The sequence below is a fragment of the Salvia hispanica genome, chromosome 4, assembly GCF_029641045.1.
Source record: "Salvia hispanica isolate PSC_SH4W2 chromosome 4, Shi_PSC_v1, whole genome shotgun sequence".
Classification (NCBI taxonomy): Eukaryota; Viridiplantae; Streptophyta; class Magnoliopsida; order Lamiales; family Lamiaceae; genus Salvia; species Salvia hispanica.
In genome coordinates this window covers 23,588,618-23,660,706 of record NC_142695.1, presented here as the reverse complement: position 1 = coordinate 23,660,706, position 72,089 = coordinate 23,588,618, and the positions used below count along the sequence as shown (strand labels likewise).

Genomic DNA, 72,089 nt, shown 5'->3' with positions numbered 1-72,089 from the left:
TTGGCAGCGTAGCTCGATATATGAAGGACGTTTACGTGAATTCGGTAAACAAGCCTTTACATAAAGTTTATAGTAATATCCTTTCATTCATGAACCACCCGATTGAGCCTAAGATTTGCTATGTGTCATCCAAATAGCTCAATCACTTTATCTCATCTTTATTAAATGACCCATTCGATCATATTCAATTACTTTAATCGAATATATCTTTGCATTGGTCAATGACTTAATGGTCAAGTAATATAGAGAATTTGAGTGTTCTCTCGAAATTCTAATCGAGGAATGAATGTCATTCTTGGCTCAACTACCATTTTCATTTATCTTATGATATACCCAACACAGGTCCGTGTCTCAATCCTCCTTTGGGTGGCAAAGCGTTGAACAAGATCAAAGCACACCACTCAACAAACAAAATGTGTAATGACCTCAGATCCAAGGACTATTACATACTTCATGCACTAATAAACTGTAGACACTTAACAAAACAGTTTAATAGTAGGGTATACCAATACTCTCCAAAGTATACCATGTGTCCATCACGAGTATCTGATATCTCATAGTTGTGAGAACAACTACATTCTCGAAGAATGTGATGCAAACCCCATGCTAACCTGTAACATATCATCAATATCCCATTCTTGATGATCATTGATTAGGGATATTTGAGAATTATACTACATCATTAATGTCTCACTCCATTAACGACAGTCATAATTCAAGGGAACAAATATTTAGAATAAAGACAAACATTTAAAACAATTATTCCAATAAGTGCACAAAACCCATAGAAAATTAAATTTTCATAGAATGTGATCAAGTAATATTGTCTCAACACAAAATGTTTCTAAGACATATAAAACTTTAACTCCCACTTATTCAAAGCCATCTACCAACATGCTTAACGCCTAAGCTCTCAAAGTGCTTGTTGTGTTTTGCTATACATAACGGTTTAGTGAAAGGATCAGCTAAATTATCATCAGTGGGTACTCTTTCTAATTTTATGTCGCCTCTTACAATTATTTTTCTGATCAGATGATATCTTCTAGGAACATGCTTGTTCCTGTTCGTAGCTCTGGGTTCTTTTGCTTGCGCAACAGCACCAGTGTTGTCACAGTACAAAAGTATTGCACTACTGGCACTCGGAACGACACCCAGTTCCTTAACGAACTCTAACAAAGCAACAACTTCTTTGGCAGCTTCAGATGCAACAATATACTCGGCTTCGGTGGTGGAATCGGCAGTTGTACCTTGTTTGGAACTATTCCAACTCACTGCTCCACCATTGAGGATAAAAACATATCCAGACTGAGACTTATAGTCGTCATGGTCTGTTTGGAAACTAGCATCAGTATACCCAGTAACTGATAACTCTGGTTGTCCACCATAGACTAAGAAATATTTTTTAGTCCTTCTAAGGTACTTAAGAATAGTCTTCACAATTTTCCAATGTTCCTCACTTGGATTTTGCTGAAATCTGCCTGTCATGCTAAGCGCACAGGCCACATCTGGCCTAGTAGATATCATGGCATACATAATAGATCCTATAGCCGAAGCATATGGGATCCTCTTCATGTTGTCTCTTTCTTTGTCATTAGAAGGACAATCCTTCTTTGACAATACAATGCCATGTCTCATAGGAAGAAAACCTTTCTTAGAATTCTCCATTGAGAAGCGCCTTAACAACTTGTCTATGTAAGTGGATTGTGACAATCCTAACATCCTATTTGGTCTATCTCGATAGATCTTAATTCCAAGGATATAGGAAGCATCACCCAGATCCTTCATCATAAAGGATCTAGACAACCACTCTTCCACGGATTGCATCATGGAACGATCGCTTGCCATAATCAAGATGTCATCAACATATATAATAAGGTATACGGCGTTTCCATTTTCGCGTTTACTATACACACATGGATCCTCTGTGCTTCTGACAAAACCAAACGATTTGATTGTTCTGTCAAAACAAATATTCCAACTCCTAGAAGCTTGCTTAAGTCCATAAATGGACTTCTTTAGCTTGCACACTGCATTCGGCCTTTCTTTCGATACAAAACCTTCAGGCTGTGTGAAGATGCTCTTTTTTTTTGTTTAGACTGTGTGCACAGAAAAGAATAACAAGTTTCCTAGGTCCAGCAAATCCACTAGATCACAGGGTCTAGGAACTCACTGGTCGTTGGAAAATCTCGGTCGTCGGACACACATAATACTTCTTCAAAAACCCTCAACCACTTATACTAAAACTTAGCACAGGGAAGTAGGGATCGATACCACAGAGATGGATGCGTAATGAACATACTCAAGGATTTGGAAATTGTTTTTGGGTTGGCTGTTGCCACGCATTCTTTGGGTTGAGGAAATTAGACTAAACTTGGAATTGAAATCTGCTACGCTAACAGCTATTTCTAGGCAAAACAGAAATCATGCATGTAAATTGAAATCGAGACAATCACTAGATCTAAGAAACTATTCTAAATTACCTAGACCTGGGAAATCAACTGACGGTGGGGACCATGGCTGAAAAAGCAGAGTACGGACGAAAAGATGGAAAAACAACTAACTAAAGTACTAACTAACAGCGACATCATCTTCTCCAATTCAATTTGCACAAAAACTCAGATGAAACAGGTACAAAGCGTAATCGGAAAACAGAGCAGACTGGATTTTAGCAATTTAACGAAGAATAATTAGGAACTAAACAGATCTACGGCTACTAGACGAAGTAAAACAAAAAGGAAGTAGAAAACTCAAAATTCCATGCACAACTTGAATCCCCTGTTCAGATCCAACCTCGAATGCTAAATCCACTCCGGATCTAAGCATCCGACACAAACTCCGGCCAAAAACATTCCATAACTACAAAATCACCAAACAACCTCCGATCAACAACAACACCACAGATCTACAGCCAAATTCCTCAGATCAAGCACCAAAGTGACAAAAACAGAGATTAACATGCAACTTGCTGAAATAAAACTTCAAACAAACAGGATCAACGTAGATCAACACGAGATAACACCAATATAACAGAAACTAAAGAAATGTAGAGATAATCAGTAACAACAACAACCAAATCGACTTCCAAAAGTAAAGTTCGAACGAAATAAAGTGCAAAAGAACCGAAAGTAAATAGATTGTATATTCGTCCTTCATGCGGACGGTGTTACGACGGACTTTCTCTGAAGATGAGACCCTTAAAACCCTAAACTACCCCAGAACTCCCATTTCCCAAGTGTGTGCGTTGTGTGTGAGCTAAGAGCGAAATTGTATCTTTTTTTTTTTGCGTGTGCTGCATGCTCCGTATTTATAGGCGTTGAAGTGGGGCCTAGCGAGGTATAGATAGTCTTTGTTGCCCTCAGCTATTGACTCCCTTCTTCTAGCCTCCTTTTCCTTCAAATCTGCTCACTTTTCCTTCATTCCTTCGCTAGTCCGTTTCCTCCAGCTTCTCATGGATCTAGCGATTCTGTCACACACCCGGCTTAAAAACTGTGTTAGACCCAGTATAATATAGTGTTTTTCACCACTTAACCGATGCATGAAATTAGCCATTAAGAAAATGGTTTACTAGCTATGGTAAATTTCGTCGTTGAAGTGTTACACTGTTTAGATCTCTGTTTTCATCATGCATGTTTTCATCATGTTCTTCTTTTCCTAGGTCTAGCTATTAGAATAGATCATTTGCATTTCTCCAGTCTAGTAGTAAAGTTATCAACCCAAGTTTGCATGGCAACAGCCAAACCGTTCCAAGTCCTCTTAACTATTAATCACGCCGTATTCCTCTCTGTGGGTTCGACCCTTGCTTCTCTATGCTAATTACAGTGTAGTGGGTTGAGGTATTATTTTCTTTGACAGCAGGCTGAAGGTGAGTCCGACGACCGTAATAATCTTGGTTATTGAGTTCCTAGACCTTGTAATCTAGTGAATTCCCTTGACCTGGGGATTATGAATTAACTGATATGTACTGTGCCCTCAGCTTGACCATCAACCACCACCAGGGAATCGTCGTGGTCGTGGTCGTGGTCGAGGACACCCTCCTCAACCTCCTAAACCAACTGAAAGGTCTTTAACTTCAGACATCATGGTGAAACATTTCAAGAAGGTATGAGATAGTACCGAACTAGACAGTTTTAATGTGTATTGCAACTATTGCAAAAACGTATACTTGTTATGAAAGGGTGGAGGATATGGTACATTTACCTGTCACATGGAGAAAGCACATCCGGTCGAGTTTGGTACCGCTCCAACCCAAACTCAACTCAACTTTCAACATAGAGTCGGGACCGGGAGTGGGACGGGTCCATCCAAACATCAGGTATGTGTAGCAATACTCTTTTAAAATATGATCACAAAAATGCTCTTAATGTGATGTCTAGATTTGCTGTGATGAAACATTTTCCGTTCAATGCTTTTGATAACAATGCTTTTGAGTCAAGTATGCGACAAGTTTCTAATGTTGTTGCAAGATAATTGAGTCGAACTTCTATGACTCGAGCTGTTGTTAGACAATGCATGGAAAAGAAGGTGCAATTAGGTACGTTTATTGTTAACTTGGGTCATAAAGTTTTGATTTGCTCTGATGTATGGACTGATTGTTTTTGCAAAATTTCATATATGGGCATCACTGTGCATTCCGTTGATCACAGTTGGACTTTAAACAAACGTTTGATTGCATTTCGGGAATTTCCCGCACCACACACTGCACAGGCAATTGCTCAATTGACCATTCAAGTTTTGAATGAATTTCAATTGATCAATAAAATTTTTTCTGTTGGTTTTGATAATGCAAACGCTAACACTGCTAGTATAGATGAACTCATCAGTGCATGTTCTTCTGTTATTGATGGAAAATATTTTCATGTATGTATTTCTCATATTTTGAAATTGTGTGTTCAAGATGCGATCGATTTGTGGCAAAAGTATGTTGATCCTATTAGAACTGTTGTTAAGTTGATTCATGACAAAGCTCCTACTGGTAGAGCTTGGAAGAAATATTGCCATAGCAAGCAGTGCAGGTACACCAATTTTCGTTTAGATGTTTCAACTCGTTGGAACTCGACGTACGATATGTTGGAGTCGCGACCTTGAACCACATTGAATATTTATGTGATTTTTTTAGAACTTGCCCACATGTTCCTTCTGATTTGCTTTTGATACCTCTTGTTGGGACTACAGCATGGATTTGTTTCGATTATTCCAAGCTTTCAAAAATGCCACTGTTGAGTTATCCGGTGTTTATTATCCTACTTCTGTGCTCGTTTTGGAGCATTGCATGTGTGTGGCAATTGGTTTTAAGACATGTGTGAAAAATACTCAATTCATAGAGTTGAAGGCTATTTTGTTTTATATGGTTGAAATATTTTGCGCGTATTCCAAATGTGTTTTTGATAGCAAAATGCTTAGATCCAAAGTGGAAGTTGCATGGCGTGCATAAAATTTTAGACGTGTACTATTGTTGTTTGCACGATTCGGATTTTTCTCAACTTCGCGAAATGGGCTTGACAAGAGGAGGAGGCTTCAAACTAAATCTTCTGAATGTTAAAGAAATCAAACTAAGGTTAGATAGTGCACTTCGTGCTCTGTATGCGGAATATGAAATGCGGTATACCACCACTCACTAGGTACGTGCTCCTCCTAGTCCTTCTATATTTGATTTTGGTGGCGGGAACTATAACAATGTCATGATTGATCCCAACGTAGTATCACAATTGCAAGATATATACGGTGCTACAACCAATAGGACTAGAGCTACTAGTGAGTTAGATATATATTTGGAATCGCGCTCTTATTTTTAAGATGCAGGTCCTCCTACTCAACAAATGACGTCCTTGATTGGTGGGGAACACATGACAAAGAGTTTCTGATACTCTCGATAATGACTAAGAGATTTTGGCCGTTCCCGCTTCCACCGTCGTCGTGGAACAAGCTTTTAGTGTCGGCGGTTGTGTCCTACACGACAAAAGGAGCAATCTCTCCGCCAAAAACATGGAAGTCACTATGTTACTTGATGATTGGGAAAAGGCAGACATGAGAAGGTCGGAAGCGAGGGCGCTCAACAATATCAATGACGGGGGACGGTGAACGGCGAGCACGGCCGGCCAAATAGGTAAGCAAGGTAAGAGAACTACGTGGACTTTGATTCCTCATTAAAATTGTGGGTACGTAGGCAACTCAACTTAAATTTGAAAAGTTTAACTTTGAAAGTTTAAGTTGAGCTCAAGCCCTTTTCAATTTTTTCCCTTTTCCCCCCATTTCATAATTTTTTTTTATTTATGTTCCGACGACACTAGTAAATTATATCACATTGTTATATATGTACTCAAATTCAATAAAATTGATATGATTTTCACCTAATTCGTCTTATTTCAATTTAAATTATCCATTGTCTTGTTCCAATTTATTGTATAAGTCCAAAATTCCAAATTACATAGCAAAAAAAAAGTGAAAACCGCCAGATCCGCCAAACCGAACCGTAAGCGCGAGGAATCGTACGAAAACCGGCGATTGGGAACCGGAACCGCCGGTTTTCGAACCAAAACCGGAACCGTCAAATAGCCTCACCGGTTTTGGGAAATGTGGAACCGGAACCAGCGATTCCGAACCGGAATCGCCGGTTTACGAACCGTGGGCATGTCTAATATTAATTCGACACCCTTTTTTCATTTTGATCCCATAAAAATAATTAATTTTTATTTTTTCTCTAAAATGAGTTGGACCCTTGTCACAACCGCATTTTGTTAAGGATAACTATTTCGAAAACCATGACTAATGGTGGAGAATAAGAAGAAGGGAATAGAAAGAGAAACCAAATCATTAACCAACCATCTATTTTATTACGAAAGATAATAGAATTCACAAAGATTCAATCGGTCGTATAGACCTCAATACGAGTTTTCAACAATAAGTTTACAACAAGACACTATAATAATGCATATTGGAAGAAGGTTCGAACACGACAATATTATGGAGACAAATGCCTTCGAGGGTCCAACAAGGATACGGTAATCACCAGTCCTACTAACCACTATTTCATCCACGACCCAACCTGCATATTTAGATACACATGCACGATTGATTATAAAAGTACTCGATGAACACATTACCAAATGATACACATATATTTAGGGTTCTTTTGGTATGTACTTAGGATTATTTAAATAGATAAAAATCATATTAAATTATTTAGTTTTAGATGGTCAAATTATCATTATTCATTATTTGGTATATTGGATCAATTATGTAAATAATTTAATTTCTTGTTTTGTATATAGATTTTCATTTATGTATAAATTGTGAACTAACAATATTATTCCAATAAAAATCTTTGAATTATCAATGTATAAAAAAGAAAACTTTGCACATAGATACAAAGTCGCCGCAACTTGGCATTCATGGAGGCCACCATCTACGTGCAGTGGACCGTGTGGTGGCTCAGAGACTCCGACTAGAATACAGGGTGGCGCTACATGAGGAGCCAGTGTGGTTGGGATCAGGGCAGAGACAATGAGGAACTAGTTCAAGATTGAGAGGTTCTGGATAGGTTTTATTCAATCAACCAAACAGTTTATCAAATTAACAAATTTTTCGATAATTATATTCACAAATAAAATGTCCAATAATCATAATTGTTATTCAAATTAAAATTGTAGCAATAACAATATTGCCTAAAAATATCCAATAGAGGAAACAAAAGGTTCAGTCGACCAACCAATTGCTCCAGATTTTGCTGAGAGAAGTTTCATAGGGTAAAAACGCAATGTAATTTGGTAATAATCAATTAATTAATGATAATTAGGGAATTAAAATAAATTATATTCCTTTGTTTTTTTTAATTTTAAATAAATAAACTAACCGTTTTGATAGGGGTGCTTAAACGGTTCTCCGGTTCTCGGTTAACCAGAACCGGCCGATTAATTGATGAACCGGGAACTGGAAAACTGATTCCAACTTTTTAAATAAAACTGGTTCCGGTTCTGACCGGAAAGGACCGGTTCTGACCGGAAATGACCGGTTCTTAACCGGGAACCGATTTATAATTCAATTTTATTTTTTTTATAATTTAATATTCTAATAATTCTAACTTAATTGTATTAATATTGAAATTGAAATAAAACAATTTGAAATATTGAGTATATTTTAGATTTAAATAGTGTAAATTTGCAAGCTCTGTTTTCTGAAGTATTCAAAATGTTTAAACCGTGATACTTTAATTTTCAATTATTTCCCAATCCTTTTTTTAACTAACTACTATGGGTAGGACATAATAAGTTTATTTTAATGTCCAAAAGAACTTATACAAATACAATATCATTTCATATGATAGAAATTTAACTTTATAATAAATTTATATAACAATTCATTTAACATATGATTTTAACATGTTTGTGAATAATTTATTAACTATTTCGTTATAAACCAAAAAGTCACAAGAAGATCATTTAGTAAGGAAATTCCACTGTATATTTGTTATTTGTTTAGCCAAAAAAAAAGGGGAAATGGAATTCAATTTTAAAACTCATTTTTTTTTAAAAAAAATATTAAATTTTAGTATTCTTTTTTTTATATAAAAAAAATTGACAACATAAACTAGTCCGACCTACTACCTTTGGCATCACTCTTACCCATACATGTATATTATTATATTGTTTGTTTGTATTTTTTGTGTATTTATTTTAATTTTTAGGTATTATTTGTTATATATCTAGATGTTGGATTATTATTTTTTTCGTATTGAACTATTTAAAATTATTAATAATCGGATTAAAATTACACATCGGTTCTGTTCCGAACCGGATCGATCGGTTCTGATCCGAAACCGACCATTCCGATTCCGGTTCTAGGATTTATGAAAAAATTAAAAACCGATTAACCAATCAACCGGTCCAATTAAAACTGAAACCGGCCGAAAGAGCAGGCCTACTTTTTGGTTGGTTCAATTAAGTAATTAATACATGGTGAAGAGTGGGCCTCTTCATAAAAACTAATTGGCCCAACCCAATTAAAAGAAGTGGAGCCCTAACCCATAACTAACAAAAAGAAAACAACACCAGATTTGGAAGTGTAGACCTAACCCATAACCAACAACAAAAATGCAAATAATATTTTTTAATATTCCATCCGTCCACAAAAATATACGAGTAAGTAAAATATGAGATAAAATTTTTATTTTTGAAATGAAATTAATTTTTATAAACATTTTTAATTGACAAAATGAGACTAATTTTCATAGAAGGAGAGAGTAATTTAAAATTAAACAAAATATAAAAAACAAAATCATTAGCCCTAAATGTTCGTTAAACGGGTAGGATGCTCATGTAAACACCATTCTCTCCTACACTGTCGTTCCCTCTCGATCCCAATCTCTCTCTGCCGCCTATCTCTCTCAGTTGCTCTCCGGACCACCGTCGTGATACAGGACTAACTGTTAGCCCTTGCTGGCTCCTCCTTCCTCCACTCCCGGCCACTCTCTTTCTTGTTTTTCCAATAGCTCTTTTTTTGTTTTACCCCGTTTTAATTAATTTCAATTGGGCTTAGGTCACTTTTACATAGCTATATAACACACTCAAACACGGAGTATGAATATATAATCTCTCTGTCTCATAATAGATGTTACATTTTTCTTTTTAGTTTGTCCTATAAAAGGTGACACATTTCCTTTTTTAGAAAAAGTTCTCTCACATTATATATAAATATATTATTTCCTCTCTCCACCTAACACACAAAACAACATCTCCTAAAATCTCGTGTCATTTCTCAAGTATGCCATTTATTATGAGACGGATGAAGTAACTAGTATCACACTGATACATGACACATTGTTCTCTCTATGTCCCTTACTAAGTGATTTGTATTTTTTTTTTCCGTCCTAAGATAAGTGAGTTATTGCATTTTTTGGCATTATCTCTTTAATTTTTTCTCTCTACTTTATTCCATTTCTTAATTTATTCACTCTTGGCTTTACTAACAAAACCTCATTTTCTTAAATCTCGTGCCAAAAAGAAATATTTCTCTTAGCAAGGGAGGGAGAAAGTATTGTCCTTTGGCACAAAACAGAAAGTAAAAAATCATTCATTAAAATTGGCACATAAATATTTATTAAAATAGTTTGAATATTTACAAAATCTACAAATGCGTGTATAAAAAAGTCATCCCGAAGGAGAAAAATGTCTATACTTTGGAGTGCACATTTAAAAAAAAAATGTTTGAATCACAACACGAGAATATAGTTTTGAACATTATAATTAAATTTAAATAGAGTGGCTAAAAAAAACCAATTTTTAATTTGAATTGCCCTATAAACTAACCATAATGCCAAACCATCAGCATCTTAATTCAGAAACTAAGAGCAAAACAATAGAAAAATTTAACATTTTTTTTGTAATACTATAAGGGGGTGTTCAGTTGGCAAGACTAAATCTCATGATTAAATATGATTAAATATGTATCATGTTTGGTTCATAAGATTGATCCCCTCAACTTAATCTTAGATGGATAGTCTCATGATAATTAGTCATAGCCTCCCTCTTCCAACTAAAATAATCCTACAACTTAATCCTAGATGGATAGTTTCATGATAATTAGTCATGGCAACCAAACGCCACCTAAGAGTAGCTATTTTAATATAGCTCTTACAATATTCTCCAAAAAAAACAATATGTTGGTGAAATTATAAAATATTTCCGTCCCATATTTCTCCATCCCACAGCTCTTGTGTAGTTTTGTGGAATTATAAAATATTCTCCAAAAATACATTCCCATATTAATATCTCATGCACGAAAGTATTACCAGAGAGAATTTGACCAGCAAAAGAAATATACTCGCATGAAAAATTATTGAAACAATCACAAGAGATAGAATAATGTCTTACTGGAAAATCAAATGAAGAATGAATAAACAAATAATATAGTGAGTGAGTGGATTCACAGCTAGCACAGGTCATATATTTATAGTCTGAATACAAATTTAAAATTGTATACATATTACATATATTTCATAACACCTCTGCAATATAAGTACTTCATTAAACCACAACTGATTGCAAATTCGAAAACACACATAGACATTATATTTTTGTTAGAAGTAAAGAGCAAAATTAGTCCTGAACATATGATTATTTTATGTTTTTGGTCATAAATATTATTTTTTAGATTTTTTAGTCCAATACATATGGAAATTTGATCATTTTGGTCCTGCACATTTCAAATCGGATCACAACTGCTTGCAAATTCGAAAACGCACATAGACATTATATTTTTTGTTGGAAGTAAAGGCCAAAATTAGTCCTGAACATATGATTATTTTACGTTTTTTGGTCATAAATATTATCTTTTAGATTATTTTACATATGGAAATTTGATCATTTTGGTCCTGCACATTTCAAATCGGATCACAATTGGTCTTCCCGTCAATATTTCCATTAAAAAACTAACGGTCAACGGGTTTAATCCTAATTTTGACAAAATTAAACTTTTAATTCTTATTTTTTACTCCCTAATTAATTTTATAAATATTCTTTTAAAATTAGAATTAAATAATACTCTCTTCGTTTCACTATAGTTGAGTCATTTTTCCATTTCGGGAATTTTTTTCATAGTTGACTCATTTCTATATATGATAAATTTTTTCTCTTTTTCTTCTTACTTTATTCTCTCTATTTTATTCACTTTATACTTTATTCTCTTTACCTTTTCATCTCTCTTATTTTTTTATCTATTTATTTAACAAACCCAACATCCTTTTCTTAGACTCCGTGCCCAAAAGTTCCGCCATCACTCTTCCCCCTCCCGACAACCCTTTGGTAAAACCATAATTGCCTTCACTCTCTCCAATAATAATATTTCTCCACAATCAACTCATCCGCCAAACCATCCTTCTCCGTCGCCGTCTCCTCCGCCGCCGCAGCAGATTCCTGCTCGTCGTCAGTCTCCGTCTTCGTTGGGGAATTCCAGCCACCGCCGCCCGAGCACTATTCTGCCGATTCTATGCATCTCTTTGATCGCCTTGTACTGCTGGAGCTCAATCTCTCAAGAGGAGGTCTTCCGATTGCGCGATGATTTTGATGAGGGGAAACTAGCGGCGGCGGAGAGTTGTATTCGGCGCCGTCGGTGGGTTCGATTTTGTCCGATTTTGTTGGGTACTTGATTTTGTTTGTTTTGCAGATTTGAGGTTCTCCCATTTTTGTTGGGTTTTTCAATTTTGGGATTCTTCGATTTTATTGGATTCTTGATTATGTTAGGTATTTTGAAGATGAATTTCGATTTTAGAATTTTTGAATGAATGGGGAATTTGAAGTTCCATAGATTAAAATTTTGAGATGAATGAAAATGGAGGAAAAAGATGAAAGATGAGAGGAAAGGAAGAAGATAGAAATTGAAGTGAAACCCTCCAACATATTATACCCTAAATACCCTAAACATATTATTTAATTGAAGTGGAACACTCCCTAAACATATTATTTAATTCTAATTTTAAAAGAGTATTTATAAAAATAATTAGGGAATTAATTAGAGAGTAAAAAAATTAAAATTAAAAGTTTAATTTGGTCAAAATCAGGATTAAATCCGTTGACCGTTAGTTTTTAACGGAAATGTTGACGGAGGACCAAAATGATCAAACTTTCATATGTTCAGGATCAAAAAATTCAAAAGATAATGTTTATTACCAAAAACGTAAAATGGTCATATGTTCAGGACCAATTTTGGTTTTTACTCTTTTGTTGGCATTATATACATTGCCCTTAGATGTACATTGACTTAGAGCATCATAGAAATACAATGAACAATATTATACTGTAGGTCGTTATTAATATATATGCCCTCCGTCCCAATAAATATGCAATATTTGATTTTTGGCACGGGATTTTATGCAGTGTTGTTTTGTGAGTTAATGAAGAGAGAGTAAAGTAAGAGAGAAGAAAAGTAGAGATAGTGTTGTTTTCATTTTAGAAAACGTTTCATTTTTATTAGGACAACTCAAAAAGAAAAACGTTTCATTTCTAATGGGACAGAGGAAGTACAAATTACATTTTTCGTGCAATTTTCTTGCATGAATATATGCAATTGAAATTTTGTTATAAATCCTTGTAAAATTACCTTTAGTTTAATAAAAATAACAACATATTGATTATCTACTCTACATTATACCATTATTTAAATGAATGTACAAAATTATCGATAACTCGATACTCTACATAACAATTGATTCTCTAATTACCTTTACAACATAAAATAAATCGTAGAATTTGTCAAATGACTAATCAAGGCGGTTGATCACTCTGTATAATGACTTAGTTTGACCTAAGTTTTGATATAAGAATGAGTTTAGTGAAATATGGGGCGTACTTCCTAAAAGAGAAAGATTTTATTTTTATCGAAGTAAAATATAAATAATTTTTATTAATAAGAGATGAAGGAAGCAATATATGTTATGTTCGAGTCCAAATAACATGCAAATTTGTCCTGCTAATGATTTCACATCTCCCTTCGTCTGCACTGCTGCTTCACTCATGGATTGTTGTGAAGTCATTAGAATGGTAAATTTCTAAAAACAGGAGCATGCACATTTATATTTTAAGTTTGATGATGATGTTGTTGTTGAAAAGTAAAATGCGGAAAATAAAAGATTCTAAAATCTTTATCGACTACATTGTATTAGGCTTGATTTGTTGTTGATACATAGAGTACATAGATATTTATAGGACTATAGATATAAATATACCTAGGAACTATACTTATTGGAACTCTACATTATAAATGTTATTGTCTTTCCAACAAGTTGGGACACCATATTTCCTCTTCTCCACATACTTGGGACACCTCAATTCATCTTTCCAACACTCCCCCTCAAGTTAAGTATCGAGTTTTTTCGACACTTAACTTGCATGATCTTCACTTTGACAAATAGTTTATACTCGTATTTAGGAATTCTTCACTTTTCATTGACAGTTTATGCTCGTATCTGACTCGATTTATTTTAACACGAGAAATACCCGCAAGTGTACGGGGCTAGTGTAGTATAAAACAAGTAAGATTATCGTATTCTACAGAGACAAGATTGTATCAACTCAAGTATCACGAACAAATTTCGACTACTATCTACACAATCCAAAGAGAAATGGTTTTGTTCTAACACTACTTTAAGCATATAACAATGAAAAAGGAATTAAAAGTAACAAGAGGAAATGAACATAAGTGAAAAGATACCACAAAGAGGAGAGTAGAGTTTTGGATCCAACTACAATGGAATTGTCGTGCAATTGATTCAACAATTTCGATTACCCATTTTATGTCTCTAGGGTTACAGGAAAGTCGCTAGTCTAGGTTGAGCCCTCTCACGAGTGTACTCACCCCGTTGATTAACCCTTAATATTGAAGTCTCTTTCTAATATGTTTAGATTAACTCCATGGAACAAAAGACCCAAGCCCTCACTAAGGTTCTCCTCTCTCGAGTGTAGATTATCAAAGTGATGTTCACTCTTTTATCAAACCTAGATAGGTATCCCTAGATTACAATTATAAAGGTGAGCAAACTCAATTGGTAGCTAAGCAATTGAATTGAAAAAGAACAAGAATGAACAAAGAAACCACAAGAGCTAAGCAATCAAAAGAAGTTTTTAAATTAATTACAAACATTCATTGTAGTCTTCACCAAAATAACACAATAAATTTAGATACTCATGTTCTTCATGAAAACCAAAACAAAAGATTCAATCAAATACATAATAAAGCAAATAGATACTCCTGTGGAACGATTCTATGGATTGGAAACTTCAATCTCTCGATTTATAGTCTTTAATCTTCAAATCTCTCTTCAAAGTGTTCTTGGGGAAGTGTAGAGTGTGTGGTAGGCGGTAGAGTGTAGAATCTTGTGAACCCCATCAAAAATCGCATTTTTGACAAAAAGAATACGTCAAAATAGCGTACCCAGATTGGTGGAATTATAAAGAGTAAAATTCACCCGGCCGGGTGGTCATTTTCGACCACTTTCTCCCTCTTTTCGCGCAGAATCGTTGTACCTGGCCGGGTGAATTTACAGGGTAATAATTCACCCGGCCACGTGGAAGTTTCTAGACTGCGCAGTATTCTTATAACGGCCATAACTTCTTCTACCGAACTTCGATTGAGGCGTGCGAGACACCCACGCGAAGCTCTTTCAAAGACGAAGAGATTGGACTTCAAAATCTCCAGTAATAATTGTCTCAAACTAAGGCTGCTGCACATCACATATTTTGTACATTTTTCTACACATTCTCAACAAAATGGTCAACATACCAACATAATAGAGAAGTAGATATAAATACGTCCAATAATAGACGAAATATGAACAAATTCATACAAAACCACCCTCTAAAACCATGTATAATCCAAGTATGTCAGTATCATAGAGCTTCTTCAATTCATCATTAATAGTTTATACTCGTATCAAGAAGCTCTTCAATTTTTTGTTGACAGATTTAACTCTTGTCAAGGAGCCTTCTTAGACAATTTTTTGCTCGTATCCAGGAGTCATCTTAGACAGTTTTAGCTCGTATCTAGGAGCCACTTTTTTTTTTCAACTAACAGTTTTTACTCGTGTCGAGGAGCTCAATCAGACATTTAAGACTCATGTCGAGGAGTCCATACAATTTGATTTTTTTTCATATTTCGCAAAAGGCTCACATTCTTTTGCAATTTCTTTTTGAAACTGGGGAGCAATTTGCAAAAGTTAAATGTGGAAGGATCAAACTGTGGTTTATCAATACTATGAGGGCTTCACTGATTTACCTCAAACCCTGGGTTTGAATTCAGAACCGCCACCTTTTCTTTCTCTCCTCCCTTCTTCTTTTATATCATTTCCAACTCCTGTCATCTACTTCTTCATCGGTCGTCGCTTCTCCGGCTATTGTGCGCCCCCTGCCTCTGGAATTCTCACTATTCCGAGCAGTCTCTTCTTCACGAATTGCGTCACCACTCTTTCTCTTCGGTTTCTCCTCTTGCCACCATCATGGCAGTTTTTTTTTATATATTATAATTGATTTGAATTGTTTTGGATATACATTGTACATCTCTATTTATAGGACTAGAGAAGTAAATGTGCCTAGGGACTATACTTATTGGAACTCTACATTATAAATGACATTGTCTTTCCAACAAGTTGAATAAGTTGGGACTCCATATTTCCTCTTCCCCACATGCTTGGGACACCTCAATTCATCTTTCCAACAGTTATATCTTTGAAAGTGTCCGACAAAATTAATTTATTTTTTATTTTTAAAAATATTTTATCACCCATTATATTATTAATGATGTGGGTTATGTCCTCTACTAACACTACTTTATTACTTTTCTCTTTCCCTCAAATATTCTACTACTAATTTCGCATTAAAATCAAAATTTTCCCCAAATTTCTATTTTTAGGTAATATAAAGAGCAGTGATAAATCCATCTTAAGCCAAGCAGCTGCTCCAGCGGGGGCTTGGCATGCGCCCTACCCTCATCACTGTCACCCTCCAACTTTTAGTGGGAGATTGCTTATAAGATGGAAATCTAAAGACGAGGAAGAAGATGAAGGGTAAGAGATTTTGGGAAAATGGGACAAAAGTTATAATACTATATATTCGTCCCACTGAAAAAGATATACTACGTCCGTCTCACTGAAGATGATTCACTTTCCTTTTTAGTTTGTTCTAACTAAAATGACATATTTCTAATAGAATTGAAACATCTTTATTTCTACTGTATTCGCTCTCTCTTACATTAGTCTCTTCACTTAACAAACAAAATAAAGCTACATAAAATCTTGTACCGCGTAAGAAAAGAGTCATTTTCCTTGGAACGGAGTGAGTCCTTTTTTTTACTTTATTACTACAACAAAGATGACCCCTTGTCTATTTTAGAAATAATTAAAATATTCAAGTACATTTTCTCCAATTTATTTATTCATCTTTCCTATTTTATATTTTCATCTAATCTTTACCTTTTCGAACTCTATTGATGTAACATCCCGGAATTTAGAACCATAATCTTTGAGCCCTAGAATTAATTGTTGATGACGTGGAATCAAGAATGCATTTATTTCATGAGATGTTATGGTCGATTTGAGTTTAGGGTTTGTGCTGAAAGTTTGAAAAGTCAAACTTTTTTATTTAAATGATGTGGCATGTGATATATTAAGTTATGAGATTATGTGGCAATTAATTGTTTAAGGGTGAGTGAGAATATTAGAGAAATTTCCATAAATACTTGTCACCCTAATTCTTGTAATTTTCGAATCCTAGACCCCTTTGAAGAGAAATTCTATTTCTTCCGGAATTTATTTAATCCTTGGGATATTTATCCAAATTAAATTCCAAGAGCCAATTGTTTCCTTGTTTAAAGATGGAAAAATCGAGCCCCCTTATTTTTCTAGTGATTTTCGAAAATCACCATATTTGGGAAGGAAGGAATTATTTTATTTTATCTGACTCCTTACTTGATTTCCTTCGATACCTACAATTTAATTATTCTACCAAATCTTTCCATACCTCAAGAGATCTTGCCTTACCTTATTCTAGGCAATATTTAAAAATCCATGCCTTATGTAAAAGGCATAGAGGCGCCATTTTTGACTCCAAGAATAGGAGAATTCTTATTTTATTTTGCTCCATAATATTTTATTCTATATGGAAAAATACCAAAATAAAATCTTGGCTATTTAGAAGCCATAATTTTCGAAACCTATGGGATTTGCCCTAGGATCTATTTTTGTTAATTCTTCTTCCCTACTTCACAATATTATTTTATTTTATTTAATTTGTGGAGAATGAGATCTTACCAAATATTCTATTCTAATTACCTAAAGATCTTGTTGAACTCTATAAATAAGAACCAAAACCCCAACCCTAGCCCCCATATTTTCGGCCCCCACCTCCCATACACTCTCTCAAATTTTCTTCTTCTACTCTCCAATATTTTGCTATATTTTGGAGAAAAGTTGGAGTTTAATCCAAGAACTTTGAAGAATCAAGGCTAATACTTGTTTTCTACCGATCGTTTTTCTCGAAAAGGTATTTTTGTTTAAGAGTTATGCTTGTTCTTCTTCTACTTCTTCTTTTTCTTCTTCTAACCGATTAGTCGGTCTTCTTGAACCCCCATGCATCTTATTTGAGTGAAATTGGGATAAAAGGGATGTGGGAAACATGTGTATGTGTGTGTGTGCCGTGTGTGTGTGTGCCGTGAGTGTGTGTGTGTGTTGTTGTGTTGTGTAGTGTGTGTTTGATGGTTAAATAATCTTGTGTGATAAACATGGTCTTGATTAATTGGTAATGATAAGATAAATCGTTGGGAAGAGGGAAAAGTAATGAGACATGCATGAGTAAGATTAGTATTGAACCTAATTTGTGATATGTGCCTATGTGATTAAAAGGTGAAACTTTGGTTGCGAAGCCGGATAACGGAAAAGCGAAACTACTTGAAAACTAAGCAATCGAGGTGGGCTTTACTCTTAAAACTCTCTTTTATTTTTGTCAAAAATACTGATTGGTGTTATAAGGGTGGTTTAACTGTTATGTCATGCCTATGTCTGTTTTATTGTGATATTGTGTGCCTGATGCCTAGTTTGTGAGTTCGCTCCATTGGGCTATATGGCTATGGATATGTTTATACGAATTCGGGTCTGAGTATGGGCCGCAAGCCCTACCAGGCTGTGTACACGAGGGGATCAGGAGCCGTCCTTGCTAGTCGGCCTGTCTCGTGGGCGAAAAGTGTGGCCACACTTTCGTCGCACCATGGAATGATTGTGATTGTGGTTTATGTTGAGGAAAATGGGGAGTTATTTTGACTGGCCAGTCTATGGAAAAAATATTTTGTGATACTCGTGATATTTCTCTTATAACTGTTTAAAACTCTAGTTCACTTGGTAAGGGTGGCATAACTTATAAAATGTTTTGGCAATGAGCTCACTGAGTATTTCAAAATACTCAGCCCTGCATGTGTTTTCCTTATGTGCAGGTTGAATGATGACGAGTGGTGGCGGGTGTTGAGCAGCTTAATTAATTAATATGGATATGTTGAACTCTAAGTGTAGTTGTGTCTTCATACACAGCTATGCTTTTCCCTTGGTCGTTTTCCGCTGAATTTTTGATACACTTTAGAATTTCTTTTGGAATATTTGCATCTTGCCTTCGGTTTGAGGCCTTAGTCTTTTCTTGTGACTTGTCTTGAATACTATGTCGTACTCTTAAGGTTTTGATCATCATTTATGATATCTATCTTCCTTTGAACTTCTAGGTTAAGTTGTTGCATTAAATACTCTGATATTCCTTCCAATTCTTTTGGGTTAGTACTCTTTAAATGAAACCCTAGTCTAGGTTTACTTCTTGGGAGTCGGTTTTGGGTAGCAGCCGCCGCATTTATTGTACCCTAGGAGGGCGGGCTGTTACAGTTGGTATCAGAGTCTCAGTTCTTTCCGCTCTGGACCCAAGAGTCTTTTCGAACTTTAGGTTGTCCTTATAATCTTTTTGTAAATAAACTAAATGCGAAGGGCTCAACACCGCAACTCGTCTCGTTCAACCGCAAAGAAAGAGGTACTAGATATTTTGTGCCTTGTGCTTGAAACTTGATGTTTTTGGAAATATTGTGAATGAGAAGTGACGCTTTCTGAATGATGATTTGTTGAATATGAGAATTTGTGAAAAGCATGCTTTATGTGATAGAAAAATTATGAACGCGAAGCGATGCTTCTTGAATGGTTTATTGAATGTTGCATGAGAACTTGTGAAAATTTGTGAAATGTGAATGTGCTCACGTGAGACTATGTTGAAATGTCGCTATGCCTAGATTTGGACTTTTGAACCTAGCATGCCTTAGCTATACTATCACAACGCTTGTACCAACACTAGAAACGTGGAAGAACTAGTATAAGGCCGTTAGTGTATGTGGAGCTTCGACGAAACGCGAACAGAAAAACGCACGAATAGTTGTCTTAAGAACGAGAACCTTGGATGCGACAATACCTTTGAACCACCATCTTTTGACTTTTATACACTTTCGCAGCACCATTTGAGATCACGCACTATCTATTCTTTCCCACCTTTGTGATGGTGCTAACTTGTCCCTTTTTCCCCTTTTGTAGATGGTCCAACCCTATCACGCCCATATGCGTCACCGTTACGCCAAGAATAGGAACTTCCCGGTGGAGCGCTATAGAGAGCTGGAATGGGACGGAGAGCAGTTCCTTCTGAACTTCGTTACCGACTTCTATGGTCATTGGCTGGACGCCTACGCGTACGGGACTACCCATCATGAGGGAATCATGCGACTTATCCATATACTGCTTTCCCCTTGGAGCGAGTGGACCGCTCAAGCCTCAGTATCCTACACTTGGTTTAGCCCTCCCAAATACACGCCTCGAGGAGACTTCGTTGGCCTAATGGGAGTCTTACTTCCGGCCATGTCTACCGCCGTTGATGGACCTCCACTTCATCCGCCAATGCAAAGGTACTCGCCAGGAGCAGCACGTCGAATGAAGTATCGCGATGACGAGGAACCGCACGTTGCTCGCGTTCCCCGTAAAAGGACCCTTAGGATGTGCGTTTCGGCCCCTCGAAGGATCATAAGAGAGGTCGAAGAGATGCTCACTTCGATTCCATCGCCCCTAAGCAACGAGAAGAAGGACGAGGAGTTAGGATCATTCGAGAGAGAAGAGAGTTCGAACGCGCAGAGTGTCGGAGAGCGGGAGAACCCGAAGAGGACGAGGGCGGAGATGTCTAGTGCCCGAATAGAAATTTTGTTTTCCCTTTCCCCATGTTTTGAATTCTAGAACTTCTTTTTATGTTGTTACTTTCTTCCGCGATTGAATCGCTCTTTTCCATTCATTGTACCAAGACCTTTTGGGATCACTTTTTGAGATTTAATGGGGAATTCGTACCTTTCATTCTATTATATGGCTATGAAGCCGTCTTCACTCTTTTTTGTCCTTATTGCGTGAATATACTTACTCGTTCTATTATTCTCCAAGTGTTTTCCACCTTATGGTGCAATCTTATTATGTTCTCTATTTTCCTAACAACTGTTTTGTGTGGTCTTTCTTTAGACCATACTTGCGAATGAAATAAAAAAAAAAAAAAAAAAAAAATCTTTTCTTCCTTTCAAAGTGCCCTATCACCATCTTGAGATTTTAAATTAAGTACGCTAACAATTCGAGTGTGATAAATCAGAATGCCGCCTAGACGCAACGTGAGGAACGAGGAACCTACCTCCCAGGCTTCGGTAGAAGAAAGTGTGACGCAACCTAGGCCGCCGACACCACCACCACCTCCACGAGTAGATAGGGAAGTCGTGAAACTTTTCCTTGACCAAAAACCTCCTACTTTCGACGGAATGGGTGAACCTGCGAAAGCCGAAACTTGGATACGTGCCTTAGAGCGCATCTTCCGAACCTTAGTGTGCAACGATGCGGAGAAGATGATCTGCGTGACGCATCAGCTGACCGGATCCGCCGACTTTTGGTGGGATACCAAGCTAAAGACCATGCCCCAGGATCGCATAGACAAGATGACTTGGGAAGAATTCAAGACTGAGGTTTACGACAAGTACGTACCCAAGAGCTACCGCAAGGCAAAAGCCGCCGAGTTTCACAACCTCACCCAAGGACGTTTGTCCGTAACCGAGTATGACCGTGCACTTTGTGACATGACCCGCTACGTGCCGGAACAGACCGACACTGATGAGAAGCTGGCTGATAAGTTTCTTGAGGGCCTTAGGCACGAGATTAGGATGGCGTTGGCAGTTCGCGGAACCCTTACGTACACCGAGGCGCTAGCCCTCGCACTAGATGTAGAGGCAGTGATGCCGAAAGAGAGGAGCGCGGGGAACACCGCAATGACATTACCCCCGCCACGTCCTAACCATGATAAGAGGAGATGGGAGGAGAGTAGGATTCCCTATGACAACAAGCGATACCGCCCCACTCAGAACAGGCCGCCATACGGAGGAGGAAAGACTTCGCACAATCCAAGGAACGACCCCCGTGCCAGACCGCCTCAGTGTAACGTTTGCGCCAGGTACCATTTCGGGGAGTGTAGAGGACCGAACCCGACTAAATGCTTCAACTGCGGAGGGAACGGTCATTTCTCTAGGGAGTATCCGAGTAGGAACGTAGGAACCGGGTCGAGGCAGAACCAACAGAGTTTCCGTCAGCAGCCGAGGGCGCCACCTGCGGGCTCGGGAGCAAACCAGAACCAGCCACTACGGCTACAACAGCCTGTCCGCCCAAGACTTCCCGCCCCGGATAGAGCGTACGCCATAGAACAGAAGCAGCCCAAGGTCGAGCAAGGAAAGCCCGAGAGTGGAAATCTAGCAGGTATAGGCGAAATCCTTGATACCCCTATCGTTGTTTTGTTTGATACGGGCGCATCCCATTCTTTTATCTCTGAGTTGTGTGTGCATACCCTAAGTCTGCCTACTAGGAAGTCCGAACATAGGATGATGGTGTCCTCACCAGTAGGAGGAATGATAGAGATCTCTCGTTTTTGCTTGAACGTAGAAATCGTACTAGGAGAACTTAAGTTAGTTGCTCACGACCTACAAGTTATGGCGATGAGAGACGTTGACGTAATCTTAGGAATGGATTGGTTAACCGCGAACTTTGTGACGATTCGCTGTAAGGAGAGGCTAATCACCCTACAAGCCCCGGGTATGGAACCCGCCGTGTACCACGGAATCTCGATGAACCGACGAATCGTTGTAGTCTCTGTGTTACAAGCCACCGCCATGTTGAGGAAAGGACGTCCGGCCTACCTTGTCTATCTCCACGGAGAAGAGAAGGAGGAAGTGAGGCTTGAAGACGTTGCTGTCGTACGAGATTTTCCCGATGTCTTTCCCAAGGAGTTACCTGGACCGCCGCCCGATAGGGCAGTTAGAATTTACGATCGATCTTGAACCTGGAGCCGCCCCCATATCAAAGGCGCCGTACCGCATGGCACCTAAGGAGTTAGAGGAGTTAAAGATTCAGCTGCAAGAGCTCATGGACTTAGGATTCGTTAGGCCCAGTGTTTCGCCATGGGGCGCACCGGTGCTCTTCGTTAAGAAGAAAGACGGGTCAATGAGAATGTGTATCGACTATAGAGAGTTGAACAAATTGACCCTCAAGAACAAGTACCCTTTGCCGAGGATAGATGACCTGTTCGATCAACTCCGAGGAGCTGGAGTGTTCTCTAAGATGGATTTGAAGTCCGGATACCACCAGCTGAAAGTGCGAAAGGAGGATATCCCAAAAACCGCATTCCGTACTAGATATGGTCACTATGAGTTCGTCGTGATGCCGTTCGGTCTGACGAACGCCCCAGCCGTGTTTATGGACTTGATGAACCGCGTTTTCCACCCGTACCTAGATACATTCGTCTTAGTATTTATAGATGATATCTTAGTCTACTCGAAAGACGAGAAGGAGCACGCGGAACACCTACGGATCGCGCTGGAGACGTTGAGGAAGGAGAAGTTGTACGCCAAATTCAGCAAGTGTGAATTCTGGCTGAAGGAAGTCAACTTTTTAGGACACATCGTGTCAGCAGAAGGAATTCGAGTGGATCCCGCCAAGGTTGAGGCGGTACAACAATGGAAGTCGCCATAGACGCCGAACGAGATTCGGAGTTTCCTGGGTTTGGCAGGATACTACCGAAGGTTCATAGAAGGATTCTCCAAGATAACGAGACCAATGACCCAACAGCTCAAGAAAGGAATCAAGGTGAACTGGACGCCGGAGTGTGAAGCGAGCTTTCAACTCTTGAAGGAGAAATTGACCACCGCACCAGTGTTAGCTGTGCCAGAGCTTGGAGTCGACTACGTAGTCTACACCGACGCTTCGAAAGTCGGATTAGGATGTGTGTTGATGCAGAACAACAAGGTGATCGCTTACGCGTCGCGACAGTTGAAACCGCACGAGCTGAACTACCCTACCCACGACTTAGAGTTAGCCGCTGTAGTGCATGCCCTAAAGATTTGGAGGCACCATCTCTACGGAGTTAGGTGTGAAATCTTTACGGACCATAAGAGTTTGAAGTAGTTCTTCGAGCAGAAGGACCTGAACATGCGACAATGGAGATGGCTCGAGCTAGTGAAGGACTACGATTGTGGTATCAACTACCACAACGGCAAGGCAAACGTAGTAGCAGACGCTTTAAGCCGTAGAGACCATTCGCAACTCGTTGTTTTTCTAACAGAAGAGGAAAGTTTAGTGCGAGAGTTGAGTAAGTTGCAGATAGAAGTAGTTAGGACACCCGATACCGTGAAAGGTCGAATCGCCGCGTTAGTAGTAGAACCTGATCTAAGGACGAGGATCGTTGCAGCACAACAGCTAGATGAGAAATTAGAAGAGATTCGAGTCGAAGTGAGAACCGGTGAATCCGGAAGTTTTAGTGAGGCTTCCGATAACGCTCTTACCTTTGAAGGGAGACTGTGCGTGCCGAACGACGAGGGTCTTAGGAACGAAATCTTGAGTGAAGCGCATGAAACCCCATACACTGCTCACCCCGGGAGCACGAAGATGTACCAGGATCTGAAGAAGTCCTTTTGGTGGAACGGCATGAAGAGAGACGTCGCAGCTTTCGTGGAGCGTTGCTTAGCCTGCCAACAGGTGAAAGCCTTACACCAACGACCGTACGGGAAGCTACAACCGCTTGAGATACCCAAGTGGAAGTGGGAGCACATCGCTATGGATTTCGTGACTGCGTTGCCAAAAACCCTTAAAGGGAACACCGCGATCTGGGTGATCATCGATCAGCTTACCAAGAGTGCGCATTTCATACCAATACCCGTAACCCATGGATCGGATAGGTTAGCTCGGATCTACATTCAAGAGATCGTGCGACTACATGGAGTCCCAGTGACAATTGCGTCTAATCGTGACCGAAAGTTTACCTCGAAATTTTGGGTTAGCTTACAACGCGAGCTTAGAACACGCTTAAACTTTAGCACCGCATTTCACCCACAATCCGATGGACAATCCGAGAGGACGATACTAACTCTCGAGGATATGTTAAGAGCCGTGGTGCTCGACCGAGGCGGGAGTTGGGAGACCGCACTTCCATTGATCGAGTTCGCCTACAACAACAACTTTCAAGCAACGATCGGCATGGCGCCATACGAAGCACTTTATGGGAAAAAGTGTAGATCTCCGCTCTACTGGGATGAAGTTGGCGAACGAAGAGCGCTTGGACTCGATGCAGTCGAAGAAATGGTTGAAATCGTTCGACAAATCCGCGCGCGAATGAAGGAAGCTCAGGACAGACAGAAGTCGTACGCCGATGTTCGACGGACAGACCTACAGTTCCACGCTGGTGATAAAGTTTTCCTCAAAGTATCCCCGTCGAAAGGGATAGCGCGTTTTGGAGTCAAGGGCAAGCTGAAGCCACGTTTTATCGGGCCGTACGAGATTCTAGAAGGAGTAGGACCCGTAGCTTATCGTTTAGCGCTGCCGCCCAGCCTTGGGAATGTGCACAACGTTTTCCATGTGTCACAGTTGCGAAAATACGTGTTCGATCCGAAGCATGTGATTCGTTACGAGGATATTGCTGTAAGCCCGGATCTGAGCTACGAGGAGCAACCCCAGTTAATCTTAGACTGAAAGGTCCAAACCTTGAGAAATAAAACCACTGCCTTCGTGAAAATTCAATGGAGAAACCACGGGCCCGAGGAAGCCACGTGGGAGGGTGAGGATAAGATGACAGAACTATACCCGGAACTCTTTCCATAATGGTACCAAATTTCGGGACGAAATTTCTTTTAAGTGTGGTAGGATGTAACATCCCGGAATTTAGAACCCTAATCTTTGAGCCCTAGAATTAATTGTTGATGACGTGGAATCGAGAATGCATTTATTTCATGAGATGTTATGGTCGATTTGAGTTTAGGGTTTGTGCTGAAAGTTTGAAAAGTCAAACTATTTGATTTAAATGATGTGGCATGTGATATATTAAGTTATGAGATTATGTGGCAATTAATTGTTTAAGGGTGAGTGAGAATATTAGAGAAATTTCCATAAATACTTGTCACCCTAATTCTTGTAATTTTCGAACCCTAGACCCCTTTGAAGAGAAATTCTATTTCTTCCGGAATTTATTTAAACCTTGGGATATTTATCCAAATTAAATTCCAAGAGCCAATTATTTCCTTGTTTAAAGATGGAAAAATCGAGCTCCCTTATTTTTCTAGTGATTTTCGAAAATCACCATATTTGGGAAGGAAGGAATTATTTTATTTTATCTGACTCCTTACTTGATTTCCTTCCATACCTAGAATTTAATTATTCTACCAAATCTTTCCATACCTCAAGAGATCTTGCCTTACCTTATTCTAGGCAATATTTAAAAATCCATGCCTTATTTAAAAGGCATAGAGGCGCCATTTTTGACTCCAAGAATAGGAGAATTCTTATTTTATTTTGCTCCATAATATTTTATTCTATATGGAAAAATACCAAAACAAAATCTTGGCTATTTAGAAGCCATAATTTTCGAAACCTATGGGATTTGCCCTAGGATCTATTTTTGTTAATTCTTCTTCCCTACTTCACAATATTATTTTATTTTATTTAATTTGTGGAGAATGAGATCTTACCAAACATTCTATTCTAATTACCTAAAGATCTTGTTGAACTCTATAAATAAGAACCAAAACCCCAACCCTAGCCCCCATATTTTCGGCCCCCACCTCCCATACACTCTCTCAAATTTTCTTCTTCTACTCTCCAATATTTTGCTATCTTTTGGAGAAAAGTTGGAGTTTAATCCAAGAACTTTGAAGAATCAAGGCTAATACTTGTTTTCTACCGATCGTTTTTCTCACAAAGGTATTTTTGTTTAAGAGTTATGCTTGTTCTTCTTCTACTTCTTCTTTTTCTTCTTCTAACCGATTAGTCGGTCTTCTTGAACCCCCATGCATCTTGTTTGAGTGAATTGGGATAAAAGGGATGTGGGAAACATGTGTATGTGTGTGTGTGCCGTGTGTGTGTGTGCCGTGTGTGTGTGTGTGTGTGTGTTGTTGTGTTGTGTAGTGTGTGTTTGATGGTTAAATAATCTTGTGTGATAAACATGGTCTTGATTAATTGGTAATGATAAGATAAATCGTTGGGAAGAGGGAAAAGTAATGAGACATGCATGAGTAAGCTTAGTATTGAACCTAATTTGTGATATGTGCCTATGTGATTAAAAGGTGAAACTTTGGTTGCGAAGCCGGATAACGGAAAAGCGAAACTACTTGAAAACTAAGCAATCGAGGTGGGCTTTACTCTTAAAACTCTCTTTTATTTTTGTCAAAAATACTGATTGGTGTTATAAGGGTGGTTTAACTGTTATGCCATGCCTATGTCTGTTTTATTGTGATATTGTGTGCCTGATGCCTAGTTTGTGAGTTCGCTCCATTGGGCTATATGGCTATGGATATGTTTATACGAATTCGGGTCTGAGTATGGGCCGCAAGCCCTACCAGGCTGTGTACACGAGGGGATCAGGAGCCGTCCTTGCTAGTCGGCCGGTCTCGTTGGCGAAAAGTGTGGCCACACTTTCGTCGCACCATGGAATGATTGTGATTGTGGTTTATGTTGAGGAAAATGGGGAGTTATTTTGACTGGCCAGTCTATGGAAAAAATATTTTGTGATACTCGTGATATTTCTCTTATAACTGTTTAAAACTCTAGTTCACTTGGTAAGGGTGGCATAACTTATAAAATGTTTTGGCAATGAGCTCACTGAGTATTTCAAAATACTCAGCCCTGCATGTGTTTTCCTTATGTGCAGGTTGAATGATGATGAGCGGTGGCGGGTGTTGAGCAGCTTAATTAATTAATATGGATATGTTGAACTCTAAGTGTAGTTGTGTCTTCATACACAGCTATGCTTTTCTCTTGGTCGTTTTCCGCTGAATTTTTGATACACTTTAGAATTTCTTTTGGAATATTTGCATCTTGCCTTCGGTTTGAGGCCTTAGTCTTTTCTTGTGACTTGTCTTGAATACTATGTCGTACTCTTAAGGTTTTGATCATCATTTATGATATCTATCTTCCTTTGAACTTCTAGGTTAAGTTGTTGCATTAAATACTCTGGTATTCCTTCCAATTCTTTTGGGTTAGTACTCTTTAAATGAAACCCTAGTCTAGGTTTACTTCTTGGGAGTCGGTTTTGGGTAGCAGCCGCCGCATTTATTGTACCCTAGGAGGGCGGGCTGTTACAATTAATCTTTTCTATTTGAACTCACTCAACAATATTTTCTTTTTCCACTTATATTTATTAAAATAAAAATGCATAAAATTACGATAGAAGTTAAAATAAGGGGAACAACGAACAGAGGACTATTTAGAAACTAGGGAAACTATGAGCTCTCAATTCCCTTGCTCAATCTCGAAAATGTTATACTACTCCTATTTTCTTACTCAGTTTCTATTGCTAAATTCGTCTTCTTTTCTATAGTTTTGCACGCTCCACTCCCTATTTATATGTTAAAATATGTTTTTTATTTAGAAATCCAAATTTTATTATCAATATAATTTTAATTCATTAGCGTGGTCCAATATACGTTGTCATGATTGACGCATTGTTTAGGTGGACCTATCAACTTGAAGATGAAATAAGAGCTAAGGAAGCCTAACGTCCAAACAAAATGTACTAATAAAATAATACTATCGGTTATGATATTTTGAATAATAGTAGGAGATAGTATTCCGTACAACTCTCATTATCCAAATTCAGTTTTGATCATTGTAGATGGTCAATTTATTTACTAAATCACTACCTATTTATTCTCTAAGTATGATATGCATAAATGTATGTATTTATTGCTTTGACTTATTTCAAATGGTGTGTCAAATTATATACACCCTCGGTCCCCAATAATTTGTAATTATTTGATCCGGCACGAGTTTTAAGAAATGTAATAAAAAGAGATAAAAAAGTTGGTGGCATATGAGTCCTACTTTTATATATTAATTTTATAATAAAATATGAGTGGGAATGAATTAGTGGAATATGAGGTCCATTGCCAAATATGGTAAAAGCGAAAGGTGATAAATTTTTAGGGACAGATGATAAAGGAAATAGGTGACAAATTTTCAGGACAGAAAGAGCATAAAGTGGACATGCTGGAGTCATACTTCAGTCGAACTCTCACCTTGCATTTAAAAAATTTATTAGTATCACATTCTAGTGGTCTCCTCCTTACAGAGTAGAAAACATAGAAAATTAGGAGAAATATAGCCTACCATAAATTCCATAATAATGAAGCGGAAAGGGCTGTCGGTACAAAATATCCAGCCTGCAAAATACACTAAAAAAATGGGGAAAAAAAACAGATAAAATATAGTGTTTCCATTATTTTCCAACCAATAAAAAGTTCATTTAGTTGGCTTCTTATGAGGTATATATAGGATGAAAGCACATAACATTAAAGTAGTTGTAGATCTAAATTAGTGGGGGCCCCACTTCCAACTCATTATTTTTGTACCCATCGACCATTGACGAGCTTGCTATTGGTCTCCGTCGGTGCCCCTGCAGCGGCGGCTTTCCCTCTCTCTGCTTTTACTTCTTAATCATGAAAATTCCAATGAATCTCTTATTGATGCATCCAAAGATCTCATGATTTCAACATTGTGGATTAGAAACACAGCACAAATTACCTTTCCTTTGATCTTTGATATTGGATGATTATGATAATAATAGCTGAGCTACATTAATAGACGATATGGGACATTAATTGAACCGTTAGATCACATGATCCAATAGACTAACAAGTATTTTGTGTTTTGCATATATTTAGAGTTAGGATAGCTATGAAATATGATCAATACTAAATCATTCTTAAACTTTAAACGCCGAATAATATTATTATAAGATAACATAGAGTTCATTATAATGAACTAAAATGAACTTTGAGATTTTGAAAATAAGACAGATGATGTCTTTTTGGTAAATCTCTGAATTATCTATAATGAACTATTAAAAAGTTGTAATGAACCCGTGCTTTATTCTATATGTCTAATTACTATTTACTCAATTGATAATACGAATGAGATGATCAATTATTGAATCCCAACAACACTAAAATTGATATACAAATTTTATAGTATTTCCCAAATCAAGAAACACACATAAACATATATGTAGATAGATACAGCTATGGCATCAGCCTTGCAGCTCCAGAGCTGCATAGCTCCGCGGCTTCTCCGTCAGTTTCCTCTCCACCACCGGTTCCGGTTCATTTCCCGATTTAAAGCGGCAAGGTATCTTATTCAGGTTAGCCGGCTCCCGGCACGGCTGCTTGTGAAAAAAACCCGCACACATCTCCTTGGTCTTCTGATTCGGCAGATCCAAAATGCAGTTCCTTCCAATGTCCAAAACCTTCCTCTCGATCAGCTTCCTACACTCGGGCCCCACCTGCGTGATGTAGTTGTCGCTCAGCGTCAGCTTCGCCAGCTTCGGCAGCTTGCACAGCGGCTCCGGCACTGGTCCACAGAGTTGGTTCATGGACATGTTGAGGTAGTTGATCGACTTGAGGCACCCGAATGAGTGCGGGATTTGCCCCGTGATATTGTTCACGCTCGCGTCGAAGAGCGTGGCCTTTTCCAGGAAGCCTATCTCGTACGGGAGCGTCCCCGAGAGGTGGTTACCGAGCAGGAGAATCTCGAGAAGCGTGTTTTTTGTGTCTCCGATGGTGCTCGGGATGGGGCCGGTGAATTGGTTGTTGGCGAGGGTGACGTAGAGGGCGGGGGTTTTGCCGAGGGCAGCCGGGATGGGGCCGGTGAATTGGTTGTTGTTGAGGAAGAGGATGTTGAGGTCGAGGGTGAAGACATTTGGGTTGAGGTAGCCGGAGAGTTTGTTGAAGCGGAGGTCGAGGAAGGTGAGGTTGGTGGCGACGAGGACTTCTTTGGGAAAGGGACCGGTGAGGTTGTTGTTGCTGAGGTCGAGTTCGAAGAGGGACTTGATTTGGTCGAGGCCTAAGGGGATGCCGCAGGAGAAGAAGTTGGAGTTGGAGTGGAAGGCGATGATTTCGGTGAGGTTTTCGAGGAAGTTGCCGAGGGCTAAGGGTTTGTTGGGACAGCCTTCGAATTCGTAGTTGTTGAAGTTGACTAGCGCTACGAGGAGCTTCTTTTCTGTGATTGTGGTGTCGCAGATGAAGCCTTTGTATTTTGATTTGTCATAGCATAAGCTGCCGTTCCACGTATCGGTCACGTGCTTAGGGTCTTTGCATATCGTCTTTCTGAACCTTTCGATCACTTGCTTCGACCTTTGTAGCTCGGGCGACGGTATTGGTGGGGGTGGGGGGGGTTTTCTTGGAGTAAGTCGAGGAGGAGAAGGTGATCGAGGAGGCGGTGGAGGAGGAGGAGGTGGTGGGGGTGGGGGAGGAGGAGGAGGTATAGGAGGCGGGGGTGGTGGAGGAGGTATAGGAGGCGGGGGTGGGGGAGGGCATTCCTCGGGTGGAGGAGGGGGAGGAGGGATGGGTTCGGGGCACACAGGCGTTTCGGGGGAGGGGGCGCCGCCGCCGCCGATTATTATCTCGAGATTTTGCCTAGTTTTAATGGTGTGTGCATGAGGGAGTGATGAATGTTGTGAGATGATGAAGAAGATTATGAGTGAGGGGATTGAGAGCATAGTGGTGGAAGATTTTCTAGTGTTCATCTCAAAGTAGTAGTTTCAAGTGAGTGATAGTGGTGTTGAGTGGTTAAGGAAATGATATATAGGGGGAGAGTTTTGTCTCGTCCTACTCATTGATTGGTAATGGAGACATATATAAACATGCTAGGAGGACTATATATGTTTATCTACATAAATTAACAAATTAGGAGTACCATAAATTAATTATAAAAGGCTATATAACGAGCAAACACAAAAGTTTGATGGTTAATACACACAAGATTCTCTAGGTATATTAATTTTGTAATGGGAAGTTGAGTGATTGAATAGTAAAGCAAGGTAGGAGTGTATTGAAATGGATGTACTGTTGGGACATCAAGTCGTAGAATTATGCAAAGTGCTAGGGTACTACATGTGGGGATGTCACTATCTGCCTTTAATTCTTGAATGGTGGTGACCATTGCTGACTGTGGAGGAGGTTCCACTACCAATTCTAAAATACAAAGATGCAACATTAATTTATATATCCTTCCTTCGTCCCGAGGAAAATTATCATTTTCTTGGCAGCATAGAATTTTATACTCCCTCCGTCCCACTTAAAATGCAACATTTGAGAATCGGCACGAGATTTTATGTAGTGTTGTTTTGTGAGTTAATGAAGAGAGAGTAAAGTAAGAGAGATGAAAAAGTAGAGATAGAGTTGTTTCCATTTAAGGAAACGTTTCATTTTTAATGGGACAACCAAAAAAGGAAAACGTTGCATTTTTAATGGGACAGAGGGAGTATTATTTTTACTTTGTATTTAGTGGAGAAAATAAAGTAATAAGAGAAATAAAATAAAGTAGAAAAAATAAAACATGTTTCAATTTTTAGCAATAGATCATCTTAGTTGAGACAAACTAAAAAAGAAAAGTGTGTCATCTTTGGTGACACGGTGGAAGTAGTGTATATGATCACCGAACGACAATACAAAGTAATCAAAGACAATTTTATACGTAGAAGTTTATGTTGAAATCCACTTCACATTTTAATAATGCGATAAAGAGATGGCAAGTTTTGAGAGTTAATTCGTCGGTAATTCAGAGTCACATTTTTTTGCGGCACGAATTTTAGTAAATGTTAAAAAAGGTGGATAGAAAAAAAAATTAATGAATGAGTTCTATTAGAATATACTCCCTTCGTCCGCCATTAGGAGTCCTAGTCACTTTTGCACACTCATTTTATAAAAATGATAATAAATAGTTAAAGTGGAGAAATGGTAAAATAAGAGAGAGAATAACTTAGATAAGAACCTTCTCAACATTATTCCCTATCTTACGTTACCATTTCTCCACTTTAACTCTTTATTATCATCTCTACAAAACAAGTGCGCAAAAGTGACCGGGACTCCTAATGGCGGACGGAGGGAGTATTCATTTTAAATAAAATGTGAGTGAACTCTCATAGAACGTATGAATTGGAACTCTTACACGCGAACGGACCGAAATGGAACATTGAGACTCCTAATCGCGGATAGTGGGAATATATCTTTAATACTCCACTAAACATTAACTACTACTCCCTCCGTTCGTCATTAGGAGTCTCATTTTCTTGGCGGCACGGGTTTTAAGAAATATTAAGAAAATGAGTGGAAAAAAAGTTAGTGGAATAGGGGTCCAACTTGTGTATATTAGTTTTAAATGAAATGTGAGTGGAATCAGTTAGTGAAAAGTGGGATTCTATCACCATTTATGGTAAAAGTGAACCGGAACTCCTATTCGTGGACGGATTAAATGGAAAAACGGAACTCCTATTCACGAACGGATGGAGTACTCTTTACTAACAGAGGAATGATTCATGAAAAATTGATATATGCATGCACCCACGCATTGTTATACTCACTCCGTCCTAATTAAGTTGTGGCAAAATTTTTGGACATAGAAATTAAGAAATTGTGTTGAATTGATAAGAGTGATGGAATAACATGATAGTGACTAGAAGTTTTTTTTTTCGTCAGGAAAGAAAATGATATGACTTAGTTGAGAGAATACGGCTCAACTTAGTTGGGACGGAGGGAGGACCATAAATATGAGTTATAAGTAGTATATTTCTCCTTTTCCTTGTTCAAATATTATGAATATGGCCTCAATTTAATTCAATTAAAAAATCAAGAAAGCGAATAAAATAACCAAGATCTATGATTTTCGTAGTGGATGTTTGTGCGAATGTGTATTAATCAGTAGGAACGATGAAATGCGACTGAATTATTCAATAGTGTTAGCTACTGTTTCCGTTGCAATTTTGATTGTCAAATGTCACATTTCCCATTTTTTTCCTCCACTGCATTGTTAGAGTGAATTATCCAATCCATGTTTTATTTAGATTATTGGCCCTCTGAAATTCAAATTGGTCGAAAGGACAAATTCTAATCTTTATCTTTCAATCTTTTGTGTGGTGAAAGTTGATTCCCTCCAACTTTTCCAGCTATTTGAACAAAAGGACAAAATATACATTCAATTGTTGTTGATGAATAGACATTTATATCTAAGAGGTCTTCCCTTTTTCAACTGTCTGCAAAACATAAATATATGACCATGTGGTAAGGGTGTTAATCAAATTTTGTATCAATTAAAATATACGCCATTTTCTAATTGGTGTATTGTATTCTCCAAACATATAGACAAGTCGTAGCATAACATATTTAATATTAACAATTTTACCGTAGATTATTTTAACCAATCATTCGCCAATTAAGTCCAGAACGGAAATCCCCTACAAAACCATCAAACCAAGCAAACTTTTGACGGCTAATATGGCATTTGATGCAATCCATAGAAATTGTTGCATTTCTTGTCTCACATCGATAAATTAGTGATTCTGGCTACTCTATAAATGATTGGATAGTCCATTTTACAAGATCTTTTGAGATAAGTGACTCATTTCAAATATGTTATCTGAGAGAATCAAAGTCATTGATAGGTTTTCTTTATTGCAAATGTGAAAGTCATGTGATCATTCTCACACATTGTGGTTCCGTATTAAAACTCCTTACTTCATATCGACAAATTGATGATCTTGACTCCTTTATAAATGAGAGGACAATCCTCTTGTCCAACATCCACAAATTGATGATCCTATCTCTTTTATAAATTAGTGGATAACTCCCCCCCCCCTCCCCAAAAAAAATCAATTTTCAGTGATCTGTTGACTCGTTTCTTGTTTTGTTTATTTTAGTTTAGCATGATCAGTTTGTTCATTTTTGTTCAAATTGGTCATTTTGTTTCCACGTATTTCTCCTTCGCTTATTCTCTATTATTTTGGGTTATATTATGTCCGGCAAATTCTTTATCTCTATATACCCAGTTATACCATTGGATCAAGTGACTCATTTCAAAAGATAGTACTATCCAAAATTTGGGTAGAATTATTAACACATTGATAATATTAGTATACTCAGTATGTATTAACTTGAAATTGTAGGTATTCAATGAAAAGTTTCAGCTTTTACAAATAAAAATAACGATTGTTTTTAATCAAATGAATAAAATCCAACATTTACAAATAGAAGAAACAATTGTAATATAGAGATAGTTGTTAATGACCCGTCCATGAGGATCAGTCTTTACTCTTTAGTGAAATAAAAGGTGATGTTTCGACGTTTAAAATTTGGTGTTTGTAAATATGCATTTTTGGCATCAAATGGACTTAAAGCTCCAAAACATGCCCCTACCAACATGTGCAACGCCTAGACTCTATTTGGCGTCTACTAACTAGTCTTCATAAATATCCCCACATATTCTAGTAATTAACCCCATTAAGTATAACAAAATGGACTTCAATTATTATTTCGAACACCCTCAAAGCTCAAAAGTATAGAGATTTTTTTGTAGTGTGATATGGTCGTTGACTTAATGTCTTCCACTGAAAGAAGTGTGATATGGTCGTTGGGTACGAAATTTTTGGAGTTTGATTTATTTATTTTCAAAATGAGTTCAAATTTTATATACTTGCTATATTCAAGTCTCATATTTTATTATACTAATATTTTATTACTAAATTTTTGGTGTAGTTAGAAAATGCAATACATTAATAGATAGTCGATAACATGTATAAGTGCAGTAACAAGTAAAAGCAATCATTAACTTCAAAAAAGTTCGGTGCAGTAACAAGTAAAAGCAATCATTAACTTCAAAAAAGTTCCAAAACCAACGTATATACTCTCTCGGTTCCATGTTAATAGAGACATTTTTTTTCGACACAGAGTTTAAGAATAGTATATTAAGTGGATGGTGAATAAAGTAAGAGAGGATAAAGTAAGAGGGATGAAGAAATAATAAAGTAGGAGAGATATTTACTTTTTGCCAAAAATAAAAATGGCTCAATTAACTTGGAACTTATCAAAATAGAGAAATGACTCTATTAACATAGAACATAGGAGGTATAATATAAGCCTTTCCATGGCTTTTAAACTTCAAAAGGTTCCAATTTCTGTTTATCCAGGGATCCTAAAATCTCAAATCCTAGACTTAAGAATAATGAGATTATGAGACCGAACCAAAATAGGCATTTACTATTAACTGTGATTTAACTAGTATTATTGTACATAAAAGAAATACTACTTCAAAAAAGGAAAAAATACAGGAAATATAAAAAAATACACACATATAATAATACACCAAAAGGCCTAAATGCAGGAAGGGGATCCTCTGCTGTGTTGATAAACACAGCAGCCCCTGCTGTCTTCAAAACGCAGCCTCAATAGAATAAAACGCAGCTTCAAAATTTTACAGCCTTTTTAATATTTTATCATTTGTTTTCGGCTGCCGAATGGAAATTACGAAACACTGCTCCTATTTTACTAATTTTCCCTTTTCTTTTTTGTCGCAAGTTTCAATGTAGTAAATTTTACTATGTGTTATACTTATAACTAAATAAGACGTCTCTAATAGGAAATATTCATGTAATCAAATACATTTAAAAATTTTAGAAACAAAATGACAAATGTTTTAGATAAGAAATAAAATATTAAACAGTAAGAAATAAAATATAACAACCCCCCTCCCCCCTCTCTCAGCTAAGTGATGAATTTTTTTTGAGCACGATATTAAAGAAAATGATTTATATTGAATTAAAGTGGATATAATAAAGTATGAGAGAGGAAAAGTAAGAGAGGTAAATAGAGAATAAAGTAAGAGAGATGAAATAAACTTGGAGAGGGTTAAAGTTTTACTATTTTTTTCAAAAAAAAAAAAAATTGATCACTTGAGTGAATCCAAAATGGAAAGTTGAAGTGGGACGGAAGAAGTAAAATATTAAAATACAAATGCAAAAAGAAAGAAAAAGGTAGCAGTACAAAATTTTGGAGCAGCGTTCGGAAACAATTTTTATTCATTGCAGAAAAAAAGCCTATCTATGATTATCAATTAAGTAAAATCATAGTTAAATTATAATCTTCTTCAAATTACGAGATATGATAATCATTAAAGCTTTCAATATTATACCCTTAACAGACTACAACAAATGATGAAAAAATAAAAAAGGAGTAAATTTTGGAAGCTTAAATTACATTAAAACTTACGACGAGAAAAATAGTAAAATATGGAGCGGGGGAGTGATCAATTGCTAACTCATCATTTAATTGCTAACTACAGTTGATTTAAGGCCACATGATTTTAAAAAATGTGTGGTCTACAATTTGCCACGTGTAATTTTCGTTTTTATTATTTAAATCGAAAAAAGATAAAAAAAACGCCAAATTAGGGTTTTGGATGAAAATGTCAATATAGTGTTTCGAAAATATCAACACAGTGCTTTGAGAATGTCAACACAAATTTAGGATTGACATTGTATATGCTTTATATTGACATATTATCTTAGCTGCATTGACATTAACCTGTGTACGAAAAATACGAAAATTCTAGATTTTTTTTTTCAAATTTTGACGTCGGAACATATGCATGTAGTATATCGTTGGAATCCTTATAAAATTATCTTTAATTTGATATATGTTAAATGAATTTGAAGTTTTGGGATTTCTTTTAAAAGTTAGTTATAACTAACTTGACATTAATACCACTATTGATTTTTATTGGAATTAATCCTATAGCCTTACTAACGTTTTTTGTTGATCGTATTGACATTTTGTGGTTAATAATCTAGGCCTTTAATTTGAATATCTAATGGCAATTATTGAATTATAGTTAGCAATTAAGCAATGAGTTAACAATATAACACTCCCCTATGGAGCGGTGCGTCATTCCATTAAACAGCCGAAAACAAATAATAAAAAATTAAAAAGGAGTAAAATTTTGAAGCTGCGGTAAAATATGGAGCAGTGTTTCATAATTTCCTTTCAGCAGCCAAAAACAAATAATAAAATATTAAAAAGGAGTAAAATTTTGAAGCTGCGTTTTATTCTGTTGAGGCTGCGTTTTGAGGACAACAGGGGTTGCTGTGTTTTTTAACACAGCAGACGATCCTTTCCCCCAAAAATTAACGTAGCTAAATAACGAAGCCTGAAGAGTGAAGACTAAAGTTGATATGCATATTTTACAAGTTTTGATGTATCTATATTCTAGACCACAGGTGCACGATGTAATAGGAGCAGTATATGGTTTTATAGCTAAAGCAAATATCAAACTTGAAGAATTAATATAGTATGATAAAAGAGGGAATTAATCTTAGGGATTTCATTAATCTACTACGACACATTAAATCCAACTAATACATCTAATATTTATTTTGATTCAAGTTATGTTATGACTATCATTAATCTAATTCTAGCTTAGACCTTCTCGCAAAGTATCTAAAATGTGAATTATAAACTACGTTTTTGTTTCATTATTATTATCATGCAATATGTCGGATTCCAAATCTCATACTTAATCTCAATTATCTCGAGTTAATTGTTTATAATCAAATATTACCTTCAACACTTGAGTTGAGATCATATCAATAATTACCTACATAACTGAAGGAATTAGTAAGCACAAAAATAGTCAAAACAAAAAACATATGATCATTAAAAAAAGTATGGACCAAATAAACATTCTATTTAACTACCCTCTAGCCCTAGAACTCTATCTATCTAGTTATTCATAGATAACAACTACACAACACCAATGCTTAGTTCAAGCATATCGTTTCAAATTAACCAAGATGTTTCCTTTATTATGGATAATAGTAGTATTTGCCAATAGGAGTAGTATTTAAAAATAATAATAGTAAAACCAATTCTAAAAAATTTGTAAAAAAAAAAATGTGAACCGAAATCCAACGGGAGTGGATCCCCTGCTGTGGTGGGAACACGACAGGGGCTGCTGTGCCCTAAAACGACGCAGTTTTACTTCATTTGCTACAGTACCTTTTCAATTAAACTTTGAATTGTAGACTTAGTAACAATGATTTAAGTTAATTGCATTACTCTACCGTCCATACTCCACGACGCCACTAATGAATTTATTTAATAATTTATTGAAAAGTGAATTTACTTGTATAATAATACTACTCCACTTTGTTGAATATTAAATAATAATTTTTAGTAATAAAATTTTATCATTTGAAATTATTTAAATAATACTATTATTTTAAATTAATATAATATCAATAGATTATTATTTAAAATCATAACTATGAGCTTATTTATCGCAATAGGAAGTTTCGATTTCAATTCTAATTTATTTTTGGCTAAAATTTATTAATTTTGAAAACTCATTTTATATTTAAATTAGGGATAGTTGTTATTAAATCACATTTTTTTGCTTAATTTTGGCTAAATCCATAACTTTGTAATTCGAATATAATATTTAATTTTTCTCAATTATGATGGTCAAAATTACTAATATGATACATATAAAATATGATCAGGCAATAAAACTACATCATTTGTAATATATCATCATATTTTAATTAACACTCCAAATATAATGGCATCATTTTATCAAAAGACAATGCCGGATTGTTATTTATTATATTTGATTTTGTCATATTAGTTTCTATTTTGAGAAATATGAGACAATCAAGAGAAATTTAAAAATTATAATTTTATATTTTAATTTTAACAAGAAGTCAATAAAAATTAGTATGATTTAAATAATAGTTATCTCTTAAATTTTTATCTCAAAATTAAATACTATATTACATGAAAAGTAATTTAAAGAACAATGCAAAGGGAGTTTTTCAATTATTTTTTAAAATTAATTTTTAGTCTAATAGTGATTCTGACTTATAAATTTAAATATAATATGAGTTTCTGAATTTGATAAATTTTTAGTTAAAATAAATTAAAGCTATAATTGATTACTCCCAAGATAATATCAACTATAATTAATTTATTAATACGGAGTATTACATAATTTATAATAGTATTAATAGTTGAATACGTAAAATTTAAATGTGCATTGGTAAAATAATAATCTTTAAATTTTAATGAATATGCCAATGCTAATGAATCGTTATTTATATGAAAGCATTGTTCAATTATATGTGGATTAGTTAGTGTTGCTTGTGTTGAAGCTATATCTGAAAAGATTAATTAAAATTTGTAAAAGTGGGACAAAACGTTGCTTCCGTGCACAGCAGAATTGAAACCTTAATTGAAAAGTTACTGTAGCAAATGAACCAAAACTACATCATATTTGGGCACAGCAGTTACTGTAGCAAATAAATAAAACTGCGTCGTTTTAGGGCACAGCAGTCCCTACTGTGTTCCCACCACAGCAGGGGATCCACTCCCCTAAATACAACTATAGAATGTGAGGATGCATCACATACAAAGAGTTTCTTAGTTCGTCCTTTTACAAAGGATCCAAAATATAGAATTCGTAAGGTCAGATATAATCAATAATAAGTACTCCCTCCGTCCCACTTAAAATGCAACATTTGAGAATCGGCACGAGATTTTATGTAGTGTTGTTTTGTGAGTTAATGAAGAGAGAGTAAAGTAAGAGAGATGAAAAAGTAGAGATAGAGTTGTTTCCATTTAAGGAAACGTTTCATTTTTAATGGGACAACCAAAAAAGGAAAACGTTGCATTTTTAATGGGACAGAGGGGGTACATTACATTAAATAATTAAATAGTTATTTTTAATCTATTTTTTTGTACGCTATAATTGATTCCAAAGTATTCATATATGAAAAAACAACTTAAGCAGAAATAGAAATAAATTTAAACTCTAGTTGATAAAATCAAACCAATGAAAATAGTTATGATTAATCAATCCATAATCGAGCAACCTTATTTAACTCAATGTCCACTAACATTTTCAGTCAAAGGGCCCAATTTGTTTAAATAAAATAAAATGGGCCCAAAGTTTTTTGTTCATTTCACTAACAATACAAGAAAATTTTGTACGACTTCTGCACATGGAAATTCGAGTGCTTCATCGTGCAACTTGAAAAAAATTTAGTTCGCAATAGCATCAACTCACTTCAATCATGCTCCCACCTATCTCACCTTTCGATTGATATTTGAATACTGCCTTTATATACCTAGAGGGGGCTCGATTTGCAAGATTGTATCCTGAATGGATAATCATGGATTAATTAGTCATAACTCACCCCATATGACTAAAATAATCTCACAATTCAATTCTAAATTGTATATTGGTATTTTTTTATCTAGAAGCCCGAACACCACCTTAAATGATTGACAGTGAAATAGTTGAACTGTATAGTTTTATAGACATAAGGGGTTCTCCAAACCAATGATTTGGAACGTAACGAGAATGAGAATAGAATTTCGTCAACAGCTCGCTAGACAACTTCATAGACATTAGTCGAGCATTCGTTGAAAATGAAAACTCTGAAAAATCACACTTAGACCACAAATCAAACATAGACACATCTAACGCGTATGTAGGCGGAACGTATTGACAAAGCTCGTGACTGTTGCTACACATAATGCTCTATATGTTTGTAAATTATAAGGATTTATAGTGCATCAAAATGCATGGATTATGTTTGTATTGAGCTGGATGACGCTCCCACGTTAATGAAATCTCAAATCACATTATATTCAAGTAAACCCTTTCTTCACAATATGCTTATTCACTGTATCTACATGAAAAAAATGTGTTATTATCACTTTTCGAACCATAAATTGTAGAGGGGTGTTGCACAACAAATTTTAGTATTAACTTATCCAATCCAACCATGATTGAATCATCCAGTGGGAAAAAATTTTCTACTATTATATCATACGAAAATAATATCAAACAAAACTATATGATAACATTTGAAATTAATTTACCTACAAATTTAAAGCTAACAAATAAAAACCGTAACAGTGCCATAATAAAAATGGAACACATCCAAATCAACTATCACAACGTAGAAGGAAAAATTGCAAATAAGGAAAAAAAAATAATGAATAATAGTAATAAATTAAGAATTAAACATTTTCGAGCCCGCATACTTATATGGTTGGAAATTATAAAACACCCCTTAAATGTGCTTAGAATTTTTTGGTACGGGTGCTTGAAAATTTCTAAGCAATTCTGCAAGCATACTTAGTGTTGTTACTTGCAAACATACAAAAAGTGCTCATAAAAGGAAAAAAAACAACCAATAATATTGGTCCTAGCAATTGTTGCTAGCAAACACCTTACCATTGAGTGCACACATATGTGCTTGCAAAAATTCATCTCCGAGCACCTTTATGCTCGGAAATGCCTCACAAGAAAAATCTCAAGGGAACTAATCATCACCGAAACTATTTCCGTGTACCTTAAGCGGCGGTGCTCAAAAAACGCTCGATATATAGAACACTTTACGCATTTTCTGACTATTCTTAGCTGCGCGCGAAAAGTGCTCGAAAGTCAGAGCTCTAAAACGTCCGCTTTTTTTATATATATTGCCTAATGCTCCATTTTGGTACCGTCGACATACTATATACTCTTATTAATTGGAGCAAACCATATTATCAAATCACTAAAAAGTTATTACAACTATAATATGTACATGCTACTCCTTCCTTCTCATAAAAATATTTTTTTTTCTATTTTGGTTAAACCCACAAAAATAGTCCTTTTCTATTTTTAGCAAATTTTTCAATCAATTTTTCTTTTTGCATTTTTCTATTTTATTAATTTTGAATTAAAACTAGTATCATTTCCAAAAATTTTATTTTTATAGAACAGAAGGAAGGAGTATATAAGTGGCGGTCTATGACAGACACGGAGAAAGATAACGACTCAAGCCTTGAACCAACCAATTTTTCTTTAACAAAATTATAAGATCGGCAGATTTAAACCAAAAGACCAAATTTATGGATTAATACCCCATTCAAATTTTTTGATTATACGTCAGCCTTTGGCAGCAGCCAGCAGCAATTATTGAGCAAGTGGGCCCATAAGTCCATAACACATAGAGATTGCAGTATTGCACCTAAACTCATGCTCTAAAACTATTTTCTTTGTTTTTTGCCGTCTCAAGTCACAACCGCCTACGACTGACTACTCTTTGGTCAACCTTAAATTTCATTAATTACTATCAATTTAATTAAGTTTATCAAATCCATTTTGATTTACATACGCCAATTAAGATTTTTCCCAGTCTACAATCAAAAAGAAAAATGAATGAATTTTCAGTTGCCTAGTGGTCAAATAATAATACCTGATTAGGGCTGGCAATTTTTGACACGACACGATAACACGACACGAATCGGCACGAAATTAATAGGTTTGGGTCAGAGCTTATCGTGTTCGTGTCTTTATCGGGTCGACCCATTAAGGACACGAAAATTTCGTTCGTGTTCGTGTCGGGTTCGTGTTATCCGCTAACAATGCGTGTTCTTGTCGTGTTCGTGTTATCCGTTAACACATAATATTTTAATATTATTATTCTTATTATTTTCATTTTTCAATACTTATTTTCGTGTCATTAATGGGTTCGTGTCGTGTTGACTCGAAACGGTTCGTGTCGTTAATGGATTCGTGTCGTGTTCGTGTCTGAGGGTAGCGAGTCGTGTTCGTGTTCGTGTTTGGGGTTTTCTTAACAGGTCATGTTCGTGTTTGTTGTTATCGTGTTCGTGTCATTATCGTGTCGACACGATAACGACCCGACACGCACGATTTGCCACCCCTATACCTGATACCAAAAGTATCCATCATAATATAGTTTTTTAATAAAAAAATAAATTGGATGGAATTAGTATTTGGATATATACCTCTAATATAAAATTAAAAGTTGCGTCACTTACACTCGAAACTGAGTTTATAATTTGATTCCAATCATTAACTTTTCTATCATTACGCCAACATATGTATGATTTGGATATACGATGGGCATTGAAAGTAATGAATTTATACTCGATTAATGAGTTACCAACTAAGTTAGTGTTATTTTTTATAAAACTAGTGTTAACACCCGTGCTATGTACAGGACAAAAAATTTTCAAATAATAAAAATATATTTACAATTAAATAGATTAAAATAATGAACATAGAAAAAATTATAAACATATACTCTCTCCATCCATGAATAGGAGTCTCGTTTAATTTTTGTTGAAGTTGTTTTGTAAAAATGAAATAAATAGTTAAAGTGTAGAAATTATAAAGTAAGAGAGAGAATAATATAGAAGATCAGAAGATATTAAACACATTCGAGAAATCAAGACTTTATGACCAATATTATGGTCACCCAATACTCGAGCCTCCAAAACATAATAACCTAACCGTGTAATTATCAATTTGGTGTCATTACACAAACCATTAGAGTGATCTATGATAAATTCGACCCTGAGACTGATCCAACGAAATCATGAACTGGTTAACCCCATCAACAACGTCAAGCGTAGGAGCAAACATAGCACGATCATGCAAACAATTGTTCAACTCTAGAGGATCCATATATAGAGCATTTATTATTATTTTTGTTTTCATAATGCTTTCATCAATCTTCTTAATATATATCTTCTTAAGAAATAAGTATTTAAACATACCCAAATTAAACATATGAATACATTAGATCATAGAAATGTAAAATTCCTTTGAGATTCAAGATAAAAAATTTGGATCATCCAATAATTACATCTTAGTTGACTACTTATTTCTTATATTTGATTTCAGACCATATTATAACTTGATATGCATGGTCAAATAATAAATGTATTTTTAGTATTGAAAAAGGATAAATTTCTTATTTCCCGCCATATATACGCATAAAAAGTAAATTATCACTTAAAATAAGTAATAACATTTTATTACTTAAATTCATAGTACTCTTCATGCTATAAGAAGTCATACAAACTTTGAAAGTTAGATTTAATTTTAAAGATTTATAATTTAATCTAATTACGTATTAGATTTAATTTTAAGTATTTATAATTTCATCTAATTCCATAATTTATTCTGTAAACTTAGTAGCATTGTTTAATTCATTGGAAACATTAATTTGGTTTCGAGTTTCAACATCATTATTTTGGCTAAATAATACAAATTGTATGCAAATTTTAATGCATTTGTAATTGTAATTGGTGAGAGGAAACAAAAATTAATCGATGGAAAGATGGAATAAAATAGTAATATTTTGGGAAGATGAATATATACATGAAGTTGTATTCATCAAGCTATTTACCTGCACTCATATGAAAAGAAAGTCGAAGCAGTGAATAATCTTTTCTTCGATTTTGTAGATTTTTTCTTAAATTCTTACTATGATACTTGTGGCAATTAGTTACGTTGTTGTTTAAAGAATTAACACTATTTCATAAATGAAAATTTAAATTCACAATTTCATTTTAAGTGATGCTAAATAGAAATATTAATGACATTCTCTAAGGGTGTCTCCGGTGGCGCCCCTCCCACTCGCCCCTCCACTAGCCCTTCCCACAAAACCTGCATGCCACGTCAGCACTAGCCCTTCCCATTTCACTGTCACATCACTAGCCCTTCCCACTAGCCCTTCCCACAATTTAATTAATTCACAATTAAAATTAAAATTCACGGAATTAAAATTCGACACGAATACGAACGGGAAATACGAAAATTACATTACATAATTTTTAAAAAAAACATAGTTTAAAAATAAAATTACATAATACCCTTGGCTCCCACTCCTCCTTCTCGTCCTCGTCCCCGTCGCCCGTGCCGCTGCCGCCTCCGACATCCCCGCCCCCGATCTCGACGCCATAATCATCAATGGGTGGCAGCCTTAAATCGCGCCGACATTGGTCGACCACCTCCTTGCACAGCCTTTTCAACACTGGATCCTGCGTGTTATACCACTTCATAGTGCTCTGCATCAGCGTCTTCGTTTGCTGCGCGCGGGCGAGATCGTCCTCCTCTCAGTCTCATCCTCGCCCTCCTCCTCCTCTGCCCCCGTGTGCGATGAAGAGCTCGGGACTTTGCCCTTGCCCTTGCCCCTACCCCCGCCTCTGGCCTTGCCCTTGCCTTTGCTCCTGCCCCTTGCAGCTGGCTCCGCCTCATCGGGAGTCTCACGGATCGGCGATAGCCCCAGATCCTCAAAAGAGAAAGTCTCGATGCCGGCGTACTGAGTCTCCGGAACAGTATTAGGGGAATCATCGGCCAACAAATCTATATATGGCCGATACACAGATTCCCTAGGCGTCCTCGGGCTCCGCCTCTCCATCGACCCACCCACCGACATATTTGGTGGCGTACCGCCCATCCCCACTGCCCCGGGCATCATCCCTCCCACCCCCGCCATATTTGACGGCATACCGCCCATCCCCGCTGCCCCTGGCATCGTCCCACCCATCCCCGACATATTTTCCGGCATACCCGCTGCCCCTGGCATCATCTGACCCATCATCTGACTCATCCAAGTGTACATAGTGTAAAACATTTGGGGAGTCATCGCCGGCATACCGCCCATCCCCGCCATCCCCGCCATCTGGGGATTCATCCCCGCCGTCCCCGCCATATGAGGATTCATCCCCGCCATTTGGGGATTCATCCCCGCAAAATTTCCCTCCAATCCGATTGGAATCGAGGGTGTGTTTCCTCCGCTCGTGGTGGGGGAGTTTCTATTGTACTCCATTGTAGTAGAAATGAAATTTGTAGATTAGAGAGAGAAACTTGTCAACACAAGTGGTGTGAATGAAATGAAGTTGGGGGAGCCCTATTTATAGAGTTTTTTTATAAAAAATTAAAAAATTAAAAAAATTAAAAATGTCGGACGTCCGACCTTCGCCACAGTGGCGGACGTCCGGTCGGACGTCAACGCGAGGGGCGAGCCCATCGCAGGGGCACTCGGGACGGGCGTGGGCGGACGTCCCGCTCACTACGGCGGACGTCCGGTCGCCGGTCGCCGACGGGCGAACAGGAAGGGCGACGGTGGAGACACCCTAAGAAAATTACAAATGAAAGTTGTAAAATATTTTGATTATATTTTTTGATTTATATGTTGTATAAAAATTTAAACTATTAGTAATAAATTGTTAAAATATCGAGTAACTTAGCCTTTGTTTCTAAATAATTTTGATGGAAATAATGAGTAAAAACAAATCAATGACAATTATTTCTATTTAGAATTTATGGGAGAAGATAAGTATGTATAAATATTTGAATATTAATTAAAATTATTAATTTATTATTACTAATGTTATGGATATTTATTAAAATTAAATAACCTTGTTAGTTTCAGTATCATTTAGCCATTCCAACAAAAATCCACTTCAAATAAATTGAGTCGATCCAATCAATTTAAAATTAGTTTCCGAATACCTTATCAATACTCTAAGCCATATTTTTTTTGGTACTTCCTTAATTCTATCCATATGTGTACCAGGCTATTTATTCACTTTTAACTTCCCATAAATTCATACTTTATCATACTTCCTCAGTTTTACTATTATTAAGAGTAAACTCAAATATTATAAAAGAAAATGAAGTTTATAATTTTTTAAAAATTTTCTTATACATAACATTAAGAACAGTATTCTTAAAATATACTTAATGTATATGTAGTAATTTTTTTAATCATTATACTTTTGTTAATATTTTCATATCTATTTAATTTAATTTGTTATTTTACACAAAGAGTAAGATTGCGACACATTATTTTGTGATAATCTTAACAGACAAATTCCATCATCCGAACACTATCATTATGTGTAATTAATTTGTTTTAACATTTCTTAAAGTATACTATAATATATTATGCTATGGAAGTTTAGTGGGTTTTTTTCCCTCAAAAATTGTGAAACATACTAAAAAACTCATAAAATTGCAACAAATACTGAAAGTCAAAATTAGAACTCAACTTTTAAGATATAATAATAATAATAGAGTTCAACATCTAAATTAAAGCCCCATTTAGTTAAAAAAAAATCAATACCAATTAATACATAGTAGGAATATAAAATTGTAATACAACTATTACCACTCCTATTATTTATTACAGATGATACATTAAAAGGCCAAAACAAAGCCCAAACATTATTACATTTGTAACACCCCTACTTTTTATTACCCTGAGACTTAGAAAATCGATCTACATATATATATAGGTTTCGCGTCTAATTTTCTTTTACTTCTCGTTATGATTTATCGTTGTAAAGTATATTTTGAATAGTGAATGAGGATAGTATTATTACAAAATACTATAGTATTCTCATAGTCCGTTTATGAAAGACCGAGCTTCAAATAAAAGTTCATACATGTTCAACATCGAGTTCAACGTTTGACTAGAGTGAAGAAAAATAGATAAAAGTACTCTTCATGCCCTTCGGATCTTGCGCAATAGTCTCGCCTTGAACATCGATACCTACACGAACGGATAAGAAGCGTGTTAAATCAAGACGAGACAATCGACGAAATCAAATCACATCAAGCACGTTTATCAAACGTCGGCTCACGTTTTCCAAATGACGGCTCACGTCTTTTTAAGCGACGAGACATAATATTCTTTCCTTTTTAGGTAAAAGGAATGGTTGATTAGCCAACTTGCCTCTTATGGCAAAAAGTCCATAACCTTTGGACATTTCACCTCCACATATGAATCAAGTTTTAACCATATAAACTCATGCACCTTTCTTCCTTATAAATACCACACCATATCATCCTCTACCTTTTGGCTCCTTCACAAAAAAATTCTCTAAACAAAATTCTATCAAAATGAGAATGTATATAAGTGTTTGAAGAAAAGGAGTCCAATTTCCTACTCACTATCATTCTTCTCTTCCTTTTCTCAAGGTAATTCTACTAATAACTATTTTCACTACATAGCCATTTTCATATCATCCAAAGCATGAACATTAGGATTTTTCCCATGACAAACACCATATTATTTTTTGTATGCCTTTTCCCTTAATGGTTTTCATATCAACTATGCTTGACTTTTTAGAATAGCTTTTGCCTTAACTAAAGAAAACTTAGACAAAGAAATCAATTAAGCAATGCCTAAGCTCTTAGACAACTTCATCGCACAATAATAACGATCTTGGAAAGCTTACCTCGTGAGTGAAGGAGCTGCCGGACCCCGGAGATGCTGCCCGGCAGTGGCCCACCGGCGGCGACGGCAGTCCGGCAACTTTCCGGCAGCATTCCGGCGGCTGTCCGACTTTCCACAACGAAATTAATCTCTTTTGACCCCGTTTTCACGATCTATCCAAACCTACTCTTTTCAAGACTTAATTATTAGTTGTAAGCCCTCAAATTAAGAAAAATAAAGAAGAGAAAGAAGGAAAAAAAAAAAAAAGGGGAGGGGGGACCCTACCTCTCGGTCAACGGCGGTGAGACCGCCGTGTACCCAGCGGCGACGGCAGCAGCGGCCCGGCGGCGACGGCGGAGGTGGTGGTTCGTGGCCGAGGGAGAGAGAGAGGCCGAGGGAGAGAGAGAGACCGAGGGAGAGAGAGAAGATGGAGGGAAACACGCCGGCGGCCGGCGTCCTCACCGGCGACGCCATGTCCGGCGCAACAGTGAAGAGAAGGAGAGAGAGAACGTGAGGTTGAGGGTGGGAAGGGGAAGTAGGCGCCCCTTTCCTTTCTGTTTCTTTTTGGATTTGGTGGAGTGTATAGGGTTTACTAATTTATTTGGGTATTGGGCCTCCCCTTTGGGCCAAATAATTTTAGTGAAGTATGGTCTTTTAAATTTTCTAGTGTGGGCCGAAAATTCTAGAACCAATGTGAAATTTGGGCTTTTTAGTCTAAGTGAGGAAATGGATCATACCTCTTAATTTTGGGTTAATATTACTTGAATTGTTTGAAGCTTTTAATTAATTAATCTTAAGATTAATTAATACCTTATCCTCCTTATTTAATTAATTTCTCGAAGATAGGAATGTATGAGCTCAATAATCTATCTCCAAAATAAATTATCGATTTCTTTTAAAATCATTATGAAATAGAGATCCACATTTTAAGTGGAATGAAGTTATCTTGATCGAACCCCGAACGTAGGACGCATACTCCATGTAGGATCATTTCATGTCATGCACCTTATGTATGTTCATACAAACTAATTTAAATCATTATACTCTTTCAAGAAGGGCGTGTTCGCGGAGTTTGATTACCCAAGGTCAAGCATTTGTAGAGTTTTACTTGGAAGCTTTGAGGTGGGCTTTATATCCAACACATTAAGTGTGGATAAAATTATCAAATATATAAAAATGACTTTTGTTTGATAAAATCGCACTTATTTTTTTTAAAAGGTTATCGTGCCATAAATTGTTTGATTTATGATGCCTATCTGTTTGGCGATGCCAAATGAATGAATGAATGAATCGAATTCGGCTCCAATAGGACCAAGATCCTATTCGAGTTAGTGTACACAAAGGAATGGACCGTGAGTCATCGTAAGGGTTGGCCGGTCAATGTGATCGTGGAAGGTGGCCACCTTCCCGACACACAATGAACCATCAGATATGGCAGATTGTTGGAATGAACTTAGCTTGATCAAGCGAACTTTATGAAAATGAACTTAGTAAGCTCGGGCCTTTAAGAAAACCCCCGTGTGTTACTGTGATGGCATGATAATAACTTTTTCTTATATGAGTATCTTTCGGGAATGTGTTCACTGAGTACCCCGTACTCAGCCCTGCATGTATTTCTAAATGTGCAGGTTGAGCAAGTGATGAACTGGTGGCTGAGTGGAGTTGGGGGTCGTCTCATCTCTTTGTAGGATTTTCGTGGCATGTGTCTTCATACACATGACCATATAGTTACAACTCCTTCCGCTGTGCTTATGTTGTAGTATTTTGTACTAACGGGTCATAGGAACAATGATCAGTAACGAGTGACCTATGTTAAACACTCTTTTAAATCCTCATGATCTTTCGTTGTCTTGTGAACCTCTTTTATCTTATGAAGAAGTACTTGCATGTCTTATTGTAAATTCTTTCGTCCCCTTTCTATCCCCTCTTCTTAATTCCCTCCCCTGGTCATGATTTACCGAGCAATGCTATCCTTAGCAAAGCGCGGTCATGACAACATTATTTATTCAAACCCTAATATTTCCCTAAACCTATACACCCCCACTAAACCTACGTACAGAGAGGCGCCACCATTTCCGTATCTCTATCTCTTTCTTTCTCTCCTCAGTGGTGCCGCTACGCGCCACCATTTCCTTTTCTGAGGTTTCTCTATCTCTCTTTCTCTCCCTCATCCGTGCTTCTACGACCACCGCTCCCTCCGCCTCGCTGCTTCGCCGCCCTCGCTGTGTTTTGCGCCGACGCTTCTTCCGCCATGTCTCATCGGTATCCGCCCATGCCGCTTGCCTCACAGCTTTGAACAGAATAGAAAGTAGTGAATGGAGATGGCTGTTTTACAATTTTTTAGGACGTTGCATATTCCACTAATGGTGTCTCTATTTATAAGTGTATAAACTTCTTGAAGAAGCCATTTTTTAAGCATTTCATTTGACCAATTTTTATCCAATAATATCTACCTTTTGTTTGTCCAATAAATGACTTTTCCGCTTAAAGGTGTGCCACATGGCAATCCAAAAAACTGCCCATATTGATAGATTACAAACAACATTTGGATATTAGGCTATTAGATCTATTTATTCGAGGGGATTAATCGTACTAACTAATATTGTGTGTTTTATTTAATCAGTTTATTGATATAAAATAAAAGGTAATTTTTTAATTAAGATAATCAAAGTACACTCTAAATGACACTACTTTAAAAGAAAAATAATATTTCAATCTTATATATTGTCTCTTGATTAAATGAATCTCATATTTATTTAAATAATTACACTTAAATTACATGATAAAATTACTATATAAAAATATTTTTTAGTCACTTTTCCATCAATTTTTATTTACATTTTTGCAAAGACAAGTATATTGAGATTTGAGCCAATGCATGTCTCAAAAGCCAACCGAAGAATCAGATATCAAAGCACACAAACCAATTCCACCATACCTAGAATACATATAATGATGATATATTATCCGTGAACATCATTCTAGTTTAATCCATATTAGCATTATTTTTTATTTATTTTATACTACAGTTTAGCTCTAATATCTTTAATTATTATTAGGATCATTACTTTAATAGATAACTGAAAATTAAAATCAATATTATTTTTACTCATTTATTTAAAATATTATATCAAAATAAATATATAAATGTATAAAGCAACTAATATAGAGAATGCCCACACAAATTATATTATGTTAGTTATTTTGGTTTATGATAGTACACAAATGGTTGCGAAATTGACGCTTGTGAATATACTAAAAAAATGGAATCCAATGACGTGAGAGTGAGACAAAGTGATTATATTTGGTACATCTCCTTCGAGATAAGAGCATCTTCAATGGTCGGCTAGCGACCGGCTAGTCGATTCGCGGCGCTGGCCGATCGGCTAGCTGAATCATTGGAGGCGGCTAGCGGGCAACCGGCGAAAATTTCGGCGTGGGCTAGCCGAACGCGCGTCGCTAGCCGAAGCTCTGGCCGCCATTGTGGCGGCCCGATCGGCCAGCGACGATTTTTTTTTTTAAAACCTATATAAACGCGATTTTAGTTTCATTTTCATTTGCACCACTTATTTTAACGAGTTTTCTCTCTCTCTAACTTTCTGTACAAGAGCACCATCGAGCGATGGATCACAACAATGAGTCCAATCCAGCGACGAGTGGATCTCAGACTCCCACGGTACCCGTGGGATCTGGATGGGGCCAGATGGGCAGGTAGATGGGCCCAGGGTTTAACGTCCCCTGGAATCAGCTGATGGGGATGATGGCCGGAGCGCCAGGGGGTGGGAACCAGGGGGGATGCCGTGGGGTATGCCGGGCGGCAGACAGGCCAGCGGCGGGCAGGGGTGGGGAGGTATGCCCCAGATGCAGCAGATGATGCAACAGATGATGGGTATGCATCCCGGGATACAGGGGTCACCAGGGGGACATGGTCTATCGTCCCTCTCTGGATTTTTTGACGGCTTCGTCTCACACGTCGACCCCAGTGGAGACGCAGTTCACTAGCGATGACCTTTAGTCATTGCATGACATGGGGATCGATCTCGGCGATCCGGACCCTCCCGTTCCAGCGGGGCGGGCCGCGGCGAAGAAGAAGAAGACGAGGGGGAAGGCCAAGGCGGTCGGCGAGTCTGTTGTTGACGACACTCCCGGCCGGAGGAAGTGGACGGAGGATGAGTACGCCGGGGTGGCCAGGGGGTTGTTGGAGGTGTGCGACGATCCGCTGGTTGCGAACAACCAGCGGGTCGTCAACATGTGGGCGAAGATTAGAGCTGCCTACAGGAGGCACTGCCCGCACGGGAAGGACTTCAGCGGGGAGGAGGTCCGGAAGGGGCGGGAGAGCATCAGGGCCGCAGTCGGCCGTTTTTCGGCGTTGTACGCCAACGCCCTCCGTCAGCTCACTAGTGTGCAGAATGAGGAGGACGCCCGGAGGATAGCCGAGAGTCAGTTCCCCTTGGCGGGGAAGTACAAGGAGTTCCACTTCTGGGAGTGCTATGAGTTGTTGAAGGACTCCGAGAAGTTCAATGCGGAGTGCGACGCTGGGTGGCCGAAGAAGCAGAGGCTGAACTATACCGGCGACTACAGCGGCAGCAACGGCGGATCCCACGACCTCTCCCCGGATGCTGAGGAGTTTCCATCCCCTCCTTCATTTGCTGGTCGCCCTCGCCCGGTTGGACAGAAGCGGGCGCAACGGGCTGCGAGGGGAGGATCCCCCCTATCGCCCCGCGAGGTCCAGTCCTCCGCCCTCCCACCCGCCCCACTCGAGTACACTCTCCATTTGCGTAACCAAACGCGGGATCAGATGTACAAGGTCTTCAAAGATTGGAGGACCGCCACTGACCCCACAGAGAAGATGCTTCTTCACTCGATGCTCGAGAGCATGCGGGTTGATTTGGATGTCGCGAGGGCACGGCTAGGGGGTTCCGACGTGGGCTCAGATACCACGGGTGGCGGCATCGGCGGCGGCGACGGCGATGAGGAGTAGAGAGTGGCGGGGCTCGTGTGTGGAAGCCCTTTTTAAAAAAAAAATCATGTACTCCCTCCGTCTCGGAGTATTGGACTCACTTCTTTTGGGCACATGATTTAAGGAATTGATATTTAAATAGTTAAAGTGGAGAGAGTAAAGTATGAGAGAGGGGAAAAGTAGGGAGAGAAGAGAAAAAAAAGTAGGTGGAGAATAAAATAAGATAGATGCTTTTTGCTAAAAAAAGGAAATGAGTCTAATATGTTGGGACATCCCAAAAAGGAAAGTTGGTCTAATACCTTGGGACGGAGGGAGTACTTTTTTTTAAAATCTTTGTACTTTTTTTGAATGAAATTGATTAATTTTCCCGTATATGTGTCGTAAATTTAATTCCGTAATTTAATCGTAATTTTAATTCCGTAAATATAGTATATTTTGAATTATTTTTATTGCAGCTGACCTAAATCTGATGTGGCAGGTGAATTTTTAATGCTGCTGACGTGGCAGGGAGAGAGAGTGGCTGGCCTATGGCTGGCCTATTTGGATTGGAAATGCTCTAAGCAACACAATTATGTGTAGTCCTAAATTAAATCATGCAGATTGATTAACTAAATGATACAGAGTCTAGTTTAATTGATAAAATTAAGAAGATTCTAAGATGATGGCAGTAGATGTTTCAGCGATGGAGGGATTATGAGTGTGGTCTCCTTCGTAGGTCACCACCAGCATTGTTGGATCTTCCACATCTCTCTCCACGTGTTTCCGAGCTGGACAGCCTCGTACACTACTACACTTGTAATAACCCCTGTTCCACATTTACCATACATTAATTAATTAGCAACACAACAACAGATGTTGGGATTCAAACCATCCCATATTTAAAAATTAGTAAAGTGCAACCCATACTGTATTCGTACGAGATTTAGTCTAGCTAAAGCAAAACAGTGAGGATTTAGCTTAAAACAGAAAATATTATACTAATACGAGTTTAGGTGTGCAATCGCCGAACCCTCCCACTGGTATCAGAGCCCTGGCTCGGGTCAGTTCTGTGTGGCTCGACGGTCAGCCGATTGCCTTGCGTGTGTGAGCTCGATCTAGACCTATGGTGGCATGTGACGTGATTGGTCTTGGTTTAAGGGATGGTTTGTTAGTACAAACCAAATCTCATATTCCCTTCGTTTCATAGAAATATTTCATTTAAAGTTGATATGGGTTTTAATGTATAATTAATAAAGTAAGAGAGAAGGAAAAAAGTAGTTGAAATTTTGTAGAGTGTGGTGAAGCCCATAAACAATATAGTAAAAGAAAATGTGAAAAAAATTGCTATAAATGGATATTGACTATTTCATGCGACAAAATGAGTATTAGGAAATAAGTAAAATTGCAAATGTACCAACTAGAATGAGTCTAAATTGAACTATATCATACTAGTGTAAATTTAGACGTGAATCGATGAAATAGAATTAATAATGAATTGCCTAGGATGTGGGGAACCTTTAATTGGCTTCTGGCCATATTTTCTCCAGGAGTAATCATCAGGTGGGATGTCAGCCATTTTCATGCTGATCGCCGGCATCATAACCACCCTCTTCATCCTCAATTTCCTAAAGCCAAAAACACCCCTCATTTAATTAAATATAATTATCTATTACTCCTTTGGCGCGTAGAAATAAACAATTTAGGGTTAGACACAAGTTTTAATCTGTATTTGGTAAAGTAAGAGCAAGGGAGAAAAAACTGTAATTGGTAAAATAAAAGTGAAGGAAAAAAAAAATTGAAATTGTGAAGTAGTTAATTAGACCCATAAATGATACATTAAAAACGAAAAAGAGAAAAATGTTGTCATAAATAGATATAAATTATTTCTATAAGACATACGAAAAATGAAATATGACATAGTATTTCTATGAAGTAAATCAGCAATTACTACTACAATTCATCAAATTTAAATAAGTACACGACACGAACTCACTTCCTCTTGGAGCACATGGCGTTTTCCGACGAAGAGCACTTCCTCTTGAAGTCGGAGGAAGAAGAAAGCGGCGAATCGACAAAGGAGTAAGAGAAGGTCATGGTCTCCACCGCCGGAACCTGCTGGATGGGGGTGGGGCAGTAGATCTTCTCTTCCCCGGAGCCCGGAGAAGAGGCCACGGGGGCTCTCCTGAACCGGGCGTGGCCGGTTCGGGTCCGCCCCACGAAAGACATCACCTTCGTCAATTTATCCTCCGATTGAGAAACGAAGCTGCTGTTTCTGCAGTTCATCGCGAGGTCCACAGCCATGGCAGATATTTAATTTGATTTGATTTTTGCATGAGGGAAAAGGAGGAAAATGTAAGGGAGTAGATGAGTGATCATATATAATGGGAAAATATTAGTAATTGATGAAAAGTAAACAGTAGGTGACTGACCATTCACTTTAATCTCACTGCCTTGTCAAATTTAGGTGCCTATAACATTGGTCCACCAGCTGCGTCTCTTAGAATTACTATGTTATTCAAGTCTATTGACTCTTTATTACTCCCTCCCTCCGTCCGACAATAGTAGTCTCATTTCTAAAGGGCACAAGTTTTAAGAAATGGTTGGAGTGTGTAATAAATAGTGTATAATAGTGGAATTTGGGACCCACAAATTTATAAATTTAGCTTTTATACAATAATGTTATGATTTTATTTCTGCTTTTAAATCCAAATTTGAAGAATTAAATTAAACAACTCACTAAATTTGCTCATACACAATTAAATGAAACAATTCACTGTATCAAATTGGAGGATTAAACGCCAAGACAGCAAAATCCACACTCCAAATCTGAAATCAGCACACACGGCAAAATTCACATTCCAATTCAAAATCCGTTGTGAATCGAAATCAAAAGAAAATATTTGAATCAAAACTCATGAATCAAAACAACAGTGAATTAAAATCAAAGAGCAAAAAGAGCTTAGAGGCCATAAGAACAAAATTTCAAGAATAAACTTTGCCAAATTAAAAGGAAGCAGAGCCATCTCCGTGATTTTCACTACTCTCATTCTGGAGGTCGCCCCACACCCACAGTCGTCGCCTTCGATGAAGAGGATTAACCGATTAAGGTTAGAGGACAACTGCTATGGATCGTGTTTGGGCAGGAGACAGTGGAGGTCGACGGAGGCGGCCGCCGATTAGGGGCTAGGGTTCCTGAAAGTGGGGAGGAGGAGGAGGCGGCGGTTGGGAAGCCTTTTGTCGGTGGCGGCGGCGAATTAGGGTTCCGAGGGGTCGAGAGAGTGTGGGAGAGGAGAGAGAGAGAGAAAGGGAGATAGAATGAGAGAGTGAGTTAGACAGGTGGGGGTGGGGGGTGTTTTTTTATGGTAGAGATGTAAATAAGTGAGAAGTGGGAGGATAATTAGATTGTCCAAATATAGTAAGTAGAACCGGGACTCCTATTCTCGGACGTCCAAAAACGGAAAAACGGGACTCCTATTTTTGGACGGAGGGAGTATTAATTAAACACACCATAACTGTGAATTGGATGTTTTTCCTCCCGTCCTTGTGAAGTAGATGCGTTTCTTTTATTGATAAATAATTAAATCAAGTTGAAATTTTAATCAATTTTTTAGCTTTCTTATTTTAATTTTTTTCAGCTGAGTCACTTCATATATATAAAAAAAAAGATGATTTTTAAGTGTCATTATTTGAAACATTTTTACTATTTAAAATTAAAGTTTTTATATAATTGATAACTTATTTTAATTTTGAAAGCATATTTAATAAGTATTTAAAATAAAAGAAAATGTATCATATTTTCTATATAAGCTCAAGTATGAGTGTAACTGAAAATCATAATTAGTAAAGATTATATTTAACTATACATGATTAAATATTTAAATTCCTACCACATATCACAAGTCTCTTTCAAGCTTATAAATATCTCGTTCCAAACATCAATTACAATACTCCATCTCAGAGCTTGCACGAAAATTCATACTCAACTTTCATACTTCCATTTTTCCTCCAGGAAAGCGTCTGAGAAACTTTCTAGTTATGAATAGGGTGTAGAACTAATGAGCAACGCTTGGTTACAATTTAGAATCTATTTTTATATGTTTACGCTAGTTTTTTACATCTGAAAACTAGTATGAATTAAAATTATTAAAAGCTATGCCACTAAATATTACTCCCTCCATCCTTTAGAGCATCTACAATGGTCGGCGAGAGATCGGCTAGCTGATTCCCGGCGCTGGCCGGTCCGCTCACCGAACCATTGCAACCGGCAAGCGCTCGCCGATTCCCGGGCGCTGGACGAAGCGCTCGCCGCCATTGTAGGCTGGAGATCGGCGAGCGCGAATTTTTTATTTTTATTTTTTTTTTAATTTCCGAAACACTATATATACGCTATTTGAACGTCATTTTCATTTGCACCGCTTGTGTTAACGAGCTATCTCTCTCTCTTATTAATTTCTGTACAAGAGCAACAACGCAAAATGAGTAACACGGGTGGTAGTAGTGATAGTAGTGATGAGGAGTACGATGGGCAAATGGACGAAGCATTGGAGGCCTATACGTCCGCTGAGATGGACCGGGTGATACAAAGGGCTTTGCAGACGGCGGTACCTCGACCTCGATCCGTTGTCGACCGCCGAGCAATGATTGTTCGGGATCACGTAGCTGCACATCAGCGGCTATATGATGACTACTCCGCAGAGCAACTGCGGTTTGGGGAAAAAACCTCTTCAGGCAGCGTTTTAGGATGAGCAGGGCGCTGTTTATGCGTATCGTTGACTCTTTGGAGCGTTGATATCTGTGTTTCTGCTTCAGGTACGATGCGGCTGGCAGACCCGGCCACACCGTTATTCAAAAGTGCACTGCGGCAATAAGGCAGTTGGCTACGGAAGCAGACATGTGGGACGAGTACCTCCACATAGGTGAGATGACTGCCCTGAAGTGTCTAAAGAATTTCTGTGAGGGCGTCGTTGAAATATTCAGGGACGAGTATCTTCGAAGCCCCAACCCCAAAGACTGTCAGGATCTGATGCAGATGCACGGGGAGAAGGAAGAACTGTCCCGCTGCATTAGGCAGCATAGATTGTATGCATTGGGAGTGGAAGAACTGTCCCGCTGCCTGGAAGGGGTTCTACACCACCGGCTACGAGGGAAAGAATCCCACGATGATCCTCGAGGCCGTAGCTGATTACCGGCTGTGGATTTGGCATGCGTATTTTGGGGTAGCCGGGTTGAATAACGACCTCAACGTCCTCAACTCGTCACCCCTTTTCAACGAGCAGTGCCAGGGTGTCGGTCCGACCATCAGTTTTGTCGCCAACGGCAACCGGCATGATATGGGCTACTACTTGGCGGATGGGATATACCCTAGGTGGCCCGTCTTTGTGAAGACAATCAGATACGCAAATGAGGACAGGAAGGCCTACTTTGCGGAACGGCAGGAGTCGGCGCGCAAGGACGTGGAGCGCGCATTTGGTGTGCTCCAGGCTCGATGGGCGGCAATTAAGGGTCCAACGGGGTACCTCACGATGAAGTCGGCCGCCTCCAGGCGCCGACATGCGCTGAGTGGATGCTCATATTCAACTCCAAAAGGATTTAATTGAAGAGTTGTGGACGCGGAAGACTGCACGGCGATAGTTTTTTTTTATATATATTTTTTAAAATTATGTAATTTTTTTTAATTAATGTAATTTTTTTTATTTTAATGAAATTAATGAATTTTCCCGTATATCTGTCGTATGTTTAATTCCGTATTTTGTGTTTAATTCCGTAAATTTAGTTGTTGTTTTTTAATAGTGCTGATGATGTGGCTAGCCTATTGCTTGTCCTGAAGATGTGGCAGGAGGAATATTAGTGCTGGATGATGTGGCAGGAGGAGAAATAGGCTAGCCTATGGCTGACCTATTTATCATTGTGGATGCTCTTAAAATTTGGCACCATCTGACCCGGCACGGGTTTTAAGAAATGTAATAGAAAGTGAGTTGAAAAAGTTAGTGGCATGTGAGTCCTACTTTTATATATTAGTTTTAAAATAAAATGTGAGTAGGAATGAGTTAGTGGAATGTAGGGTCCACTGGCAAAAATGGTAAAAATGAAAGGTGACAAATTTTTAGGGACGAACGAAAAAAGTAAATAAAGACAAATTTTCAGGGACGGATGAAGTAATTAGGCTTTGTTTGGAGCATGGAATTGGGATGTCGAATTGGTATTGAAGTCTAGAATTCTAAATTTAATGTTTAATATCACAACAAATATTATAATTTAGAATTGAATGACAATTCAAAATTCTTAATTTTCATAATTTAAATTTCATATCTAAAAATAGATAATTGGAATTTCAAATAATTAGAAATTAGATACTGCACTTTCATTGCATATATCAATAACACACAAATACACACACTATACACAAAATACACACTACTCACCATACACAAAATACACACTTTTATACACAAAATACACACACTGTACACAACAATTGCATGCATGCACACATTACACACACTGTACACTATGCACACATTGTTTATGTATAATGTGTGTGTATTGTGTATGTGTGCATAATGTGTGTTGTGTGGATACAAATTATTCTAATTTAATTTCATATCAAGTACTTCATTTTACTAAATATAGAAGTTCTTCCCAATCCAATTTTATAGAATTCTAATTTCAATTTCAATTATTAAATGGACCTGAATATTTTTCGTGAACGGGAAGAGTATGGCGCACATGCAACATGCATTCATGTCATGTGAAACACGACACGGGAGTTTGATGAAGTCAAAGATGTGATCCCATCATATCATGTAGTTTACAAATGAGAGACGTATGAGTTTGGAGTTTGGCTCTTTTTTTAATGTTTACACATTGACTCCATAACCTACGTTTCCATAAATTTTCGCATAGAATGTATCAGCAGCACATGTATGAAGAATATATAAGCAGAGACGATTACGACATCTTATCTTCATTTAATTTTTATATTTACAAAGTAGATTAATTTGACCTTTCCTGTTCGATTCGAGAAAAATTGGTTAATATATGCCTCCTGGCTAAGCAATCGAGCATGTCAAAACGAATTTCAGATTTTAATGTAAGTTATGTTCTAGCTACTACTTTTTTTTCAGGCTATTTGGTATTGCAAAAAAAAAGTACATAAAATTTGAATATATTCAAAGATTTTATATTGTCGCTTGAAATACTCATGCTATTGACTTTGATAGTTTTAGTATACTGAATTAATATTATTAATATTACGAGAATTACAATTTTTCTAATCAACACATGACGTCATTTTGGTAAATCCTAAGAAGAAGTATCATTTTATTGGTACAACTTTATACATGCATGCATGAATGGCAATAGAAAATTGGAGAAGCCGCTTTTGTAGACTAGAAATGCATAGGTTTAGAATTTAGATTACTAAATTTTTGTATTTGGAATATTAGTCGTTCATTGAATTCTCTTGTTTGTTCTATGCATAAAAAATTGGAGTGTCTCACAAAATTGACATTTCTCTTTCATCACAAATAAATTAAAATGTGCCTTAAAAGTTGGAGGGTATTTGTAGGAGTGGGAATACGGGTATCCGTAGATACCCGACCTGAAAAAATCGGGTATCCCAACCCATAAATCATCTAAATGTCTATCCAAAATCCGACCCGATATATTTTCGGGTACCCCAATACCCACCCCGGGTATCATACCCGATGTATCGGGTACCCAAATACCCGACTCTTTACATGTGTTAATAACTAATATAAATATAGAAATATTTAAATTGACTAACATTGTTAATGTTGTATTTATTTTGTAGTATAAAACTATAAAAATTGGTCACTTTTATTTTAAAGTATATGATTATATTTATGTAAGTAAAATAATAAAAGTTATGCATTTAATTAAACTGTAAAAGCAACCAATAATATAATTCAAAAGTCAAAATAATTAACTAAAATATAAAAATCACATGAGTTGGTTATGCAATACGTAAAACTTGAGAGTTTGGAGAAGTCGTGATCTAGAGTAATAGAGATTGACTTATTTATATAAGTTTAGAGAAAGTTAATTTAGTATGTCGTAATTAGTAAATAAATTAACCTAGCTCTTGAAGCCTAAAATGGTTAAACCTAATTTAAAAAATGCTTTAAATAGTAAATTGGATATTCGGGTAATATCCGATACCCATTCGGGTTATCCAATACCCGATTTATCTTAAATTTCAATACCCAATCGCATACCCGATCCCAAAAAATTGGATATTGAGTATCCAATACCCGGCGGATATCGGCTCGGGTACGGGTAAACCCAATACCCAATATCCGTATTCCCACCCCTAGGTATTTGGATAAAGAAAAGTTTAAAAAATGCAAGTGTCACTCCAGCATTATTACATTACATCAAAGTTTAGGGATATATGAACCTATTTTTAAAGTTTGACTATCGCGTTTGATAATATTTCAAAATTTAAGTACCCATCCCAGTAGTTCCCTCATTTAATTAAACTAAATTAATCAACTTCCATAGATAAAAATACACGTTTACATAAAATACTAATTAGGCTAGGCCAACAATAAAACTAACCTAATAAGAATAAGATTAAAAACAAGGTGCGCCTCCTCCATCGGTGTTATTCTTCTTTTGTGTCTTCTTGTACGTTTCTTTTCTTCCTTTCCTATTTTCTTAAATATAGAATTAATTTAAATTTGATTGCAAAAAAATATGATTTACGTTTGTTATAATGTTAATTTGTCACTCCCTTAATTCGTCTATGGTAATAACTTTTCATTTTGGATTGTCCCAATTCAAATAATTAATTTTTTTAATAGAAAAATACATTTTACTCTTTTTATTGTTTTTACTGAACTCAATAAATATCATTTTGATCATTTGTTGCGAAACTGATAAGAGTATTATTTATTTGAGCTAACAATAATACACTATTGCTCTTACAATTAAGTAGTAAGTAGTAGTACTATACAATAGGAATATTTATTAGGCAATCCATGTTCTTATAAAGCAAGGCTTATTATATTCTTTTCGTTTTTAAGTAATATATTTTTATTTTTCAATATTCACTTTAATTTAAAGTAAAAATATTATTTTTTATATATTCTGTCCTCTTACTGGTACTAAATTTTTAAAATTAAATTATATAAAATCTCTTTTAACTAAAAATAATCTGCTTATAATGGATTGGATATATACAGTTATCACGCCGACGAATCCAACCGCTATTTCACATATGCGAACTAAAGCATAAATTTAGTGACAAATGCCGACTTTAAAGCAAATTCGGACACTTGGTCAAACAAAGTTGCGTTATTCACTTTGCTTTACCAACATCAAATTCTTGCCCCAATTATTGGACAGACATAGTGCCTTGTTTTAAGGGGCTAAAATCAAGAAAATAGGCAAGTGTGAAAAAAGCTAGTTTTCTGATTTTTGCTATTAGATGAATATCTTAATATTTAGTCTGTCTCATTACCAAGATTCATTTATTTTTTTATTATAAGATTTGATGTTAATAAAAAGAGAATAAAGTAAAGAGATAAAAGTAGAGATGATATTATTTATATTTCATTTTTGTAATTACTCAAAAACAAAAACTTTCATTTTTAATGGGGACATAGTAAGTATTTGAAGGTACACATTTTCTATTTAGTCCAAAAATTCGTGATTGATTAAGAAATGCTACTCAGTCAATTAATTATTGAAATATAATTAATTGATGATGTGATTAGACTATGTCATTTTTTCATTAGATCATGTATAGTAGTGTCGCTACACAACTCACAATGCTTTGGGTAATACTGGTTTCAATGACGATTGACGAACCCAAGTGTGGTCGGGTGGGATCGACCGAACCAACTACTGGTCACCGAGCACTACTAGAAAGCTTCATAATCGACCTGCGACATGGCACAACTCCACTTCCAACACTCGTCACCTGCAACTCTACCAAATCCTTCGACCTTTTTCAGAAAATAAGAAGAGGAAGAATAGAGGAGAGAGATTGTGGAGCTAAAGCAAAAAATTGAGAGATTCTATTGTGGTAAGAAATTAAGTCATACATAGATTTTTCTTCTTTTGTTTTGTTAAATGAACAAAATATTTTGGGCTTATGTTATTAAAGTAAGTTGGGCCTTTTGGCCCTTTGGTGGTCATGAAATAGGTTATCTTCACTATGGATTAGTTAACATAATTATTTTCAAAATTTTTATTTTATGAGTTCCATTATATTTCTGTTTCATTTACTGATTTTTTGAATTATTAATAGGTGTTGGGTACTAAAAAATTTATTCATTTTTATATATAAATACTCTCAAGAATCAACTATCACTCACAAAGAAATCGAGCACAAAAAGTATGTGGCTACTTAAACTGTAAAAAAAAAATTAATAATTATTTTTAATATTCATTATACTTAAGCCCACAGATATTATTTTCAGGATCTGTCATTATTCATAATGATCCTCTTCGACCTAGCCCTAGGTACTAATGGCCCTTCAACGAGCTAACAATATCCTTCATTAGCCCAATCAAAAACAGTGAAGAAAATTTAGTTACACATAAACTTTTCAGCAATACAAAAAATATTGCAGTACAAAACCTGTAATTAATAGTATTCCATATGGTATATCTTAAATATTCAGGCATTGTGTTCTATACTATATACTAGTCCATTCATTTAACATAACGTGGAGTATTATTTTATGCTTAGTCACTTAATATATCCATTCATTTAAAATAACAAAACTGAATATGATGCAATAAAATATTATCTAGATAAGGTTTCATCATTACTGGATATTACGTAATAAAATGCAAATTTTATATATTGTACGAACTTTAAACTATGATATGGACTATTAAAAAATATTAATAGATGATAAAATAATATCAACATAAAATGTCAACACAGTGTCAACCGCTGTCACTGTATTGATATTTTTTATTGCTGTTATTTTGTCATCTGTTCACATTTTCTAATTACGTTGATATTTTCTAAAGATCGAGATTATAATTTAAAATTTCTAGAATATTTAGAGTTTATATTTAATTACATTCTTATTCTTATGCTAATGATATGGCCAGCCATTTAAGTTTTTCATTCAATTTAATTGTAGATTATATTTACTATTATGGCCATAGTTGGCATCTTATAAACAATTGGGTCTTTTGTTTGCGCTAATCAATATGGCATATATTCCTTGGGCCGTAGTCGGCCTTCTTATCATTCAATTCTGAACATAGCCCACTTACGTAAAACTAACAAGTAAAAAACAATTTCTTCCATTCACCATTACTTTTTTTTTTAATTCAACTCAAATTTTAAAAAATACTATAAATAAAAGGGATCGAAAAAATTAATTAAACGTATATTTTAATTCTTTATACTATTTTTATTATAATAAAATATAACTAAAATGAGTTTATAGAATGCGTGAATCGTTTATCAAAATTAATAGATGGAAATTGGTTCCTAATATCATGAAATTTACATAAATTCTAGTTTTTCCCAAGAATTTTCAAATTAGTACATAAATCGTGAACTTTCAGATCGGTTTGGTATTTTCCACGGCGGGTCAAGAGTAAAATCCGGCTAGCTTATATGGCATTTTAAATCCTATTTGGCACAATTCTATTTGAAGTACTATTAAACACAATATTACTTTTATTTAACAAAATAGAACTCTAAAAACAAAGAAAAATGAATAAATTTAATAAAAGTAAAAAGAATTCAATTAGAAACACACACCTGTGACGGCTACGCTACAAAAATTAAAACACAAAATCTTATTTCTCTCTTTATTTCGCAGACGAAGGGAGTATAAAATATAAAGAATGATAATAGTTACATATGTATAAACTTCTATTTCCATTCTTCTTCCAATTCACTCATTTATTTAATTAGACCGTTTTTCATTATAACTACAAATATGAATAAGAATAGTCAATATTTGAACCGAAAAGACTTGTTCATTACATACTCACAATGATATATAAACAGGCATGCGTATTCACATTCTCACCCTAAAAAATGGAGATCTTCACATATAAAGGAAATTCAAATTCTGTGTTGAAATTGAAAATAAAATGTAATTAGTTAGATTGATTAGTATAGTTAGTTAGGATTAATTAGTTTGTTTAGCATTTAGCTTTCAGCCTATATAAGGCATCTCATTGTATTTTGTAATCACCAATTAATAAAAATGTAGTCTATAGTGAAATTTTCCCTTTTCCTTCTTCACTCTCTCTATCGATACTTTTCCCCAATTTCACAATTTCTTCATCCTCCATTGATGGAGGTTTCTTCATCCAATTTCTTCTACATTTTCAACATGGTATCAGAGCGTAAAATTCGCTGCGCGCCTCTGATTACCTCTATCTCCTCTATCCTTTTGTTGATTTTTCGTTTGATTTCAATAGATCTAGGGTTGGTGTTTTTCGGTATTCTGCTTTGTCGCCGGAGAGTATGTGCTCGGCTCACTGCAGTTGTTGTTTGGTGAGGTTTGCTGTAGAATTTGCCCGCTCTGCATTTGCGGTTGATCCTTTTTCAGGTTCTGATATTTCTCTCTTCAAATCTCTCTGATTTTTCAATTCAGAAGTTTGAATCGGTTCGTTTTTTGCTTCTCATTCTCTATTTTCTCTCATTTCGGCGTTAATTTCCGCCGATCTGAAATTTCGGATCTGTTTTCTGGCTCATTTTCGTTTACTCATTGGATTTGTATGATCCAAGTTTGCATCCTTTGTTTCTGGATTTGTATGATCCAGGACTGTATCCTTTGTTCATTGGATTTGTATGATCCAAGTTTGTCTCTCTCCGATTAAAATCGGTTGAGTTTTTCGTTTTGAGAATATGTTTTCTCAAATTTGTTGTTGAATCTGAATATGTTTTCAGATCCATCTCTGTTTTTCGATTGTGTCGGATGATATTTTTTTGGTTTTGTTTGCCCCCTCTCGGTATACAGCTCATCTCAGGAGAGGTTTTAAGTAGGCATCGCTGCGACATTGCATTTGTGTAGCAGATGTCAGCCGATTGAACTTTCGTAGGCGGCAATGTCTTCATTTCACGGCGCCGTTGCCGCCTTCGGTATCGAGTCACCGTTTGTCTCTGAGATTGAGATGTGAGGTGGTAGGGTTGATATGCTTGTAAGAGCCTTGGCTCTGTTTGATCCCTCTTGATTGGTGTTTTGGAAGAACATTTGTTTGTGTTCATGGTGAATTTTGCAAGAGTCATGGTATAGCATTGGGAATTGGTTTCCTGTGTAGAGATTGATCTGGTCGTTTGGAGAGAGGTGATGAGCCTACTCAAGGATTGAAGGCATGTATCTGTGAAGCTTTAGAGAAATAATGTGTTGGTTATATGCTAGTAGTGTGAATTTCTGGAAAGAGACGACTATTAAGGGGGAGTTGGTATAAAATTCATTGAGAAGTATGCATTATAGCTGGATGCTCAAGATGGAGTTTCTGCCAAAGAGGAGTTGAGATCAACTTTTGAAATTTGATCAATCACGAGCTACTCCACCTCAGGTCCTCAACCATGCATGGAATTTGGGTGAATTAGTGTTGTAGTTTGATGCATCATTTTGATGTTTCATGTAGTTTGATGTTTGTTGTCAAGATGGCAGCAATTGTTTTGCTTCCATCTTGAGGGGGACTGTTGAAATTGAAAATAAAATGTAATTAGTTAGGTTGATTAGTATAGTTAGTTAGGATTAATTAGTTTGTTTAGCATTTAGCTTTCAGCCTATATAAGGCATCTCATTGTATTTTGTAATCACCAATTAATAAAAATGTAGTCCATAGTGAAATTTTCCCTTTTCCTTCTTCACTCTCTCTATCAATACTTTTCCCCAATTTCACAATTTCTTCATCCTCCATTGATGGAGGTTTCTTCATCCAATTTCTTCTACATTTTCAACATTCTGTACGCCCAAAATCAAAATTGGAACATCTTCATTGTTAGCATCGCCTCTTCATTCTTAGAGGATCCTTCTTCTTTGTCTCCACGATCGCCGCCATTGACCGCAACTTGAAGATTTGACGATGAATATTCTATAAAGGCGTCAATGGAGGACAAAGAAGACAGACGTTGCGGCGAAGAAGATGGAAGAGTTACTAGAAATTACAGAAGATAAAGAGTGAAGAGTTAGAGGATGAGTAAGGTGCTTGCGCGAGATGTTGTGGTCGACAGTAGGGAGGAGGAGGCGGCGGCGGCGGCGACGACGTCCAAAAGATCCAACTATTAGACGGAAATCTTTAGTGGCAATTAATCGAAAGGAAGGAAGCGTAAAGAATACGATGAATAGCTTGGTGAAGAATACCGATAAATAGGGGAGGGAAAAAAAAAAGCTACGTAGACATTTTAGGGTATAAAATGTTAATATTCCACTATTTATTAAAAATTGGCCACCTTGATAATTAGGGATGAGGATCATCCGAGAGAAATACGATGTAATTTTTACTGTATTTAACTTTTATTTTCTTCATTCTTTTCTTATATATTTGTTATTGATTTATAGTAGGGGTGAATAAACGGTTCTCGGATATTCAGTTAACCGAGAACCAAATCGAAACTGGCCAGTTATCGATTAACCAATAACTGAAATTCACGATGTTCGGGTCGGTACTGGTTTGGTATTTTTCTCAAAGTTAACCGATAACCGAAATTGAATTCAATTATTTATTTAATAAACTTCTATAATACTTTTATACTTTTAAAATTTCATATCTGTATTACATAGATTATGCACTACTTTATGTGGCGTCATGATACACTCGGATTTTGCACTGTTTTAAGGCCATTATTTGGTCCGTTTTTAATGTCAAAGTTGCATTATATGTCCATTATTTTCATATTTTATCTATCTTGGTATTTTGACATGTTTTGTGAGAAATGTGCATATTTGAGCCTAAAAAGGGAGTTAAAACGCGAAGTAGGAAATCTGGAGAGCTTCAGGTGGCGTCCGGCGACCGCCGGCACTTAGCGGAGACAAAGACACGCCCGGCGACCGCCAGGAAGTGCGTGGCGACCGCCGGCCAAGGTGCTGCGGCCCGCCACAAAAACGCGGCGCGCGACAGCTGTCTTCAAACTCAATTTTCTGGTGATCCTGAAGTTAGACCGGGGCGTTCTACACACCATTCTTTTTTTCTTGAAAATAGCTTCAAGTTGGTACCAGGATCACCTCAATCGGAGTTCTGTGGAGAGAGTTATGGCCATTCTACCAAAGTCGCGCAAAGCTGCCAGCTGCAGTCTAGGCGGAAATTTAAAGAAGGAAGGAAGATATTACCTTGTGAAGTCAAATCTTTTCCTTCTACTATGGGGCACGAAAATTACATCTTTCCTAATGCTTGGAGGAAACTTATTAACAAATTTAAATCCTTCTCAAGCTTATATATACCCCATAACTTCATTCATAGAATCCAACCCTTCCATAGCCCCCAAAATGGGAGCCTTCATGGCTCCCCCTCCATCTTCCTTCTCTACTCCATAACCTAATTCTTCCATCATTCTTGGAGATTGAAGCAAGGCAAGAGGAGCATGAAGACTTCAAGATTCATCCTTGGGTTTTGTTTGTTTATTTCATGTCTCGTACTTTAATTATTGTTTTAGTTCATCTGTCTATGGATTGCTAAACAATAGAATTTTGAGGTTTGATAGTATTTGACTTTTAAGTAGTTCTTTTTATGTTTAATGTTCAGAACTCGTTTCCACTTGATTTTTCTTGAACTTTTGTTCGACTAATTGGCCGTTACCTTGATTATTGTCAATCTTTGATCGGTGATAGCTTTGATTGGTTTATCTTATATGTTCATACAATAATTGTGACATGAGTATTGATGCATGATAGGGAGAAATCGTGGTAAAAATTGAGTCGGATGAACGTAGAACTAATTAGAATAACTAAAGAGTTAGTGAAATCATTATCCTTGAAATTCCTCTGTGTGCCTAATATTATCTTCTTTGCCCTTATTGTTTTACTTTATTTAATTTTGTTTAGTTTAGAACCCAAAACTTTTGTTTCTCTAGATAGTGTTTGACGCTTAGTACATGATAGTCAGTTGCAATTATATTCCTCGTGTTCGATATCTCGGTACTGACCTTTAGCTATACTAGATCTACCATGTATACTTGCAGGTATTTTTAGTGCTAATAAAAAGTGCATCACGTCACCATAGAAGAAAATGTAATTTACGTCCGAATTTTGTCAAAGTCTATTTTAATTTATCTCACTATCATTTATAATATCTCAAAGTTAATAAAGTGCTTGAATATTATTTTAAAAATAAGTTCTCTCAAAGTCAATAAAATGCCTAAACATTATTTTTATAAAAAAAAGGATATCCCTTCACTTAATTATCGTAGAAAAGTTTTTAGATCATTTAAAATTTAAACTTTTGATGTGCCTAAACAAATTTATACTCCCTCCGTCCACGAATAAGAGTCCCGTTTTTACATTTTGGTCTGTCCACGAATAAGAGTCCCGGTTCATAATTAACATAAATGGTAAAGAGACCCTACATTCCACTCACATATCATTTAAAACTAATATATATCATTTAAAACTAATATATATCATTTAAAACTAATATATACAAGTGGGACCCCTATTCCACTAACTTTCTTCCACCCACTTTTCTTAACATTTCTTAAAACCCGCGCCATTTAGAAATGAGACTCTTAATCGTGGACGGAGGGAGTATATTACTAGGAAATAGGAATAATAATAATATATTAATAATAAAAGTAGATGAAAAGTGAAAAGTTAAAAGTTGAAGTGTTGGAATTTGAATCATTCGGTTATTTCTGATAACCGACCGGTTCTACCGAGTTGGTTAGTTAAGTAACCAAACTAGAGATCGGGTCGGTTCGGGGGAGCTCTGCTGATAGCGGTGTTGCTTTATCTCTGCATTGTATTTCTGTTGAAGGTCTGTTCCCTCCTCCATCCACTTCGTCGGAGCTCTGCTGATAGCAGTGCTGCTTCACAAAAAACGTAGCCGTTTTATCTTTGGGACGATATGTCAATCCGAGAGCATTACTAGGGCTTATCTCGTCCTGTGGAAAGAGGACTCCTCAATTCGGCTAGGTACTGTTTATAGTTTATTTGTTTCGATTTTCCTTATAATTGAGTTTCAATTTTTCCATTCTATATTCCTTTATTTGGATTGTATTACGCCGATTTATGTCTTGTAATCTATAAACCAACACAACAAACAAACTCATTCAAAAAATAGAATACAAAAATTATAAAATAAGCAATCTTTTAACATAGTAGTCAACTCAAATAAAAATAAAATAATGGAATATTAAATTTTAGTTATAAAAATCAATAATTTTGGAGCACTTCTTAAACATCTTGGTTGTGTTGTTTAAAAACACAATATAATAGTTTTTATATTTGTAAGGAATTAATTTAAATTAAATTATTTTTGTTATTATTGAATTTTTATAACCAAAATTTATCTTTACTTTTAAGTTAGTCATTATTTCATATTTTATTTTTTTAATTTTACTTTTATTTTCTAACTATTAATGCACTTTTATTATATTAACGAAGACAAAAAAGACAAAACAGAAAAAGTAAATCTAAACGGTGCAGATATATAAATAAACACCACAACATTAAAAATGACCTTTATGTCATTACATTAACTAATTGGAAGTGTATTTCTTCAATAAACGGGCATTAGACATGCAATATAGGTGTTGCTTCATTTTAAAAAATGAATATAAAACTAAACTAAAGATCCATGGGATCATGTGGCATGATATTTGAAACATCAATTTAATTCTATGAATGACATATGTTCAACGCCAAAGAGTAAACTACTAGTACTCCATGTTTAGTTTTATTTTGAAATTTGATACCATAGACCCCTAGCAAAAGAAATGAGTGTGATAAATGAGTATATGTCTTTAGACACTTTTTTAACTCAACTAATTATAACAAGAAAATCAATTAATTCATATATACTAGTATAAAATTTAGATGAATTATATGTATGTGCAAGCTAATGCATCTCATGGAAAAGTTAAAGTATAATCTTATTTTGTTGGGTATATTTTATTTTGAAATGAAATTAAAAAATGGAGTCTAATATTATTTTTTTAAACACAAAATTTTTAATATTCTTGTAAAACATGTACAAGTGATTGATTAAAAAGGTGTCTAATATTCTTTTTTACTTTCGTTTTGGCAAAA

At 36.5% G+C, this 72,089-nt stretch overlaps 2 protein-coding genes and 2 long non-coding RNA genes across 7 annotated transcripts; 1 reads left to right on the top strand and 3 right to left on the bottom strand.

The window, feature by feature from the left end:
- Positions 1-29,998: 29,998 nt before the first annotated feature.
- Positions 29,999-31,698, bottom strand: LOC125197382 (Leucine-rich repeat (LRR) family protein). The gene has a single exon (XM_048096118.2). It carries the CDS (start codon positions 31,614-31,616, stop codon positions 30,123-30,125), a length of 1,494 nt encoding a protein of 497 aa, XP_047952075.2. The 5' UTR covers positions 31,617-31,698; the 3' UTR covers positions 29,999-30,122.
- A 16,403-nt stretch (positions 31,699-48,101) lies between these two features.
- LOC125197552 (uncharacterized) lies at positions 48,102-49,507 on the bottom strand. The gene is made up of 3 exons (XR_007172097.2): positions 49,230-49,507; positions 48,967-49,127; positions 48,102-48,278 (listed from the first exon to the last, which is right to left on the bottom strand). It is a non-coding gene; the product is annotated as an uncharacterized LOC125197552 (long non-coding RNA).
- LOC125197554 (uncharacterized) lies at positions 48,381-50,831 on the top strand. Of its 2 annotated transcripts, XR_016129124.1 has the most exons (3): positions 48,381-48,706; positions 50,001-50,066; positions 50,573-50,831. It is a non-coding gene; the product is annotated as an uncharacterized LOC125197554 (long non-coding RNA). The 2 variants fall into 2 exon arrangements; XR_016129125.1 differs by lacking the exon at positions 50,001-50,066.
- A 3,625-nt stretch (positions 50,832-54,456) lies between these two features.
- Positions 54,457-57,165, bottom strand: LOC125197551 (putative WRKY transcription factor 15). 3 transcript variants are annotated; one of them, XM_048096318.2, is made up of 4 exons: positions 56,313-57,165; positions 55,877-56,155; positions 55,383-55,508; positions 54,457-54,709 (listed from the first exon to the last, which is right to left on the bottom strand). In XM_048096318.2, the coding sequence occupies exons 2-4, from the start codon at positions 56,107-56,109 to the stop codon at positions 54,547-54,549; spliced, it is 522 nt and encodes a 173-aa protein (XP_047952275.1). In that variant the 5' UTR covers positions 56,110-56,155; positions 56,313-57,165; the 3' UTR covers positions 54,457-54,546. The 3 variants fall into 3 exon arrangements, with proteins under 3 accessions (XP_047952275.1, XP_047952276.1, XP_047952274.1); XM_048096319.2 differs by lacking the exon at positions 56,313-57,165 and having other exon boundaries at positions 55,399-55,508; positions 55,877-56,283; XM_048096317.2 differs by lacking the exon at positions 56,313-57,165 and having other exon boundaries at positions 55,877-56,276.
- Between the last annotated feature and the right edge of the window lie 14,924 nt (positions 57,166-72,089).

What these genes read in the sequence shown, in the direction of transcription:
- LOC125197382 (XM_048096118.2), bottom strand. Translation starts at nt 31,616, where the DNA reads ATGAACACTAGAAAATCTTCCACCACTATGCTCTCAATCCCCTCACTC.
- LOC125197551 (XM_048096317.2), bottom strand. Translation starts at nt 56,184, where the DNA reads ATGGCTGTGGACCTCGCGATGAACTGCAGAAACAGCAGCTTCGTTTCT. An exon ending in GCCATGTGCTCCAAGAGGAA is followed by an intron (nt 55,509 to 55,876) that starts GTGAGTTCGTGT and finishes TTTTGGCTTTAG; the next exon opens with GAAATTGAGGATGAAGAGGG. An exon ending in AAAGGTTCCCCACATCCTAG is followed by an intron (nt 54,710 to 55,382) that starts GCAATTCATTAT and finishes AATGTGGAACAG; the next exon opens with GGGTTATTACAAGTGTAGTA.